Here is a 60,114-nt window from a genome sequence, read left to right on the forward strand (position 1 = left end):
CCCCCCCCCGCCACGTCCGTGCCGGACAGATCTCAATGGAGGTCCCTCCCCTGCCTGCTTGCGCTGCCAGAGATCGGCTCCCTGCAGAACTGCTGTCTGCTGCCCCAGGGTCCTAGTGCCTGCCAGCCGCTATTGGCAAGGCAGGCTGCCCTTACCCTGCCCTAGCCCTGAGCCTCCCCAACGCCCCAAACCCTCATCCCCAGCAGAGCCCTCATCCCCCCGCACCTAATCCTCTTCCCCAGCCCTGAGCCCCCTCCTGCATCATGAACCCCTCATCCCTAGCCAGAGCCCTCATCCCCCCACACCCTAATCCTCTGCCTCAGCCCTGAGCCCCCCACATCATGAGCCCACAGCCCTCACCCACACCCCAAACCTCTGCCATAGCCGTGAGCCCCCTCCTGCATCATGAACTCCTCATCCCCCAGCCCCAGCCAGAGCCCTCATGCCCATGCACCCTAATCCTCTGCCCCCAGCCCTGAGCCCCCCCACATCATGAACCCCTCATCCTCAGCCCCAACCCTCATCCCCCTGCTCCTCTGCCCCAGCCCTGAGCCTCCCCACAGCCCTCACCCCACATCCGAGCCCTCTGTCCTAGCTCTGAGCCCCCTGCCTCATGAACCCCTCATCCTCAACCCTCATCCCCCTACACTCTGATCCTCTGCCCCAGCCCTGAGCCCCCCCGCATCATGAACCCCTCATCCTCACAGCCCTCACCCCACACCCCATCCCTCTGCCCTAGCCCTGAGCCCCCTCCTGCATCATGAATCTCTCATCCTCAGCCCCACAGCCCTCACCCCTGCACTCCCTATCCCCAAACTCCCTCCCAGAGCGTGCACTCCCTCCCAGAGCATGCACCACCTCCCCTTTCCTACACCCCCACCCCCAGCCCAGAGCCTGCACCCAGACTCCATTCCAAAGCCTGCACCCCTCACCCGCTCCTGCACACCCACCCCCTACCCCAGCCCAGAGCCTGCACCCAGCACCCAAACTCCCTCCCAGAGCCTGCACCCCTCACCCCTTCCCACACCCACACCCCCAGTCCAGAGCCTGCACCCAAACTCCGTCCCAAAGCCTGCACCCCTCCTGCACCTTAATCCCCAGCCCAGGACCTGCACCCCATACCTCCTCCCAAAACCCCGCCCAGAGCCTTAGGCTGGTGGGGGCAGAGTTTGGGGGGGCAGAGTTGGGGAGACGGGTTCTGGGCACCACCAAAATTTCTACAAACTTGCCACCCATGCCAGAGCGATCAAGGAGCCGGGGCGTATTTCACTTGCGCACATCTGGGCCAAGCGCCAGTGGCCGTTTCCTTTGGTTATTGACATCGATGTGAATTCTAATGAATCGCTGCCTGGCTAATTAGCCGGGTCTGTCTCTAGAAGCCTGACACTGACTGTGGCTATTTATAGCACAGTGGCACAGGGAGAAGGACTGGGCTTGGGTGGTTTCTATAGAGAAATTCATTAATGATCACTCAGGGGGCTTGTTAACCCCCCAGGAGTGGAGCAGCCTGGGGAGTGTGCAGGCAGCCGGGAAGAATCCAGGTGTGAGAGGGTTAAATTAAAGGGAAAGCGGCGATGGCACCATAGCCTAGTAGTTAGTGCACTCCCAGGCAGGGATCCTGATCCGCTCTCCAGGGCAGCAGCCTTCCTCGCCCGGCCGGTAAGGGGGAGGGTGAAGATGAGCGGGGAGGGGAGGGAGCCTCTTGAGGCGGCAGCAGCAAACAGTAATCCATCCCGCTCCTGATGACCAGGAAACTGGAAACCACCTCCTGAGCCGGGTGTCCCCCAGGCCCGCCCCCGTGCCAGCTTCTCGCGTTGTGTGCGCCGGGCAAGGAAGAGGCAGCGGCCCAGGGCAAGCGTCTCCGGGGATCACAGGCCCACCGTGCTACTGAGCACAGAGCTGGGCATTTACCCTTTCCCCTCCCACCTCCCAGCTGTACCGTAAGCTGGGCAGAGGGTGCCAGGCCGGGACTTAGACCTCCTCTGTGATCTTGGGAAGGTCAGCGACTGGGAGGTGGAAATAGGGCGGGGCCAGCACTGAAGAAGAAGCCCCCTCTCGCTCCACCTCACAGTGGGGGCTGGATGCCAGGCTGTCTGGGGTTGGGAAGGAATTTCCTCTGGGGTAGGGCACAGGGGTTGTAGGAGCCAGCAGGGCCGTGAGAGCCAGCAGGGGTCCCTCATGCTGAGGGCTGACCACTACATGCTACATGCTGAGGGCTGACCACTCACCAGGGACTGCCCTTCCTCGGCTCTGTGTGATGTCTGGGGTCACAGGGGTAGGTTTAACAGAGTGGGGAAACTGAGGCACTCAGGGCTGGGGCTCGTTGTGCACTGGGTCAGTGGCAGAGACAGGAATAGAGCCCTGGAGTCCTGACTCCCGGAATCCTCAAATGGCGGCTTCTGTCCACCTCCTGTCCTGCTGATGTGCTATCATGCCAGGCCCGGCTGGGCAGCGTTTCCCTGCGGGGATGCCACTCTCAGCACCTCCAGCAGGCCTGGTCTGGGGCCCCCTCGGGATCTCCCAGAGACCCTGGGCTTGGGAAATCGCCAGGCTCCCAAACTTGGGGGCTCTTCCTCGACCTGCGGGGCCTCTGCCTGGCACTCCCCCGCCCCGTGCTGGGGCAGGAAATGTGCAGCGGGTGACCCTGCTATTGCCACGGGCCCATTAGCATCTCTGTTCCCTGCCAGCTCATCTCCGGTGTCCTTGGGGCAGATCTGCCCACACTGCTGCAGGCAGGGGGCTGGCAAACAGCACGAGGATGCAGTGACCTCGCTGCAGGAGTGAGGCAGCCGCTGGGAGCAGAACTGGAACCGTCTAGGCTTGTGCTGGTTCCTCTTGCGGAGCAGCCTACCTGGGAGACCCGGACCTGAACAGCAGGGGGGTTGCGGGTCAGGATTGAGGGGCGTTGGCAGAGTTGTGTGACGCCCAGGTTAGCGAGGTCGCCCATCTGCTCCTTATGCTGGACTAGGGCAGTGGCTCTGTGTCATATCTGGATGCACTGTCCATCCCCCTGTCCCTCAGAGGGCCAGCTGCTCCCACGTCCCATCCTGCCACAGCTCTGCCAATGCCAGCTGCCATGCTGGCGTTTGCCAGCTGGTGCCTGATGGAGCAAAGGGGGGTTCTCCATTTCCCATTCCTTTTCCCCGGAGACACACATCTGGGCCTCAGGAGGCTCGAGTTCTCTGCCACTGCCTTGCCGTGTGACTCTGGGCAAGCTCCTTCCCCCTCTGGGCCTCGGGTTCCCATCTGTAAAATGGGCATCATGCGACAGATCCACCTTGCCTCCTGCTTTGAGGTCTCCGGCTGCCGGTCCATGGGACGGTCCTGTCGTTATTTCAGAGAGGGCAGCAGCTCCTTGTCCTCCTCCAGGAAAGCCTGGGTGTTTGAGGCTGTTTCTGTAGGATCCAGCTCTCAGTGAGGGACAGGGCAGCATGGTCAGTGGCGGGGCGTCTGGCAGATGGGGCAGGGAGGTGCGTGTAGCCCTTGGGGGGGCCGCGGGTCACTGATCCTGTCGCTGTCTCTTCTAGGAGGAGCATGGAGGCATCCGCCGTCTGCCAGTACAACATCTCTGAGCTGCAGCGGGCTTTTGAGGGCCCCTACATGCAATACCAGGACACCACCCGCAAATGGACCCTCTACGATGGGGAGGTGCCATCCCCACGGCCGGGCTCTGTAAGTGACCTGGCGACGCCAGCGCCCCCTGCTGGCCTGCAAACATGCCCTCAGGCTTCATCCCCATGAGGGTTGGGCAAGGGGCAGCAGGGGTGGGGCTGGGACCCACGAAGGCCTGGATGCTAGTCCCAGCTCTGCTGCTGACTCACGGCCAGACCCACCCATTCCAGCATGCATGGCTCGCTCCTCGGGGCCTGGGGGGCAGGGGTGGCGCTCACACCCCAGCCACGAGCCACTTCCTGAGTTTTGGAGGGTTGGGGGGAGGAATCAGTTGAACGTAAGCTCCCAGGCCAGCTAATGCAATCTGGGGATGCATAAACAGGAGTCTCGAGGAGGAGCAGAGAGGTTATTTTAGCTCTGTTTTTGGCCCTGGTGCAACCGCTGCTGGGGTCCCGTGTCCGGGTCTGGTGCCCGCAGTTGAGGAAGGATGTTGATCAATCGGAGGGGGTCAGAGAAGAGCCGGGAGAATGGTTCAAGGACTGGAAAACCCGCCCGGTAGCGATAGACGCAAGGAGCTCAGTCTAGCTAGCTGAACACAGAGCAGGTGATCACAGTCTGTCAGCCCCTAGGTGGGGAATGGGTAATCTTGGGTAATGGGGTGCCTCAGTCTGGCGGAGGAAGGTCTAACACCATCTGAAGCTAGAGAACTTCCCACCGGAAATAAGGGGTAAATGTTAACGGAGAGAGTAACTAACCGCTGGAGCAACGTACCAAGCGCCTGGTGGATTCCCCGTCACTGGAATCCAGACTGGGCGCTTGTCTGAATTCTGCTCTAGGAGGGATTTGGGGGCAGGTCTCTGGCTTTTGCTATGCGGGGGGGCAGACTAGTTGGTCACAGTGGTCCCCCCTGGAGGCCGAAGGAATCATTTAGTTTGCTGTCCCGTGTAACACAGAGCAGGATGTTTCACCCCGTGCTGAGGCCAGCTGCAGTTAGACCACAGCACGTCAGTCAGCAGGACTGAAAGGAACAGCAGCGCCCATGCACCGAGCCCCCTGCAATGGCTGGGTCCTGGTTAGATGAGACATGCCCAGGTGACCCCAGCAGATGCCCCTGCATCCTCCTGGCCTGGCCTAGCCTTCCAGGCGGCTGTTCACCAGCTGCTGTGTCCCGCCCCAGCGGTGGCCGCATTGCCCCAGTGAGCAGGCTGCATACCCGTCCCTAGCCACCTCTCCTCCCCCGTGCAGTGCATCACCAACCGCTCCCGCGAGGACGGCTACCGCTCCTCCCAGGACCTGCCCAACAGCGTGCTGGAGTTCATCAAGTTGCACCCGCTGATGTTCGAGGAGGTGAAGCCGGCGCGGGGGGAGCCCCTGCTGGTGAAGAAGAACGTGCTCTACACGGCCCTGACGGTGGACAGGGCGCCGGCCCTGGACGGCCAGCAGTACGACGTGCTCTTCATGGGGACAGGTGCGTTGGCGCCGCCCCTCCCCCACGGGAAGGTTTGGGGGGGGCAGTGTTGTCTGGGGGCCCTGAGTCGCTCACCCAGGCTGAGTGGGATGGGGGACCCCAGCGCGGCTGGGGGGCCTGGGCGGAAGCTGCCACCGGAGAGGGGACCCACAGAAGGAGGGGGGTAGCACAGAGTCCCACACCCCCATCGGGGCAGCAGCCTTGCCCAGGCCGGTGGGGGAGCTTAGCTGTGCAGTGGCCTGTGGGCACAGTGCTCTCCCACCCGGCGCTGCCCTGACGGTGCCCCTCTGCCTTTGCCCAGGTGATGGCTGGCTGCACAAGGGGGTGGTGATCGGCTCCACAGTACACATCGTGGAGGAGCTGCAGGTCTTCGGGGACCCCCAGCCCGTGGAAAGCCTGGTGATCTCCAAAGGCCAGGTGAGACACCGCTCCGGGCTGCACCCCGACTCCGCCGGGGGGGACAGAATGGAGCCAGCCCCCAAGGAGGCACTGCGGACAAGCCGCCCCTCCAGGGGCCCTCTTGCTTGTAGATGGCAGAACAAAATGGGCACGTTGAAGCCCTGGGCTGCCGCAGCCCACAGCCAGGCCCACTGAATTCTAGTGGCGCGTTGGGATGCCCCCCTGAGGAGGGCTTGGAGACGGGGAGACGGACGAGGAAGGAGAGGCAGGGACTTCTGCTGGGTGGAGCAGGGGGCCGGGCGTCAGGGCGCCTGAGTTCTATTCCAGAGTCTGCCACCGACTCCCGCCCATCCGCGGCCCCTCTGTACATTTGCCTGGGCGGGGCAGGAGGAACAGCCGCCTTCGCGTCGTTAGCTGGGCTGCCAGGCCCTGGCACTGCAGGGCGGCAGCGAATGGGGCCCCTGCAGGCTTTCCCGAGGCCTGTCTCCCACCCAGCCATGCTTTAAACTCCTTCCTAGGCAGCTGGCTGAGCAGAGAGGCCTGGCGGTGAGTGCCCGGCGCTCCCTGGGGCCTGTCTTGCCCAGAGAGCTGGCAGCACTGCAGGGCGGCTCTGATTAGCCAGCCTGGCCCCCTGCCCACGGCAGAGGCTGACCCCAGCTTGAAATGCCAGCGCTTATTGGAGCCTGGGCGCCCTCGGCTGCCTGCCAGCCTGCCCGCCCCAGGGCGGGGACTGAGAGCTGTGCTGTGGGGCAGGACGCTCTGCTGAATGAGAGGGGCGTTCCTGGGGCCCCTCCCTGCCCTCAGGGTCTCAACCTCTCTCTCTCCAGGCTGCTACCCTTATCCAAAGCCCTGGGGAGGCCCCCCGCCCCATGCACCCCCAGTGGCTTTCCAAGCACAGGCCTCAGCAAGCCAGAGAAGGGAGCAAAGGCAGAGCCAGGCCCCACCTCCAGCCCAGTGGGGCAGGGCCTGGGGCTGTTCCCCCCTGGCCATTGCTACTGGGGACTCTGCATGGGGGAAGGGAAACCCCCCTCTTTGTAATGCCCCCATCCCAGCCCCTCAGACAGGGGATGCAGCCCAGAGCCTAGGAACCAGGCAGCCAGAAACTGTACTGATCCCCTGGGTGCCACCCAGCCCCAGGCCCCCATCGCTTCCCCAACATCACGGGAGCGAGTCGACTGGGGAGTGAGCCCCATCCCATAGGGGGACTGAGGCAGTGACCTGCCCAAGGACACACATAGGTCAGTGACACAGCTGGGAGGAGAACCCAGGAGTCTGGGCCTTCAGCCTCCCACTCTAACTACTAGACATGCTGCCTGCCAGAGCTGGGAATAGAACCCAGGAGTCCGGGCCCCCAACGTCCTGCTCTAATCAATAGACACGCTGCCTCCCAGAGCTGGGAATAGAACCCAGGAGTCCTGATCCCCAATGTCCTGCTCTGTGCCCAGCGGAGCCGCTGCCTGTCTGGGGCTAGTTTCTGGGGGGCAGATTCTCTTAGGCCTTGGTTCAGGCGTGTGTCTGACGATGCCCTAAGGGAAGGCATGTTCCCACATCAGTGTGATCGAGTTTCGCCTCAGCCCGGACCAAGGTTTCAGCCGGCTCATAACACTGGGGTCTCTGCTCTTTGCCTTGCAGAGAAGTGTATACGTGGGGGCTGCCAGCGGAGTCCTGCAGCTCCCCCTGTCCAGCTGTGCCAGGTACAGCTCCTGCTACGATTGCATCCTGGCCCGGGACCCCTACTGCGCCTGGGACGGCGAGGGCTGCAGGGAGGTGGCCGGTGCTGCGGACAGGTACGGAACCGCTGAGCTTCTCCTGCCCCAGGCCTCCCAGCGGGGAGGTCCTGGCCCCTGAGCGGCCTGCTGCCCAAGTGAGACACAGCCGTGGGTTACAGGAGCTGCCGGCCCAGCCATTGTCCTGGCTCCAGCCCGGGCTGGAGGGATGCCGGACTCAGCCAGCCAGAACACCATCTGGGAACTGGAGAGCTGCTGGGTGCGGGTGGGGGCACCGCAGCCTCCCTCAACGCTGCCTGGTGGGACGGCTTGCCCTGTGCAGGTGAACCCACCTCCTGGTGTCTCCTGCTGGGGACGTGCGCCAGGACACTGGGACTTCCCTACGCCTCGGCCCACCAAGCAAACCTCCCCCGTGCCAGCTCCACCGCCTGAGGTGCTGCAGTGCCATCTTAGCCCCTCGTTGGCACGGGTGGCCCCTTCCCAGAGCTGGCCTGGTGCTCAGGGAGCCCCGACTTCTGACCCCGGCTCCCACGCTGCCCCCTGGTGCTTCCTTCACCCAGAATGGCACAGTTAACCAGGCTCTGATCAGAGCTGAGATGCTGGGAACCAGCTGGCTCTGGGTGCATGTGCGTCAGCAGGCGGAGCTGTGTGCATGTGTACCTGTCTGTAGGTGGGGCAGGGTGTGCACACATGTGCGTGTCTGCAGGCAGGGCTGCATGTGCGTGTCTGTGGGTGGGGCTACGTGTGCATGTCTGTTTGTGGGGTTGCATGTATGTGTGTGTGTATGTCTGCGGGCGGGGCTGTGTGTGTGTGTGTGTGTCTGCAGGTGGGGTTGCGAGTGTGTATGCGGGCAGGGATTTAGGCGTGGGGCTGCATGTGTGTGTCTGGAGGTGTGGCTGCATATGCATGTCTGCAGGTGGGGCTGCGTGTTGTGGAAGTAGAGAAAGAACTGACCCGGATTTGAAGGGGATTTCACAGTTAAATAGTCCCCTTATGTGAGGCGGTAACAACCCCTCAGCACCGGTGCATTAACCTTATTGGGGGTGGCCAAACTATAGTCCCCAGTACCACATACAACTACCTGATTGAGGGTGGCAAACTAAGTCCTCAGCACCACTTCAAACTAACCTTATTGGGGCAGCGAAACAGTTCCCCAGCACCGCTCTGCATCTCATCTTGCTGCGCAGTCAATACGTTCGGATGGCTTAAGCCCAACAGGGACAGACGACCGCACGGACAGTCCTCCTCCAATACCCCAATAGAAATTTCCAAAGGTCTCTTACCTCTCTTGTGGCGCCATGGGGTTCGAAGGGGAACGATCTGCAGCAGCTGCCGTTGTCTCAGCAGGCGTTTCCATCCTGGACGAGCCCCCAAACTTGTCGGAGAAGAACAGAGTTCTCACTCTCAGGTTGGGTGCAGCAAGTCAGATACTTTATCATCTCTAGCAATTGCGTGGAGGGAGAGCGCTAAACAGGCTCTCCCAGGTAAACAATCACAGCAGCGTTTATACCTTTGTTACGTACAATAATGAGCAACAGCTGCATTTTGTTTATACATAGGCCATCCTGATATCTGATTTTTCTCACCTGTTTAGACTCTAGTCTACATTCCATACTTATCTAACACAAGGTCGCAACGACGTCTCCCACAGTTCTTTCCCGCTCACCTCACACAATCCTCGCTTCTACAAATCTCGCGTTATTAGGGTTACAGCTAGCCCGACTCTTGCTCACATAAGGGGACTATTTAACTATGAAATCCCCTTCAAATCCCTCAGTTCTTTCTCTCCTTCCACACTGTGCATGTCTCTTAGGGCCATCAGCCACCGGCCCCCTGCTGACACAGCTCATCTTGCTCCTAACAGGACCCAGCTGACCCAGGATGTGCAGCACGGCAGGGAGGGCTGCAGGAACGGCTCTGCCCAGGGTGAGACATCGCCCCGCACCGGCGAACTCATGCCGAGATCATCCAGCCTCCGCCTCATGGAGCCACAGGGGCTGGGCCCTGGCGTCTTGGGCTGTCGGCAGCACTAGCTGCTCTGGCACTGCCCGGGGGGAGAAGGGAAAGCGTCTCGCTGGCCCCCTCACAGCCCCCACTTTCACCCCCAGTTCCCTGGGAGGGAGGTGTCGCCCTGCCTGCCCAGTCATTGCGCTGGGGGGCTCCAGTCCCAAAGCATTCTGGGAACTCTAATGACTCAGACATTGCCTTACCATGGCAGTCCTGGGGTGGGTGGGGAACAGTCCCAAGGCATTCTGGGAGTGTGCTCTCGGCTCAGCATGGGGCGCAGGTCATGGAGCGCTGGCTGAGCTCCCCCTCTCCTGTCTCTCCCGCAGCACCCCCTGTGCAGAAGAACCGGACGGTGCTGCGGGGCGATGACGTGCTGCTGCCGTGCGAGCAGCGCTCCAACCTGGCACGGGCCGCGTGGCTGGTGAACGGCACGACGGGACTGGCGGCTGGGCGGGGCCACTTCCGAGTGGGGGTGGACGGGCTGCTGGTGACAGACACCCTGCCGGAGCACAGCGGGGACTATGGCTGCTACGGGGAGGAGAATGGGCTGCGCTCCCCGCTGGCCGCCTATGCCCTGACAGTGCTGCCAGAGCCGCCCAAGGAGCCAGCGGCACCCACGGCCCCGCCGCTCCCCAGCCCCGACCGCCAGGCCTCCCCCGACATGAAGTTCGTCTACATCGCGGTGATCGCCGTGCTGGGCGGGCTGTGCCTGGTGCTGAGCGCTGTGCTGCTCCACATCTCCTGTCTTCAGCGCCGCAAGGGCAGGTACGTGCTGGGCGACCCCCATGCCCCCTCCGTGGAGCTGCAGACGGTCTCGGCCAACTGCCTGGGCGGGGGCCGGGAGGAGGAGGAGCTGAACCGGGAGGACGGCTGCCTGCAGATCATCCCGGGCGAGGCCCCCACGGCGGCATCCCCGGCCAGGGAGACGCCTCTAGTGCCCCCCCCGCCGCCCCCGCCACTCCCAGCCGAGTTCACCAACGGCATCGCCACCCTGCCCAACATGCTGCGCAAGATGAACGGCAACAGCTACATGCTGCTGCAGCAGCAGGAGGAGCCCAGCCCCTCGCCCCTGTACAACACCTCCTTCGCCGAGGAGCTGAGCAAGATCCTGGAGAAGCGGAAACACACGCAGCTGGTGGACAAGCTGGACGAGAGCTCCGTGTAGGGGCCCCCGGACGCCAGTCAGATTCAATCCCCTGCCCCCGTCCCCCCCCACCAACCAGTGTTAAACAAACCCACGGGAAACTACCTCTGGAACCGAACCGCCGGGCTGGGCCTCGGAGCGCCGGGATCCCTCTTGCTGGGACCGCTTGGGCCCAGAGCCTGTTGTAAAGAGACATTGATTGAAATGGGAAATCTATTTATGTATAAAAGATGACAATCCGGAAACAGGAGCCAGAAATACGGCTGTGTCGGGGAGGGGCGGGAGGAGACACCTGCCCGGACGCTGGCCTCGGACCACTCCGCCGAGGTCTCTCCCCAGCCCTGGGAGCGGCAGCTGGGCCGCGGAGAGGTGGGAGCTGGCCCCTGTGTGCTGAGAAGAGGTAGGTGACAAAAGCAGCAGTTGTGAAAGCCCTGCCTGCGAGCTGCTTTCTGGTGAAAGCTCTCACGTAGTGTCCCAGTGCCAGGTCGGGGCCGAACGCTGTGGCCATTGCTTGCCAAGGGCTCGCCCAGTGCTCGGGCTTTGGCACTTCATCGCTGCCGGTGGTGGGGTTGGGTCTGGTAGAGCAATGTCCAGCAGCCCCAGCTGAGATCGGGGCCCCATCATGCTGGGGCTGGGCAGAGACAGTCAGGCGGTCCCTGCCCAGTCTAAGCAGATGAGACAGACCAATACGGGGAGAGAGGGAGCACTAGCCATCCCCACCATTCAGAGCGGGACTGAGTGACTCACCCAGGGAGTTGAACCCTGAGCTTCTGGGGCCCAGCTTAGTGCTTGAACCACTAGGCCAGCCTGCCTGATGATAGCTGTGCCCTGCTGTGTGGTTTTGTTTAATAACAGGAGATCTACCTATCTCCTAGAACTAGAAGAGACCTTGAAAGGTCATTGAATCCAGCCCCCTTCCTTCACAAGCAGGACTTGCCCCAGGTCCCTCAGTGGCCCCCTCAAGAGTTGAATTCATAAGCGTGGGTTTAGCAGACCAATGCTCAAACCACTGAGCTATCCCTCCCCCACTGCTGCTGAACCTTGGAGCTTGAGTATGTGTGTGTACAAGGATGTGGGGTGCACAAGGACGGGAGGGGGGTATGTGTGCACAGAGGATGGGACGGGGGATGTGCACAAGGATAGGGGAGGTGTAGGGATGCAGAGCCCTGTGATACACATGGAGGTGTGAGGGGAGGGGTGTCTAGCAGAGTGGTCCAGTGGTTTGACCAGCAGGCACGGGGCAGCTGCGTTGCTCACACAGGGTGACCCAGCCCCTCTCCCATGAGGGGGGCACCCTCCTCCCCCGCCCATCATGTGGGTGGTACTTTAGGGACAGTTCTCAGTGTCTGAACAAATTACATTGGGATTATTTTCTGTCTCCCTCCACTTGTCCTGCCAGGGGCCGTAGTTTCCTGGCTTCCGATGCCCAGGGGGAGGAAGTCCCCCCCCGCCCGCAGCGTGGGGCAGGGATCCCCATCCCAGCAGGTGGTGGGACCACTGCAGAGCCCTGGCGTCTACTGGCAGAGAAGCGCTTCGTGGCCTTGGGCGGCGTGACGCCCATCCTGGCCCTTGGGTGATTTGGGGGGGTGGATTCCCCATGGCGGGAGGGGGTTCCCCATCTGGGGGCTCTTTGAGCTGCTCCGACATGGGGTGCTGGGCTCAGCCATGGGGGTGACAGGCAAGGGGCAGCAATGCGCTCCCAGGCGTGCTGTTCTCGCACGGCTCTTTCCTCCCGCCACGTGTGTCACGGGGCCCTGCAATTCATCACGTGCATACAGATGGGGTGAGACAAAGAACCCTCCCCCCACCCCCAGCTCTGTGCTGCCTCATCCTAGCCTGGCTGAGCCTTGAGCTGGTGGCAAGCGGCTGCTTCCAGCCTGGGCTGAGTCTGTTTGGCATCCCTGGGGCCCTGGGCAGAGCACGTGGTCCCAGCCAGCCCCAGGAAGGGTAACTAGCCCAGGTTCACTCCTCCAAGAGTGTTGGAGATGCCGGCAGATGGGGCGATGGGAGAGTTGAGTTGGCGCCGGCCTGCAAGGACCTTGCCCAGCTCCTGAGGTGTGTGTGGCTCACTCCTTTATACCTCTAATGCACCTGGCGGCTCGGCTCCTAGGGGTACCGCTCTGCTGCTTACCTGGGTTCAACACTCATCTCGGCCCTGCCCTGCTCCCCTGAAGCCCATCAGACCCCAGATGGGCCCACCCTCCCCCTGGCTTGGTGAGAGAGATCTGCCCTGGACCCATGAGAACTGCTGCTCTTTGGGGTCAATGGACCATGCAAATGCAGAAAAATATCCAGGGAAAAAACAGCCCATCTGGCCCCTGCCTGCCCCCCAGCCTGGGATTTGGAGAAGAGAGGCCCGGGAGGATCTGGGCCCTGTCACTGAGGCCTGGAAGCTGTTGGCTGGCTTAAGAGCATCTTTTTGTTCAGCCAGCAGAGGTGCCAAGCTAGTGGGATCGCCACAGACATTGGGTGCCTTGCTGGGTGGGGAGCCAGGCTGCAAAGGGACAGGCCAGCAAGGCAGGTTGAAGGATGCGATAGACCTGGGGTGTTAGCTAGAGAAATGCCCCTCACACCCGCATTCTGAGTAGCCACCTGGCTCTTTGAGCTGGCCCAGCTTTGCCCCTGACACCGGGCTGTGTGTGTACTGCCGAGGTATCCTGGCTTCTGCGGGGATTTAGTCAGTATGTGAATTTCGGTAAGGCCTGGGAAACCCCAGGTGAGTATTAGGGCTCATGAACACGGCCAAGCTGGGTCATCTGTCTAGCCCAGTGTCCTGTCTTCTGACGGTGGCCAGCGCCAGGTATTTCAGGGGGAATGAACAGAACTGGGCAATTTATCGAGTTATCCATCTGCTGCTGTCCATTCCCAGCTTCTGGCAGTCAGTGATTTAGGGATCTCCAGAGCATGGATTGCATTCCTGCTCATCCTGGCTTATAGCCATTGATGGACCAGTCCTCCAGGAACTTATCTAGTTCTGTTTTTGAACCTTGTTATAGCCTTGGCCTTCACAACATCCTGTGGCAATGAATTCCCCAGGTTGACTGTGCGTTGTGGAAAAAATACGTCCTTGTGTTTGTTTTAAACCTGCTGCCTAGTAATGTCTTTGGTGAGCCTTGGTTCTTGTGTTATGAGAAGGAGTAAATGACACTTCCTGATTTACTTTCTCCACACCAGTCATGATTTTACAGACCTCTGTCATATCCCGAAGTAGTCGTCTCTTTTCCAAGCTGAACAGTCCCAGACATTTTAATCTCTCCTCATACGAAAGCTGTTCCATCCCCCTCATCATTTTTGTTGCCCTTTCCTGATCCCTTTCCCATTCTCAGATACATTTTTGGAGATGGGGTGCCCAGGTCTGTATGCACTGTCCAAGATGAGCGCATTGAGGTCCGTGCACACAAAGATCTTTCCCCAGCATAGCAGAACCACTTTAAAGAAGTTGAACAATTGGATCTGGGTGTAGGGCCCAATTTGGGGTCTGGGATGGGTGAACCTTCAGCAGGGGTGGCTCTAGGAATTTTCCCGCCCCAAGCACGGCAGGCAGGCTGCCTTCTGCGGCTTGCCTGCTGACAGTCTGCTGGTCCCGTGGCTTTGGGGGTCTCCGAAGCCGTGGAACCAGCAGACCCTCCGCAGGCAAGCCGCAGAGCGCCCCCCCCGCAGCTTGCCACCCCAAGCACGCGCTTGGCGTGCTGGGGCCTGGAGCTGCCCCTGACCTTCATGCACTGAAGTGTCTCAAACACATTGATGCCTGTGTGTATTCCCAGAGCCCAGCCTCCAGCACCCACTGCCGGCTTACAGGGCATTCACAGGGGCATACGGGGTATGAGCATATGCAAAGTAGTCGCCGCAAACCCCTCCACCCCCAACTTGCTTGAGAATTTCACCCCCTCTCTTCACAAGCTGTGATTTGCTCAGCGATCAAATGGGGGGGCTGCCTCTGCAGCGCCCCCCATTTCCTGTGCCACAGACACGGCCCCCGGGACCCACCAGACCGAGAGACAGAGCTGGGGAACCCGGTGTGGGAGAGGAGCGGGCAGTGGCTCAGCGCGGGATGGCGTCTCAGCTCCAGCGCTGGGCATGCGGCCCCAGGTAGGATCCATGTGGGCGCTGCAGAGGGTCTCGGCAGGTCGGTCCCTGCTTGTGGGAAGGGGACCCCGTCTGCAGGGAATCAGGGGGCAGCTTGGGGTGGCCTTGATGGAGGGCGGGCAAGGGAGAAGGGCAGCAGTACAGGCACCAGACAGGAGTGGGTCAGGAGCTGTTGGGAAGTGGGGACAAGGCGAGGGGTGGAGGAGGAGACAGGAGCAGCGGGACCCGTCAGTGCCAGGCTCGCCCAGCTCCTGCCGATGGGGTCGAGCCCACGTTCCAGCGCAGAGCCCCCCTGCCTCGAGCCGGGCAGCAGGGCTGGTTTCAACCCCCTCCTGGAGCTGGGTCTGGCATGCCGGGTTTGCAGACCCCCAGCCTCCCCCAGGGGCCCGTGCCGAACAAGGCCCTTTCCCTCTAGCCCGTTAATGAATCACTGACCCCCAGGGCAGCTGGGCTCCCCCTTCCCCAGGCCAGAACGGCTTGGCTAGACCGAGCGGATCTGGGGACAGGAGCCAGACCCATGGCCCCCTCCTCAGCTGCTCCCCAGAGCAACCTGCCTCCGCCCTGCCCGGGAAGGATGCCCTCTGGTGGCTAGAGCGGAGACCTGCCCGCAGAAGCCTGTGACGATGCCAGGGGGCCGTCAGTGATATTAGGAGGGGGCATGTCCACCTCTCCAGGAGTCACCCCCAAAGCACTCAGCAAAGCCCTGGGTCCGCCTCTATTAGCAGTGGGGCCGCGCCGCTCGGCATTTGGGACAGGCCGGGCAGCCCCATTGCAGATTCCAGTTATGAGATCCCGGGGCGGGGGATGTACTCACTCCAGCTGGAATTCAGCCGGGACGCCAGGGCAGAGTGCCACCTGCCAACCAGCCATGGCCACTGCTCGCAGCAAGGCAACATGCTGGAGGGGTCTCCCCTCCACTTCCTGACACCCCTGTGGGCATGGCTATCGGCTTCTCTCCCACCTACCCCTGCCAGCTTCCCAACCCCAGCTCCCACGGCCAGCCTCCTGGTGCCATGCCCATCCCACGGGCAGGGGGAGGGACTGGTTTGGAAGGCCGTGTCCAGTGTCGCAGGGGGCTACAGAAATAACGGAGAGGGAAAGGCACTGTGCAGCACTGACAGGACGTGCCCAGCCAGCCCAGGAGCCAGGAGCTGACATGGGGTGGGGGGGACGGGTGCAGTGCTCCCAAACCCGCCTCCTGAGGAGAGGGGCTGGAGCTAGACCGGGCCCTGGAGCTGGAACTGGATTTTACGGGAGGCACTGAATGGCAGGGGGTGTCCTGCTCCGCTTAGGGGGTGCCAGGGGGCGTCCCTGTTCTGCAGGGAATGTCGCAGCTCAGGTGGTGCAGGGGGGTGTTGCTGGGGCTGGAGACTCTGCTGCACATTCTGTGCAAATGCCTTGACAGAAGCCCTTGTCTGTGTCTCTCAGCAGGAGCCCGTTGGTCTGTGCAGAAGGAAGAGTCGCAGTGGTCCTGAAGGGGCTGGCTCTGATGCAGGGCCCTGAGCTGCAGTGCCTGAGGGATGGCGGCTTTCAACACAGCCTGACCTGGTGGGGAGAGCTGTGCCTGGCCCCTCCATCTGCTGGAGAACCTAGCAATGCCAGGCTGCAGCCAGGTCGCAGGGCAGGGCGTGGGGAGGCGGTCACGGCGGAGTGAGTGCGTATGGGGGTCATTGCAGCGTCGGGGTGGAGTGGTGCGTGTGGGGGTCACTGCAGCGTGGGGGTGGAGTGGTGCGTGTGGGGGTCATTGCAGCGTCAGGGTGGAGTAGTGCATGTGGGGGTCACTGCAGCATGGGGGTGGAGTGGTGCGTGTGGGGGTCACTACAGCGTGGCGGGGGTGTGTGCGAGGGTTCACACCCAGCCACAGCTGCATGGGATCTCCTCATTACCCAGCTTCTGCCCAGATGCCCTGAGCTGCATCTGACCCCGGGCGATCTTGATGTGTCCTGCCCCACCCCGGCTGTCACTCCCCAGCGCTGGCGCCCAACCTGCGAGACCAACCACTGCCGGTGGCAGCTGTTGACATGGGCAGACCCCGGCTCTCTGCTTGTGGCCTGGCTTCTGCCTTGGTCTGCCCCACGAGCACATACCCTGCTGTACTGGAACAAGCTGAGTTCATGATGGGGGAGCCACCTGGTCCAGGGTACAGTTTAAAGCCGTCCCTGCCCCCAGCCTATGCTGGCCCAACCTGGAGCCCCGAGCTTGGCCCGCTCTGGCCTGGGGCTGCCCGGCTCTTCACCATGGGGTGCCCTGTGCCCTGCTGCACTGTAGCTTGCCTGCCTTGTGGCTGAAGAGAAAGTGTTGTCACGAATGCACCCACCCCAGCCTCTCGGTTTTCACCCCTTACCTGTGGCAGGGCCCTCGCTTTGCCAGGCCCCACCAGCCATTGGGGACCAAGATCCCAGGAGCCAGGCTCAGCAACAGAGGACGGGGTGCGTGAGGGGGCAGAGTAATGTGGCACTCAAGCAAACACCTATCTCCAGCCTCACATCCAGGGGAGGGCCCCATCCTGTGCACTATCCCAGTTCAGTGCTCAGGTTACATTGGTGCAGCTGGGCACTGGTGCTGGTCCCAGATTCCAGCTCCGCTTGGCTTCTGTTGTCTGTCTCCTGGGTCTTTCCTGCCCCAGTGCCACCTTCCTCCCCATGCGGCCGCAACGCCCCCTGCCTGTGTAAGGCCAGAATGGAGCTGGGCAGGGGAGGGCATTGTGCCAGGCCCTGCTGTGCGTGTGTGTGCACTCAGCTCTGTGGGCTAGACTAGCAGACACATGCCGTGCGACCGTGCCCACTCACTAACATGCCTGAGTGCAGCTCCAGGGGGTTTCCCTTCAGCTCCAGCAGCAGGGGCTGTGTTTTGGGGGCACGAGCTCTGGCGTTCTGGCCCCCGCCGTGCACACATCCTGGGTTTAGTCCAACCACTGACCCCAGGAGCGTGCGGATGTGAGACACACGCCAGAGACCAGCCCTCTGCTCAGCTTGTTCTTACGGCGCCTGGGACTGCAGTCGGCTGTCCCGAGAGAGAGCAGCTCCCAGCTGAGCTTCACAGCCTCCCCGCTCGACCGCGGCTTCACCCCCGCAGAGCTGCTGTCCGGTGCAAAATGACTGATTCATTAACAAGAGACTCAGCGCCCAGGCCTCCAGCGTGGCTTGGGAATGGCCAGCAACAACCGATGCTTCAAACACAGGGACAGTCGGCTCCAGAACGGCCACAGGCAGATGTCCCCAAGCATCCTGGCGAGAGCGAGAGAGAGAGAGCGTGGCTAAGGCAACGCACACACACACCTGGCTCCAGTGGTACCTGGCCAGCTCTCTAGGCAGTGCGAGTTACTGCATCGTCTCTCAAACATCACTACCACTGAGAGAGAGACCAGGCCTGTCACGCCGTCCCCACTGCCCAGCCAGCGTGGTCTGCCTGTGCAGCTGGAAGAGTCCCAAGCCCTGGGGCTGGCGCTGAGTCCCTCGGGGCAGCGTTCTCGCAGCCTGGCAGAGCCCCAGCCTGCTCTCCTTGGGAGGCTTCGTAGGCTCTCACGCCATGGGAGTTCGGCACCAGCTCTCCCTGGCTAATTGACTTTGGACTTCGCTCTGTTACCAGGCTGCCCTGGTATTTGGAGCGGAGTGCAGGGAGAGCCACCCATGAAGCTGCCTCAAAACTCTGCTTTGGCTGGGAGCAGGGGTGTTTGCCCAGCAGACCTGCCTGCATAGCCCCCACTGCTCTCGTTACAAGGTGATGGGCGGGGTGGGGTTGGGGAAAATGCTTGTTCTCCCTCCCTGCTGTTGGGAGGTGCGGGGGGGGGGCTCTGGCATTGGGACAGCGTGGCAGAAATGCAGAGCGAGCCGGCTGATGATTGCACAGCAGTGGCCCCAGGCGCTGCTGTAGCTGTCCGGGGCCGTTGCTGCGGGGTTGGTAAGGCTACTGCTGTGCCCTGCACCCCAGCATGGCGGGGCCTCGCCCATTCCCCAGCCGTGCCAGGGAAAGCCCCCGGTCGGCATGGCTCCGGGAGCGAAGTGCAGACCCAGGGCGGTGTGTGCGTGCCAAGGGGGGTCTGTGGAGACTTGTGTCCTCTAGCCCTGCTCCGGCACAGATCATCGGCCAGCCTCAGTGCCTGGTTCCTGGCATGGGAAGGGGCGGGAGGAATCGGCTTCGCTGGGGCTGAGTCCTTGGCTGATCCCCCGGAAAGGGGCAGGGCTAGAGCCCTGCAAAATGGAAGCACCTCAGCTCCAAGACAGCTTGAGCTAAACCCTATGTAGCGACCCGGCTGCCCAGCAGCCTGGCTTGTCCTCAGTGACATTCCACCATGGACAGTCATAGCGGCAGCGTACAGCACCGTGCACCTGGTTGCCTCTGCCCCTTGTTGCTCAATAAACCTGGATGTGTCTGAATGAGTCGGTGTGGTGTGAGTCTGGTCTCTGAGGTCCATTCTCTGCTAGTGTCTGGCACTGCTGGGGTGGGGTGAAGAGCTGCATTCATTAGGGCACTACAGACCCTCTGGTTTCAAACCAGGGAACCCATCTGGCCTCGAGAGCTCTTTCTGGCCATTGTACTGGGACAGCCCCAGGGGTCACCCCACGAGGGTCCATTGGACCATCTCTGCTACAGTATAAGAGGCAGGATGTGGCTGTTAGCTACTGGTGTGAGGCCCCGGCACTGTAATTTCTAAATGTCCTCAGTAGGTTCAAGGGTTAATGATGGCAGTGAACTCCGCTGGTGGAGACTGGCCCAGCTATGTTGTCCTCACTGGAATTGTGCTGATTAGCACTAGCTGAGGATCTGGCCGCTGGCTGGCGCCTCCCTGCTATTCAGATTCTGAGACTGTGCCTGTCACCATGGCATCTGGCCTCTTTGACCTCACAGGCTGAACCCAGCCCAAGGTGTACGGTTCTGCTCTGATGCTGAGGGAGGGTCCAGGTGTGAGGGTTTGGGGCAGGAGAGGCACAGGCCCAGCCAGGGAAGGGTTAAGGGGCTGGCTGCTCAAGCCCTGTGAGTGGCCAGCTGGCTTATAAACCCCGGGCATGGGGGGCAGGGGAGCTGTGTGTGCTGGGAGGAGACGGCTCAGAGCATGGGGCCCTGCACTGGTAAGGCTGGTTTGCCCCACCTGGGGCTGCTCTGCCCCATGCGGGTGGGTGAGAGTGAGTGCAAAGTTCTCTGCCGCAGCTGGCCTGTGGAGCCAGGAGACCTGGCGGGAGGAAGGCAAAGCAGGATTGCTACCTGCTTCCGGGCAGCAGCTGGTGCCAGGCCCAAGACCACTCGCTGGCACGGGGGGCTGAGCCCTGGTGTCTGGGCCACGTGTTGACTCCAGCCATTGCACAGCCACCCCCCGCCCCCGGGCGCTGGAGAATGGCAGGACTTCCTGGCCTAAACTGCATAGCGCTGTTAAAAGTGGCAGCCACGGCTTGCCCCAGAAGTGGTCGCATTTCAGCAGTGGGTGGTATGTTCGTGCTCTGGGGCCCTTGGGGATCCTGCAGGATGAAAGACGCTGGAGATGTTTGTTAGCAGAGAGGGGGTGCTTCAGCACTCACTGCCTCCCCATCTCTGTGTGTCCTCTGCTCGCTAATAGGGGCTCTCTGCACCTCCCCACATCTCCCCAAGGGATTCTGTGCCCCTGCCCCTCCCTTCCAGGTCCCCCATTCCCCACCCCCATGGCAGGGGCTCTGTGTGCACCCCCAGCCCATCCCCAGCATTGTTTATCTGGGAGATTCTCCCTCGGGAGGCTCAGCCGGGGGCATTAATTGGGACCAGGCCTCAGCTTTGGAGCGACAGCCCCTTGCTGGGGTGCTTGAAGCTGTGCCTGACCTAAGGAGCTGGCAGGGGTGTCCCACCCGCCCCATCCCCGGGGCCTGGAAACCTGGCAGGGCTGCAAACTCCCTCGCCCCACGGGCTGGCCATGCCCAGCACTGTCGTGCCATGCTGGATGCAGCCAGGGCAAGGGGGGGTGTGCCCCCCTGGAGAGAGGAGGAACCGGGCAGCCTTTCAGCCAGGGAGGGCAGAGCAGGCCTGGGTGGGCCAGTGCTGCGGGGGGTGGGGGGGTGGCAGGAGACTGGAGCTGCCAGGGAAGGCCTGGATGTGCCAACCATGACCAGGTGGGAGGCTCAGTCCCGATACCTGCCCTGCAAGGAGGGGGTTGGGGTGGCGCTGCCCAGAACCCCCCAACCAAAAGGGCAGGGGTTGGTGTGGGTCTGCCCAATGCCATGTTCAGGTCCTGCGGGTGCCTCCTGCTGGTGATGGGGCATGATCACTGTCTGACCCAGTGCAGCAGGGCATGCCCACCCCACTGGGCCCCGGGATGGCTGGGGGGGCAGGGATCAGGGCAGGAGGTGGATGGGCTGGTGGGTGGTACAGCCCTATGCTGGGGGGCGGGGTGGCGGGGAATCATGCTCAGGGAATAGGGGGGTAGCAGGCCCCTAGCGCCTGGTCAGTGGCCTTTGCTAGTTGTTGGGGTGACACCCCTGGCTCCTGTCTGGTCTTCCCCCTTCTGCCCCCGCCCCCTCACACCCGCAGGAGGGGGGCCAGGCACCTGGCTACACAGGCTGGGGAAGGGATGAGGGGGCAGGAGCATTAAAGCCAGGACTCCCCACCCCAACCTGCAGCCCACAAGCCCTAGCACTGTCCAGGGGCAGCAGGGGAGGGGGCCCAGCACTCCCTGGGGGAGGAGGGAAGGGCTGCTGGGCCACATAGCCCACGGTAGTTCCCCTGCCCTGGCTGGAGCTGGGCCCATCCTCCCCATGAGACAGCAGCCAGGTTCCAGGTGCTTCAGCAGTGGCTGGGGCTGGGGCCGGGGGGGGGGGGCCTGCACCCCACCTGCCACTTTCAGGGGAGCGTGGTACAGCCTGCCTGGGTGCTGCCCCCGCTCAGGAGGGGCCTGTGGGGTCCGTGTCCCGGGCACCGCTCAGGGCTGGTGGGTGAGTGGTGGTCCCTGCCCCGTCCATATGGTAGAAGCCCCCGATGGGCCACGGAGCCCAAGTGGTGCTGGGCCAGCGTGGGCAGGAACCCAGCTCCTCTGCCAGTGACTCAACTCTCCTGTCCCTGCTCTGCTGAGCCCAGACCCTTCGCTGGGACAAAATCCCTCCAAGGTGCATACACCCCCCACCCCTGAGGCCAATTGCAGGGGGCTGCCCAGCAGCCAGCCCAGCTTCCCTGGGACAGAGCCCCGTCCTCAATCCCCCTTCCAGTCAGCGAGGGCTGAGGGAACCCTGGTGAACAACTGGCCATATACCACCTGACTGCACCCGCCTCTGGGTCCGTGCAGTCCCTGCCTCCCCTCATTCCATGGCCTGAAGATCTGGGATTTTCTCCAGAGCTGCAGCAGTCTTGCAGCAGGACCTGATTTCTGCACCTCGTCTGGCTGTGTTTTGGGGGCGGGGGGGAGCCGTCGCTCTAAAGGCCTGTCCTGTCTCGCCGTTACAGCGAGAAACGCTGCTCAGTGCTTCCTGCCGCAGGAAATCAGCAACAGCCCCCTCGCAGCAGCGTGAAGAATCAGGCGGAATGGCCTGGCTGTGGAATTCCCCCAGGGCAAGCGAGGGGGGGAAACCACATCTGTTGGCAACGTGAAAACTCCCTCGACAAGAAACGCTTCATTTATCCCCCCGAACAGTCCACGTGGGCCCAGGCCTGGGAGGTAACACTGCAAGGCCCCAAAGTTGGGATGGGAGCAAAGTTCAGGACTTTGCGAAGGTGTGTGTGGGGGCTGGGACTGAAAGAACAGCTGCCTCCACAGCTCCCTGATCCCTGTGTGCTTTACACGCTCTTGGGATAGAGATCTCACCCCCCTGAAATGCAGCTGTCTCTGGGGTGGAACAGGGCAGCTGACTACTAGGCACAACAGGAATTAGGACTCCTGGTTCTATTTGCTGCTGAGTGACCATGGGCACGACTCCTCCCGTTTCTGTGCCTCTATTGCCCCAAGTGCAAGGTGGGATAAGGGGTCTTTGCATCCCAGGGGATATAAGTGCTTGGAGAGGTTCAGTTGCATGGCCCCTGTTGTTCCAAACATTACTATTAACGATGGGCTGGGTGGACACTTCTCAGAAGTATTTAACCTATGGATCCCTGGGTCTGAACCCGAGAGATGTCTCATTCCCCCCCGCACATCCACACACACAAAAAACACACCTGGTCACACCCTCTTTCCAGCAGGTCACACTTTATTAGGCTGCTGCTCCAGCCTGCGGAGGCTCTGCATGGGGAGGGCGCTCGGCTTGTTGGTGAACGGGTGCCACTGGCCCTGGATGCTGGGGTTGTCCGTGTGGAAGGGCTTGCGGATGCGAATGATCTCCAGCCCTGACTGGTTGGCCAGCTTCTGGACCAGCTGCGTTATCTCAGCCACTGTCTTGTCGGCGATGATCTCTTCCCTCACTGCTCCGTTCACTGGAAGGAAAGAGAAGAGCCCAGGGAGTTAGCCTAGACCCGCTTGGATCGCCAGACACACAGGCTACGCAAAGCTCGTAATAAAGCACATCTGCAGCGCCTCATTTAAAGGGATCTCAATGTGAGCTACATGGACTCTCCCATCCCACCCCACCCACTGAAATGCAGCCACCTCTGGGGTGGAATGTGGCAGCTGTTTGACCACACACAGTAACACTGCACAACACTGAGGATGGGATGCAAAGGAGAAACAATTTAAGCTGCAGGGGGCTTGGGGCGATAGATCACCCTCCCCATTTGGAATTTGGACACTGAAATATCGCCCTGATCCACGCCTGCTTAGCTGTAGGTCTGGGCACACGGCTGCAAGCCAGACCCCTCTGTCATTCCCACCCAGCTACCCTTGAAGACGGATGCAGGAGAGACTCCTACACTTCTGCTAGCTTTGGGCTGAGGGGGCATCCGCCTGCTCTGCCCCCAGCGGGGGGCACAAGGATCTGCATCTTGTAGGCTGTCTGAGTTATCCCCATCTGCCTCTCCCTCCCACCACAAGGAATAACAGGGCCCGTGTTCCTGTGGGCTCTGCAGGAAGGCCCCTATCTCGGCACTGTCAGTGTGTCTATCTGCTGGCACAGCACAGCGAGGGGGCCGTCTTCACCTCCCTGTTGCCTCCCACCATTTGCGTGCCTGGCCCTCCCAGGAATCAACGCGGCCCTGGCCCAGGCAAGCCCCCTTCCTGCCAGACCCCGGGGCGATTCCTGTGCAAGCCGGGGAGACGGGCAGCTGCTATTCTTAGCCCGGCGTGATGCGATCTGCAGCGGCAAGTCCCATTCCACGAGTGTGCGCTAGAGCCTCCTGTGGTTCTTCATGGCCTGGTTTTTAAAAACCCTCCGCAGCCCCCCTGCTCAGCCAGTGCTGTCTGCTGAGCTCTGTAGCTGTGCTGCTGAAAGGGGCTGGGCTGGCCGGGGGGAGCCACACAGGAGAGCTCCAACTAGCGACAGGGCAGGCTCTCCTTGCTCCAAGGTGCCTGCCTCTGCTGAGCGTCGGAGAGTGGTTCTGAATGGGCCAGTACTGTCTGAAGGGCTCCGGCGTGGGTTTGGCCACCTTCGGGAGTGCTGCGATGGCGCTGGGGGCGATGCAGGGAGCTGGTCCCCAGCTGAGACCCCGCCAGCTCACTGCACCCAGGCTGCAGGCCTCAATACCCCTCCCAGCTGCATTCAGAGGTGTCAGTCAGGATGGGCTGACAGGAAGCTGCAGCCCATACACTGCCCAGGCACCTTACAAAGAGCCAGACAGGAAACACTACTAGCCTTTTGGCTTAAAGGCCAGCAAAGGACTCTTGTTTCCCCGTAACACGACCCACGTCCCTGCGGTGAACTCAACAGCCCCTCCAGCCTGACCAAGCGGAGAACGTGCAGCGAGGCCCATGCGGGAGATCCAGGGCCATGACTCTTTCCCGAGACCCTCCCACCGGCTATGGAGAGTCAATGGCACTTGTGGCCGTTAACCCCTTTGCTGCTGGGGGAAGAGGGTTTGGCTTTCTCCAGGATGGGAGCGATCTTAATGAGCACTCAGCAAATGGAACACAGCCGGGTAACGCGTTCCCCTCAGGACATGTCTCAGATCAATGCATTTCCACACGTGATCGCATGTCGACACCTCTCCAGCCTTTCCAGCCACAGCAAAATGCTGAGTGCTTTGCATTTTTTCTCCAGATCCAGCTCTTTACTCTGCTTTTTGTCTTATTTGTGCATCTGAGAAATCTATTCTAGGGAGACGGCACCACCTACCCTTCAGAACATGTACTGCAATGCCAAGATAGAACTTCCCTGGCAAGATGTTAGAAGCCCACTGAAACTGCCTAGATTTCAAATTAGCAGTGTTGCTATAACCACATACCTGCCAGGAAATGAGACAGACAAGGTGGGTGAGGTAATAACTTTTATTGGACCAACTTCTGTTGGCGGAAGAGACAAAGACAAACTTTTGTGCTACGCAGATCTGTTCCTCCGGGCTCAGCTCTGTGCAGGTTGCAAGCGTGTTTTTGTCTCTTCCACCTACAGAAATTATGCCAATAAAAAATTATCTCACTCGTCTTGTCTCTTATGGATTTCAAGCTGACAAACAATGACTAGTTGCTGGTCCTACAGCTAGTCCTGACCAACTGCTGCGGTCTTACAATCACATTTTTAAATTGCTGCTGCAAGAGACCCAAACCAGGGGAGTTGGAGTACATGAGGCATATGTGCTGTCAAAAGCAAAATCACACAAACTTTCTTCTAGTTTCTTGTTAGTTCTCTTTGTTGCTTTAAGAACAGATGTATAATTTTCAGACTATGACTAAACTGGGTGTCCATTGAACAAAAGCCATCATTTTCTTGGGTACTCTGACAGCACAATATGAATTGCACTATACTTCCAAAAGCTTATTCCCCAAATCCAGCCATCAGTCTGGTCTGGGTATAGTTTTACTTGGTAGAGTTTGATTCTCACCATCCACAGAAGATTCACAGCTCTACTGCCAGAGAAGTCTGTTGTCATAAGCCTATAAGCTGGGGCTTGTCTATGCTCGAAAATTAATTCAGATTAAGATAGCATGTAAATGTAAACCACTATAGCTAGGCCTGAATAATTCCATGTGTGGACACTCTTATTCTAGAGTAAGAATGCCTAGCTCTGGTTTAACTTAATCCACTTTAAAAGTGGATTTATCTTTTACCTTCATACAGCTCTTCCCTTTCATTCAAGCCTCTCTGATCTGGGAGGAAGCACCCGCCAGTGCGAGGCTTTAAACCCCCTGTTTTCTGGGATGACTGTTAAATAACAGGGGAGTTCTCAACAAGTCTCCCCTTCAGTTAAGGTGGAAGCAGCATTTTTCATACTCACGATATTCTGCGACCACTGTGGGACTTCGGCATTTCTGTGGGGTCACATACACCACAACGCCAGGGTTCTGCTTGGCAAAGTCCAACACCTTCTCTTCTACGTAGCCTCTACAACAAAAAAGCAGGGAGAAATCAGAGGTGAGGGGTCAGTACTGTAACACCTACGTGTGAGCTCTGCGACCCACCTTACAGAAGGAGTCAGGGTGCAGGTGTGCTCCCCCCATGTGGCACCTGGCAGCTCGCCAAGTGAGACACGGGAGCCAGGATGGAAGATCTTAGTGCAGGGAGTAGGAGCTTAGTGCAAAGATCTTAATGGGTCCTTCCTGAGAAGTGAGAGCGCCTGGGGGTCAGGGGTTGGGTGTACACACCTATCCCACCCCCGGAGTAGAGGTCAGAGTGCATGAGTCACAGCATCTGCCTGCCCTGGTTAGAGTGCAGGGGTCGGGGGTAACGGCACCTCCCTGCCCCAGTTAGAGGTCAGAGTGCAGGGGTCAGAGATCACAGCACTTGGCTGCCCAGTTAAAGTGCAGAGTTCAGGGGTCACAGCACCTGGCTGCCCCGGTTAGAGGTCAGAGTGCAGGGGTCAGGGGTCACAGCACCTGGCTGCCCCGTTAGAGGTCAGGGGTCAGGGATAACAGCACCTGGCTGCCCCGTTAGGGGTCAGGGGTCACAGCCCCTGGCTGCCCCGTTAGGGGTCAGGGGTCACAGCCCCTGGCTGCCCCGTTAGGGGTCAGGGGTCAGAGGGGTCGGGGTCGGCCGGACGCACCTGGCCCCGCGCGAGCTCTGCCCGCCGGGGCTGAAGACCAGGCTCAGGCGCTGCAGTTGACACACGTAGCGGCCCAGCCCGTTGCGCAGGACGCTGCTCAGGTAGCGGCTCGCAGTCCCCCTCCCGGTCATGCGCAGGCCGTCTTCCGGTCCGTTCCCGCCCGGAAGTGACCCGTAAGATGTTTGTGGTCCGGTGGTCGGGGAGGGATGGCGCGTTCCTGCGGCACTGGGGGGCTTGAGAGCGGGCGGTGGGGCGCGCGGGGGCCGGCCTGAGGGGCGGGACCGGGGTCGGCGCCGAGGAGGGGGTCATGCCGGTGGAGTGAGTGGGGGGGGGTGCGGGCGGGGCTAGGGGCTGCGGGGGCACAAGGCGGGAGGGGTGCGGAGGGCTAGGGTGGTGGGGGGGCGTACCAAGGTCGGGGGAGGGTGCGGGGGCTGCCGGGGGCGGGCAGAGGGGGGCAGGGGTGCGGGGGTATAGGGGCTGTGGGGGGCACAGCGGGGGCGGGTGCGGGGGGTTATGGGGCTGTGGGGGGCACAAGGCGGGGGCAGGGTTGCGGGGGCTGCTAGGGGGCGTGAGGAGGGGCTGTGGGCCATAGGCGTTGCGGACGCAGGAGGGGGTTGTGGCGGGGGGGGGTGTAGGGGGTCTCCAGGGAGTAGGCAGGAGCTGGGGGGAGGGGCTGCAGGGGGAGCCAGGTGAACTTGCGGCTCCCTGTGCGGGAAGCTGGCACTGGTGGGATGATGAGGGTCCCCCCCTGCAGAGCCCCCCTGCGCCTGCTGCCTGCACTCACCGCCTGGGCAAGGGGCTGGGGAGCCCCGCTGGGCCTGGGGATCCTGGCTGGCCCCTCCCGGCGGCACTACAAGAAGGAGATGCTCCCTGCCTCCGAGGGCCCCATGCCGCCCGTGACCGTCACCGAGATCCGCCAGTACCTGCGAGCCCAGGGCATCCCCTTCCACGACGGCTACAGCTGCCTGCACGCGCCCAGCCTCTTCGTGGAGGGGCCGGGGGAGCCACAGCCCCCCGCCGGCAGCACCCGCTACACCCTCTTCATCGACAAGACCACGGGCAGCTTTGTGTGCACAGCCACCCTGGCCGAGGGCACTTGGCAGGACTTCCAGGCCAGTGTGGAGCTGAAGCACAAAGGAGTGCGTCATGCTGGCCTGGAGCAGCTTGACGGGGTGGACCAGGCTGGGGAGGACGCCCGCCATATCTGGGACCGGGCGCTGCCACTCTGGGAGCTGCTGGACGAGGAGGAGACTCGGACAGCCAAGGCCATGTTCGGCATCTCCAAGGTGTCGGACGCCACCCTGAAACGCTTCAGGGTGCGCTACCTGAGGACTGCCCGCACCCTGGTCTTCCCCTGGTTCAGCCCCCGTGGCACTGGCCTGAAGGGCCTGAAGCTGCTGGGGGCCAAGTGCCAGGGGGACACGGTACTTTACGTGGAGAACACTCTCCCTCGGCCAAGCGCCTATCACAACCTCTTCGGGCTGCCCCTGATCGGCCGCAGAGACACAGAGGTGGTGCTGACAGGCCGGGAGCTGGACACCCTGGCACTGTACCAGGCTACTGGCTTGCCCAGCTTGTCCCTACCCCGTGGGGCTACCTGCCTGCCCCCGGCCCTGCTTCCCTATCTAGAACAGTTCAAGCGCATCATCTTGTGGCTGGGTGAAGACCTCCGCTCCTGGGAGGCCGCCAAGCTCTTTGCCCGCAAACTAAACCTCAAACGCTGCTCCCTGGTGCGGCCTGGCGACCAGCAGCCCCGGCCCCTGGAGGCTTTCACCCGCGGTATGAACCTCTCCAAGATCCTCCGCTCCGCCCTGCCTGCTGGGCACAAGTCCATTATCTCCTTCCGCCAGCTGCGGAATGAGGTCTTTGGGGAGCTGTCCAACGTGGAGCAGGTGGCCGGGGTCAAGTGGGCCCGCTTCCCTGAGCTGAACAGACTCCTCAAGGGCCACCGGAAAGGGGAGCTCACCATCTTCACAGGTGACTGGCTACCGGTGTGAGGGAGGGGGCTAGGAGAATGGGACTCCTCTGGCAGCTTCAGCCTCTGTGTTTGAGTATTTCATCCCTCTGTCTTTCATTGGCCTAGTTGTAGGGGGGTTGTCTCTGCAGAGGAGTTCTTGTCACTGCCCTTGTCAGTGATTTTACTATAGCCAGGACTCAATCGAGGTGGCTGCTGCAAACTGGTGGGTTCCTGTTTAATCCTCTCTTCCCCTCCTGGAATTGCTGGTAATGTCATGTCCTGCACCATAAAGCTGGCTGTGATGTTACCAGTCTGATTTCCAGTGAGGAATGAGCAGCAGGAGCTGCCAGACACTGAAGAGCTAAAGAGCCTGTTTTCATACCATTGGCCTTAGAAATAATATTTCCCCTTGTTCCCGTGCCCACTGGAAAATGTAAGATACTGCATGAGTTTCTCAAGGACTCTTGGGTGCAGTTGATCCTGTTGAAGTGCTTCCAGGTTAACATGGCCCAGTTTCTTTTTTCCAAGCCGCTTTAAGTGATGTGTAATTGCCCTGTGCGTCTGGCCTGCCTGTTACTGCAGGCATGGGCACGAGAGGTCACGTGCTAGTTCTGCATCACTGTTCTCATGTGGAGAACCCTCTTGTGAGGGTGTTCAGCAGCATAACTCAGCACAGAGTCTGGCCCTTCCACATTAGAGACAGAAAAGACCTGTTGGGTCTCACTGAGTCCTTGACCGGAGGAGGGCTGGGCCCTATCGTATATTACCCAGTGATTTCCCCACCCCAGAGAAGTGGCTCCCAACTATTAGGAAGAGTTTCCTGCTGTTCAGCCTCCCGCAGCATTCTCTGGCTGGCAAGGCAGGCAAGCCCAGGGGCTCTAGCTCTCATTTAACCTTCTTGCCATTGAAACAGGCCCGACGGGCAGTGGGAAGACGACCTTTATCAGCGAGTATGCCCTGGACCTCTGCATGCAGGGGGTGAACACCCTGTGGGGAAGCTTTGAGATTAACAACGTGCGCCTGGCCAAGATCATGCTGACCCAGTTTGCGGTGAGGCGGCTGGAGGAGCAGCTGAACCAGTTCGATGAGTGGGCAGACAAGTTCGAGGACCTGCCGCTCTACTTCATGACCTTCCATGGGCACCAGAGCATCAAGTAACGTATCTGCCAGCAGACCCGTTTTTGCACATCCACCCTTGTGAGACCTTTGCACCATGTTCACCATGGAGGCAGTGATCTGCCCCCAGAATATTTCGTATTGATATAACATGCTGTGGGGCAGCCGGAGGCACAGGGACTTCCCCAGGGTCACACAAGTACTGTCGGTAGTGTCGGGATTAGAACGAGGCAGTTCTTCGCTCCAAATCTTGTGCCCAGTCCACTGGCCCACAGCTCCGAGAGAGATCTAGGGGGTCCTGTGTTGCTATGCAGACTGTGATCTGGGATGCTTACATGGAGCGAACGGAATCACCAGAGCCATTTGGTACCTAATGCCAAGTGTATGCCTGGGGCTAACCCTGGCCGCAAATGCCTGCCGTCTGCTGTGGGACACTAAAGGGAACGCACTCTGGCCTCTAGGGGAAGAGAGCAGCAGCAGCTTTACAGGCAAGGAAGGGTCAGGCCTTTAGTTTGGCCTCTTACAGCCAAAAGTGTGTCTGTGATGCCTTCTGCCCAAAGCACCTTGTGAGTGTCGATGTAATTAACCACACAACCCAACCCCTTGTGTAGCCGGTTGGCTGAGGTGGTAACTTGCCCTAGGGCTTGCAATAAGTGAGTGGCAAGCTGGGAATGGCTCTTCAGCGTCCCCGTCCCAGGCTTCCACCACAAGCCCCTCGTTCCTCCTCTCACCTTCACAGGAACCAGCTTCCCTGGTGCCTCATTTGCCTGGGCTGAATGCAAGTGACTAAGGCAGCTTCTTCTCCTTTCCCCCGCAGGACGGTGATAGAGACCATGCTGCACGCGGTGTACATGTATGATATCAGCCACGTGGTCATTGACAATCTCCAGTTCATGATGGGGCAGGAGCAGCTCACTGTGGACAGGTGACCCTCTCCCCTCGTACTTGGTGTGTTCCACTCACGCTTCCTCTCCCCGGCTTAGAACCTCCTCATGGAGTCCTCTCCGGTGTAACCGGTGAACCTGGTTCCTTAGGGCCCCAGCTCACTCGTTCCCCTTCTTACCTGGACCCACATGCCCCAGGGAGCCTTTCCTCATCTAGAGGTGCCGCCTGTATAATGTATTTAGGGAATCTGGTTTTCTTACTGTCTGCATTGTGGCAGCACCTATGTCGTAGACCAGGCCTCGCTGTGCCAGGCATTTTACAAACACAGGACATGCATCTGATGAAGTGGGTATTCACCCACGAAAGCTCATGCTCCAAAACGTCTGTTAGTCTATAAGGTGTCACAGGATTCTTTGCTGCTTTTACAGGACATAAAGACAGTGCCTGCCCCAAAGAGCTTCCAATCCAAGTCATGTGTTTTTCAGTATCAGTCAATAAAATACCTTTGAAGAGAACATCCCGTTAGTCAGTGTCTGCAAAGTGAGCTCTGGAGTTTACACCATTTTCAGGGTTTTGATTTTTTGGTGCAAAGTGTTTTCTCAGCTGGGAATTTTACGTGACAGGAAGATCAGGGCAAAAGGGGGGAGGAATTGCTTCAGGTGGGTTTGTATTAGGAGATACATTAAAAGCTGTTTTATCTGGCACGTTAGGGGAATAGGGGTAAGTGAAAAATGCCGGTTAACTAAGAGGAAAGGAGTTTGGGTACGGGAGGGCGTGGGGGCACGGGCACAGAGAGCGCTCATCTCAGGCAGCTCCCTGCAAGCGGTGACCTGTCCTGGCTGCTCCTAAGAAGAGGCCTGGCAAGGAGCTCTGCACACTGCCCCTGCTGTGCCCCAAGCGCTGCCTGGCCAATGGGAGCTGTACTTTATTTACTAGAATGATTTTGTGCTTCTCCAGCCCCTGCAGAATCTCAAGGAGCTTTGCAAATGTAGCAGCCTTCTATACAGACAGTGCACAGGGCTCACTTCAGCCACTGCTGAAATGCGGTCTCTTCTGGGGGGGTGAGGGGGAGCTGTCTGACAGTGCGCAGCAACTCCAGGTAGCATTTCAGTGCTGGAAGGGCACTTACTGGACTCAAGCAACAAGGGGTTATAGGGAGGCAGAATGTACCTGAGTTTTGGCATTTGGCCTGGAGCCCAGAATTGTGGGGTCTTTGTGATGCACAAGAGATGAGCACTTTGGTTTCTATGTAGCAACCTTTCCTTTTAAAGAGGCTCCGCTTGCAGTTTGCTGCAGCCTTGGGAAGCTGTAGTCAGGACCCCGTTGTGCCGGGCACCGTAAAAACACAGCAAGAGACAGACCCTGCTCTGAAGAGCTTAATCCAAAAATAGAATGACATTGAGATTTCTCGAGCACTCGGGTCTCCAGTAACCAGTCTCGATGGGGATGACACAGGACCAGGTCCTTCATCTCAGTGCCTCAAAGTGCTTCCCAAACATCAGTGGCCGGAGCCTCTGCTGATGCGAATGGGTGCAGCTCCACTGAAGTCAACCGACCGGCACCTCTCAATCCCCACGTGGGGCAGGGAAGCCTTAGTAGAGGGATACACTGAAATGCAAAGAGATTAAGCAACTTGACTATGGTCATGCTGGAAGTGTGTGCCAGAGCCGGGAATAGAACCCAGGAGTCCTGACTCTGCCTCCTGCGCTCACCGCTGCATGGCGCTCTAGCTGCTAGCTTGAAGGATGGCTTAGTGGATAGGGGACAGCCTGGGACTTGGGTGCTGTGGGTTCAGTTGTCTGCTCTGCCAAAGACTTCCTGGGTGGCTTTGGGCAAGTCACTCAGTCTCTGTGCCTCAGTTTCCCATCTGAGCAATGGGGATAGTAGCTCTGCCCTGCCTCCCAGAGGCATCGGCTCCATCAGTGAGCCTGAGGTGCTCAGGTACTATGGCGATGGAAGTCAGACAGTTCCTAGAGAGATGGGTAATCACCGGGAAATGAAAGACTTAGAATAACAGTGTATCAGTGGGGCTCATTTCACTTCCTAATGTTTCCCCTCTCTCCTCAGAACTGCATCTTGCCCTCACTTCATGCCCCACTGCTGTTGGGAACCAGAGTTGAGGAACCCCCCTCTGACCAGCTGGTGACTGGCTGGTAGCCTGCTGCCATTTACCATCCCCCAGCCCCATGTGAAGTGACCCCCTCTGCTCGCCAGCTGGATGGAGAGCGGCATGTTTAATGCCATGCTTCCGGCTCTTGGGCAGGGCCCGGTACCCTGCAGGAGTGGAACCTGTGACTCTCCAATGTTAGGCTGTCCCCCAGTGTGCCGTCAGTGCCTATAAATTGGAATCGCATGAGTGCTCCCGTGAGAAGGGCTGAAGACAGGCTTCAGGGCTCTCTGGATTGCAGGGAGGCTGGCCTCTTTATTCTGCTCTCAGATTTCAGCCCGTCCAAAAGCCCAGCTTATTGCTGAGATGGAACAGAGGGGGCTTTATCTTGTAAAGAGCTCTGCGTTTTAAAACCGGAGACAGCGTGGCCAGGCCTGTAAGAGGCATTTTTTTGTTCAAAGTTGGTAACAAGTGTTGTAGGCTAATTAGGGTGTGCTGAATCCAGATACAGTTATTCCTAAGCTGTATGTTGGGAACAAAGCCTCTACAGAGAGGACAAGGTAGCACTTGGAAATCACTGATGGTTCAATCTTTATTACCTTTGCAGTTAGGATTAACAAACTTCAGTTAGATTTTACTGATCTGCAGGATGTAATAAAAGTGAGCAAACAATATGCACAATCTTTTTATCACGCTATTGAATTTCAATTTTTATTTGGCAACAGGTACTGGGAATATTTGAATGTAATACCACCAGGAAAGAGCGTGTTTATGCTGCTCTTATATATGGAACATTAACACCTTGAAACAAAAGTGTGCAAGCTGATTTAACTATTAGAAACACAACATCTAATCCAAAAACACCTGCTTTGAAAACAAGTGAGAGAACTTTCTTTACTAAACATTAAGAGGACATTTGAATGCACGCGTGTTAATGTTGTACTAGATCAAGAAACTTTGAGCCTTGACAGCGGCAGATTGAATCAACTTCTGATTAGGTCTCTTGTTATGACCCACCTGCTTATTTATGCAACCATCCTAAGCGTCAGAGACATTGACACAACCTTGTTCCAGTTCTCTACGTTTGCATGCTCCTGCACAAACAAACCATGCTGTCCTGTGCCTACACCACTAACTTCTGCACCCTCTTGTGCAGTCACAGAATAAGGTGGTACTGGTGGCAGTGACATGAGTGGTGGCACTGGACTCTGTCCTCCTGTTTCCAACCCATTGTATTTGGCAGAGAAAGTACTGGATTTGGGCAGTGGACCTGTTTCCAAACTAGTGCATGGTAATGAACCCGCTGTATGTGGAAGAAAAGAGCATGAGTCGTTGGGGGTAGAGCTTCTGATGACTGCAAGTGTGTGAACTAAGTGGTACATGTGTGGTCAGTGCTGTGAGCTTCTGGCATGCCAGACACTTCACAAACGAACTCTTCTGCACCTGTGTTCAGCTCACCCTGCCCCAGGTGTGTGAGAAGCTGATGGTGTCACATCTTCTTGCTGTGGTCAGCAGTAAAGGAGGTAGAACCACAACCAGACAGGGCATGAAGTGGGAGCAGAGATTCCAGAACAGTGGGTCCATAGTGTCGTTTCTCACATGACAGGAATGGGAATGTACGTCGGTTCCTTGGCTATGCCAGCGTTCGTCCGGAGCTGCCCACGTGTCGTCGTGCTATAGTGAGCCAGCGAAAGGCTCTGCGTTCCTGCCTGTTGCCATTGCAGTAGACAGCGTAAAACCATTCTTGTGTCTTCTTCTCCCTGATGTGCCGAGCACAGTGCTTCAGCCTCACCCGGAAAGCCACCAGCCAGAATGACAGTTTTATCACGTGGTGCTTGTATCATTAGTGGGTCAGGTGAAAATGTGGCAAAGTCCTTATTTTCTGGAAATGCAATGAGATTTCACCCAGTTACTTGGAAGCAGCATGTATCTGCCTTCCACCACTCTTCAGATGGGTCTTGTACCTCTTGACCATTTTTGCCTTGTACCACCCTTAATAGATTCTTGTCCTCCCTGTAGAATTCTGCTGCAAGGTCTCCAAATATTTTGACCCAGACAGCTTTCCCGTGGCTTGTACATGTATCACAAGACATCTTCTCCCAGTTGGTGGGAACTGGACATCAGCTGTAAGTATGACACCCAGTGCTGCTTCTGTGCCTGTTCTGAGATGGCCATGTGCCTGCTAATGCCAAAAGGAAAGGCATTAACTTATGTTTCAAAATCTGTGGCAAATTCACAGTCCTGCCGGCTTCATAGGCTGTGCTTAGTTGCTGACGGATATTTCAGTCTGCCTCTGTGACTAAGGCCTTTGACTTCTTTCCCTACCTCATATAGCATAGAAAAAGTTGGAGCTTCTTTCTGGGCACTGGATCATGACTGTGTTCCACGTCCAGGCTCCTGCTCTTGTGCCATAAGCCATGACACCCCAGAGCTGTCCAGTTGCACTCGTCCTAAGTCTTTGCATTCAACAGTGTGTCTTGTGTGGCTTCAGGAGCCAGATCTTTGTTGCAATATTTTGCAATGAAGTGGGTGGTTCCTCCCCAGAGCGGGTCTTGACGCTTTGAAGCATTTGTAGGAGTGCATCCTCCTCTTCACTGTCACGTTACTTCTTTGCCTTGACTCGTTATGAAGACGTTGGACATCCAGACCAATGCGGATCCGGTGTCTGCTGCGATATGGGCTCCCAGATTGTAAGACCAGGCTCCTCTGCAGAGGGCTGAGCGAGTCCTGGTGATGCCTTCCCTTCCGCTTCCCTGTAAAGCCACACTTGGCTCTGACCAGAGGCCACTTGGTTGAACTTCCGACATGATCTCTTGATGACGACAGAAGAACCCCTTGAGCACTTCAGCTGGTAGCTGATGCATTTCTGTGAGGTACGTGGCACCCCACTGTGCATAGTTTTTGTAGTCAAGATCTCACGAAGAATGGTGTGATGTGCCAGGTCTCGAACCCAGGCCTGCGAATCCCAAGACAGCTGCCGTGTCCTGGCCTCCATCCAGTGGCTACTGAAACCAAGTGGACTGAGAAGCTACTCGGTCTATAGCCCCAGCCAAGGCACCACCCACAGGAGCTCTGATTGGAGGATCACCCGGCTCCACCAATTGGATCAACTGCACTATTTAAGCCAGGAGAAGACACAGGAAGTTTGTCTGAGCAACAAGGTGGCTTCCTATTGTGGTTACACTGAACCCTGCTTGTGCCTGCCTCCTGCACCCAACCCTGTTCCTGGCTCCTACTGTGTTCCTGGCTCCTGATCTGCTCCTGGCTCCTGCCTTATTCCCACCTTCGCTGCTGTTCCCACCGTGCTTGGTCCTTGCCTCTCCTCCTGCCCTACGCGTCGCCTCCAATCCTTAGTGACCGGTTCTGGCTCTGACCCCAGCTTCCGATCCTGACTCCAGCTTGACCCTTAGCTCTGGGAAGGTTTAATTGGGAATTGGTCCTGCTTTGAGCAGGGGGTTGGACTGGATGACCTCCTGAGATCCCTTCCAACTCTGATATTCTATGTTTCTGGCATTTGGTTTCTCACCTTGGCTCTGACCCTCCGCTTTGTTTCCTGGTCCTGGCTCTGGTAACTGGCAGTTGATTCTGGTGCTGACCCTTGGTTTTGTTCCCAAACCTGGATGCCTGTTTCACCCACTAGTCCTGCTCTGACTACTAGGCATGACTGCCTACGTCCTGGTCCATAACAAATGTCATCGTACATTTGAAGGTGAAGAGATGCGGCTCCCAATTTTCTTCTCTCTAGGCATAGATGAGCATGATCAGTGGGGCCACCATTTCCATGGACTGCCATCAAAACCTGAAGTTCACATGACCTTGACCGTGGCTCATCACACAGGTGGAGGTAAGATCGTGTGAAGTACAAACTGACGTGAGCTCACCATAAAAATGTGACCCGTCGCCTCTGTGCTTGAAATGTCAGATTGTGAGCCTGCATTGCCCTGGCATGTGGCTTGGCATTCAGAACTTGTTCTGTTGAGTTTGGTCCAAGAATTCCACTTCCCATCCAGGCATCTGTTTACCCTGAAGCCAGTGTGTGCCGACCTGTGTGTTTTTGAAAGTTTATTGAGAAGTGGAGGCCTCTTGATCCTAATGTAAGTCGCTCTCTGTACTCTGGTGTGGCCCATTTTATTTCCATCAGTTTACAGTACAGAGCTCAACAGAACCACGTACTACTGCCCAAGCACTGATGACATATTTGCATCTCTCCAGTATTCGTTTTTTCTGGGTCTGTTGTCATGTGCAGTTGGTTGAAATGTGTCCACCTGGAGTTCTCATTTGGATGTTTAACAATAAAGCCCATATCAGAAGCTCTTTCCTCCATTGCAGGTTTGCAGTTTTCTTCAGCGTCAGAGCACCATGTTTTGCAAACACAGCCCTTGCATGGACTGGTTTTGCTTTCCCATTTCATACATTGGCTCATGCGATTGTGTCGATGGCGTCAGGAACGGGCAGTGTGCTGCAGTTTGTAGGCTTTGGATCAGTCAGTATCGGATCAGGGGCAGGTTCTGTCTGCCAAGCGGCAACTGGGGTGGCGTGGAAGGAGCGTTTGCCATCCAGAGAAGATCATTTGTGTCAATTTTGCCGGCTGTGTAGTGAACAGACTTCCTGGGAATCGGGTTGGGAGAAGTAGCAGCACCATTCTCAGTATCCATAGTTCAGAGGGTTTTCTCTGCTAGGGCAGTGTCCACCTTTCAGATTCCTTGGTAAGTAATGCAGTGGCCGGCCTTATGGCCTACGACTCCTACCACTGATGTAGGAATGTGGAATTTCAGGACCAGCTTCTATGCAAAATTGCTGTAACGATTCCCAGTCTCAGATGGCTCCAAAACGTAGCCTTGACTGGCTACAGGCTGAAGCTCATTTTGAAGCCAAAACGTTGCTGTGTCAGTAATTTTGCTACCCTCACTCTTTGTCATCACAGACCCCGCAAACGGGATGTAACCAATCAAGTGGTTCTTATCTTTACAGCAGCTAAACGAACTCTCCTTTTGTGGCCAGACACAGCCTCCTTCATCTGTTCATTCATCTTGAAAGTAGTTGCAGAGATGAGCCTCTTTAAGGGGCACTTCTTGTCAAAAGATGCAGCATCTTCAGTCCATAGGTTTCACAGAACTAGACTGGCTTGTATTACAGCCACTGGTGTCTTTATTGGGAGCACTACAATTTGCCACATATCAGTTGCAGATCCTCTTGCTTTGTGTAACCTCTGGATTTTGCCTTTGTCAGCGTATTGGGCACGGCAGTTTCTGTGCCCCGGGACTGATACTGTCTGACATGAATGAAAGACGGACTCCATTTTGTCAGTGGCCACTCTGTGTTTCACATCTTGCGTCTTCTCTTTACTGGCTCTTGCCTCCCTTATTCTAGGCAATCCTTGTTCACCTGTTTTACGCACATCTTCTCTACTTGATTCCTGGAGAATAATCCAGAGACTAGGAAACTCAGGTGGCTCTGTTGAAACTTTCAGTTCCCTGTTTTACAACTGTGACCAAAAGGAGTGTCATAAACCACCGCCCCATCTAACTACTGTTCTCTGTAAAATAAATCATCCCCACCACTTCTGTGTTAATTCTCCCCTAACCACAAAGCATGATGGGCTATGAAACCAAGGCCAAGCATCCGAGAAAATTATTTCACATATTACAGGAAAAATAACTTCTGAGTTATGATTAACTTATTGCTAATATTAAGGTCTATGGATGACTGGATATTGTAAAGAGTTGAATACTAGGGTGCAAAAGGTGTTAAAGCCATGATGTGTGTCTTTTCCGTTCTGGTCTGAAGAGACTGAAAGGGAATTATGCCAGACAGTGTGACAAGTTCAAGCACACCCCGTTGGTGTACCAAACCTTTTTGGGGAATTTTGTTCGAGGGTCTAAACCTCAGAATTCAGCTTGGTGACAATCATTTTCAAAATCAGCAGGTTCCAGTTATGGTAGAAGTTGGTACCAGCTTTTACCAAAGAGTGCGACTAGACCCCTTCTAGAGGATGGACCGAGATTTCTGTCTGTCGAATGGTCCGTTTGTTAGAGCAGGAATCTGGCAATCAGGACTCCTGGGTACTAGTCCTGCCTCTGCCTGGCTGTGTGAGCGTTGGGGAGTCACTCCCCTTCTCCCTGCCTCCATTTGCTCATCTGTTAAGTGGGGATAACGGTCCTTTTAACGCGCCACCTCCATGGAGCTGTAGATGTGCAGTGTGTCTGAGCACCTCATAATCATTAGCATATTTATCCGCACAGGACCCCATGAGGCAGGGTAGGGTTGTTACACCATTTTGCAGATGGGGAACTGAGGCACAGAGAGGCTAAGTGATGTGCCCGAGGTCACCCGGTCTGTGGCAGAGCAGGGATTCAAACCCAGCTCGCCCAAGCCCCTCGGTTAGTACTCCAACCATTAGACCATCCTCCTCCTTAATTGCCCTGTCACTGTTGGCAAGAGGTTCGTTGCCTGCATGTTGGAAGCACTTCCCAGAGCCTTGCCATGAGCAGTGTCTCTTTCTCATCACCCCCTTGCCATCTTGCTGTTCCAGGCTTGCCGTCCAAGACTACATCGTGGGCGCCTTCCGGAAGTTTGCCACGGACAACAGTTGTCATGTAAGCCTGGTCATCCACCCTCGGAAGGAGGACGAAGAGCGAGAGCTTCAGACGGCCTCTATCTTTGGGTCTGCGAAGGTGAGCGGCTATTGGAAATAACCCCAGGCTTGGATCTGCTCAAGCTGGGTCAGCAGCTGGCCAGCATTGGGTGTCAAATGGAGCAATTTGCAGTGGCCTGTCTTAAAAAAGTTGGTGGCCCATGCGGACTCCATCTCCCAGAATGCAGTGCTCTGTTGTGATGAGTCTTCCTGGCCGCCGGGCCCTGTATATGGCTTTGCATGTGATAGAAATGAGCCCGTGCCCGTGCGGGGCTATTCCCTACAGCACAGTCCTGGTGGGCACTGGGTCACTGATAACTTCCGGTCTCAGCCCAGAGAGGAGCAGGTGGCTTGTAAATTGTGAGTAAAACTGGTTTAGGCAGTTCTGGGTCTGGCACCTTCCCCTAGTATCGAGAACCCGCTTCCATAGCTCAGGCACCTATGTGTGAAACTTCCAGTGGGTTTGTTCTGCAGTCCTGGTGGTAGCGCTTTATCCCTTCGGGACCAGTGCCGGTTGGGAGCCCTCTTCAGGGAATAAAATAAAGAGTTAGCGGTGGGACGTCAGCTGAGGGCATGCTCTGGTGAAGGAGAGACCTGCAGACCCTGCAGTGAGGGAGCAAAGCGCCTGGGAAGGAGACACAGTGTGGGGGTTTGAGGATTGAGCCCGATTCTTCATTGTCTTTCTCGTTGATGCTGAACTGGTGTTTGCTGTTACACCGTGAGCGCTGTAGCTCTGCCGGCTTAAGCCCTGGTGTAGACGCAGCTAGGGCGACAGAAGAATTCTCCCATCGACCTAGCTCCTGCTGCTCGGAGAGGTGGGTTAACTACGCTGGCGGAAAATCAGGAAGCTACAGCGCCAGAGCTGTGCCAGCATAGTGTAGACATACTGTTAGTGGGGAGACCGGGGGGGATGTGCATGAACGACCCTCCCTGAGCTGTATGGGGCTCTCTAGGGGTGTGTGTGTGTCTGTGTGAGAGAGAGAGAGAGGGCGAGTCCCGACACACAGTGGGGCGTGGGGGCCACGCCCGGCTGCAACAGAATCCTGCGAGCCACAGTCGTACATCTCTGTTTAGTGGCTTTAAATGGAGCTCAGAGCCAGTGGTTAGACCCGTCCTTGTCTGCCTTCATTAAACGCTTTCTGATGTGCCAGCCGCCCTCGAGGAAGTGGGGCTGTAATTTCCCTCCCAAGGATCCAGACCGGTTTTATCTCCTCCCGTGTGGTGGCGTGTGGAGTGCACGGAAGGCTCTGTCTCAGGGACACTTGTACCCCCCTCCCAGTGTCTCGCTGTCCCTGGGGCTAGCAGCCATAATGCTGTAGCAGTCCCAAGCACTGGAGGGTCCCAGAACAGTGAATAGCTGTGAGCCAGTGTCTCAGAAGGGTGCCAGAGGTCCTGACTATCTCAGCCTGGCCCAGTTCCCCTCCTGGCCAATCCCAGTCTCTTGTGAATGGCCCTAGCTGCTGGGTCCCAGCCACCGGGGGTGGGCAGAGCCTGGTTGCTGTTCCGGTGCTGGTTCTGTAGGGTTCGTTCCCTGTCTCTGCACCCTTCCGTGGGACAGGAGACTCTGCTGTCCTGCTGCCCCTGGGACCAGGGCCTCTGATGATCTCCTGAGCCCCCCTAGTCCCAGGGCTTGTGCTTGCCCCTGCCCAGGCTGTGGCCACTCCAGGCTCCTATTTAACCCCTTCAGGGATAGCATGGCAGAAAAGCAAGGAGCACAGAGGCTTTCCCAGCCACTGGAGAGTGACAGCTCATTGCAAAACAACAACATTCCTGAGACATCCCTCCCACCCCCACACACGCACTCTTCTGAGGGGAGTCTTGTCAGCGTGTCAGGCCAGGCAGAGACCCTTCTGCCTCCTCTCTCTCCAGCCTCGACTTGCATGTGGCCGCGGTCTCTGCTGAGGCTGCCCCCCCTCCTGTGGTCTCTGCCCCCTTTTGCCAGGTGCCCAGGGTGAGAAACTCCAGCCCTTTCCCCCAGCCAGGCTTCTGCCTAGAGAGAGTTCATTGTTCCTGGGGTCGGGCCAGCAAATCACAGCTGATGGCCTGAGGTTGCTCTGGGATGGCTTCCCAGTCCTACTCATTCCGCCCTTTCCCAGCCCAGCTCCTGTCGGGAATGCAGCACACAGGCTGCCCTTGGTGAGGGCCAGCAGCTTTCAGCACAGAACCAACTGGGAGACCGGGTACAAACAGAATCTGACACCAGCACGTCCTGCTCTGTCCCACTCACAATTCGGTCATTGCTGACCCACTGCACCTTCCCCAAGCGCTAGGGGCTAAATTCCAACTGAGCAGGTCAGCTCTGCCTACTGTCTCCTGTAGTTTTACTTGGCTGTGGAATTCTTCACTTCCTATCCCGTAGTGTTGCTAGGTGCTGTTAGATGTGTGTTCCACCCCAGAGGTGGCTGCATTTCCGAGGTGCATGAGGCATTTATGTTTGCATAAACGCATAGGCGCTGTCTGAAGTGCTCTGAACCCCTCAGTCTGACAGGCGTGTGTCCAAGTCCAGGTACGTCTCTCCCCATGGCCTTCTCCTTTTTGTCTCGTACCCAGGCCAGCCAGGAGGCCGACAACGTGCTGATCCTCCAGGACAGGAAGCTGGTGACGGGACCAGGGAAGCGGTACCTGCAGGTGTCAAAGAACCGCTTTGATGGGGATGTGGGGGTCTTCCCCCTGGAGTTCAGCAAAGCATCCCTCACCTTCTCCACTCCTGTCAAGGGGAAGGCCCGGCTGAAGAAGGTGAAAGATGACAATGGAGCGCCGCCAAAGCAGGCTCCAGCTGGAGGCAGTGGGGCTTCTAAGAAGCAGTGACCCAGCCCGTGGCATGGGCTGCTCTGGTGCAATCTCTTCCCCGGAGCACTCCTCGGCCAGTGTTTATATCAGCCCTGAGGGGAAGGGGGCTGATGCCAGGTGCTGGGGCAGAGGAGATGGGGACACAGCACTGCCAGTTTCCATCAGAGACTCTCAAAGCCAAGGGGTGTGTCCTATGCTGCTGCCAAGCGGGCCTGGCCAGGCTTGGGTTTTCTGCAGGCTCCTTGCCCCTCGGGGTGGGGGGACCTTGGTCTGGTTGCGTTTAGGGAGGAGGAATCGCACACCTACCTCTGCGTTATAGTCAGACGATAAGCTATAAACGGGCTCTTGTTTTAGAGCCTGCCAGGGGCCTGCGACACCCTGGCTGACGGATACAGGCTGGCGCACGGTGGGGGTCCTGTGGGTTATGCCCCTGTCCGTTCGCTTAGCACAGGTCCCGTCTGTTTGTCCCTGGGGAGCCGTATGTCCAGACGCTGGGGTGCTGAGTCGGTGGAGCCTTCAGGCTGGATGTCCGTTTGCCAGACCCTCTCTTTGCTCTTGTCGCTGGAGTATTTCAGGCAATGGGGGTAAATCCTGACCCCAGACCCTGGAACCGAGCAGGACACGGCGCGGGTCACAAGCCAGTGTGAGTTTGCCAGGAGCTTCTCCACTCAGTCCCTATTACACGTCTGCTCTGTGTCGTAGAACTGCTGCTGAATTAGCTCCGCTTGTCTCAGGAGACCTCCCTCCCTTTGCTCCAGGACTGGGATGGTGTGTTCTGCAGGCCAGTCTGGAAGGGCAGCAGCAGAACTGGGCAAGTCCTGGGGCTGGGAGAGCAGTGGCGGCAGATCAGGAGTGAGGGACACCAGTAGAGCTGTGCAGGGCAGGTCCCAGGGCTGAGATAGCAGGGGGTTGTGGGTCAGGATTGAGGGGCACTGGCAGAGCTCTGCAGGGCTCAGCTAGCAGGGGGCTGCGAGTCGGGATTGAGGGGCATCGGCAGAGCTCTGCAGGGTTGGGGTAGCAGGGGCTGCAGATCAGGATTGAGGGGCATCGGCAGAGCTCTGCAGGGCTGAGCTAGCAGGGGCCATGGATCAGGATTGAGGGGCATCAGAAGAGCTCTGCAGGGCTGGGCTAGCAGGGGGCTGCGGGTAGGGATTGAGGGGCACCGGCAGAGCTCTGCAGGGTTGGGGTAGCAGGGGCTGCAGATCAGGATTGAGGGGCATCGGCAGAGCTCTGCAGGGCTGAGCTAGCAGGGGCCAGGGATCAGGATTGAGGGGCATCAGAAGAGCTCTGCAGGGCTGGAATAGCAGGGGGCTGCGGGTAGGGATTGAGGGGCACCGGCAGAGCTGGGAGGGGCTGTATGTGATGAGTGAGGTGCATAGCCAAAGCTGTGGGTTGAGGGATACACAGCTCCAGCCTGCTCTGTCCCATGAATCCCTCACTTCCACACGCCCTGGGAGAAGGCAAGAGGGGAAGGCGGGTGCAAGGGAGAGGCAGAGTGGCTCATGGCAGAGAAGCAGAAGTGACACAGTTGATGGCACTTGTTCCTGCCTGGGGGGTAATCCCCAGCCTTGCTTTGGTAGCGGGTGAGTGGAGATTGTGAAGTCCCTGCATGGCAGGTCAGGAGCCGGGGCGCCCCACCACCATGACACCAGCGTCATACAGTTGTCACCGCTGGAGCCTGCGGGCTGCACCTGCTTTGCATACACAATTATTTTAAAATAGCAGGAGGCCCAAGCCAGCAATGTGCCAAGAGCCCTTCGTTGCCATTGACGGTCTGAGCTCATGGGGCTGGGACACCTTGTTACAGGATTCTCTCGGCTTTGAATTGCCCCACAGTCTGGGAGAGAACAGGCCTGTGTGAATGCGCCAGCAATAAACTCCCAGCTGTTCAGCTCTGTCCTTGCCCTGCAGCAGGCCACGCTCTGGGGACCTCTGCTCCGCTCAGCTGGGCTCTGTGATTCCAGCCCTCGGTGCCCCAGCAGCGCTGGGTTTCTTTGAAAGTCAAATAATGCTGCTTGTGTCTGAGGTGGGTCCCAGAGTGGGGGGGATTTCTGAGAGGGTTTTATAAACCATGGTCCCAAAAGACTTTTCAGAGGGCAGTCTGGATTTCTTCCTCCTTCCCCAGGATTTGGAACCCTTGTGCTGGTGCGTGGGAACCGGACCCTAATCTCAGCTAACTGAAGCTCAGAAGGCAAAGGGAATCCATCATGCAAATTGGGGTTTTATAAATCCTTCTGGCTAGGCCTGGGCGTGCTGGCTGGTTTCTAATGTGACGGTGATTATGAAATGGTTTGCAGAGTTCTCCCTATATGGCTGTCTGCAATCCCACGTCTGCTTTGGAAGGCAGACTCCGGGGAGAGAGTAGTTTTCAGTGTTGAATGCTGAATACTGTGATTTGGGGTTCCATTGCACTGGGAGGGAAAAACCTCCACAGTGATTGGCTCTCTGCAATAATTTTGTACACATGAGGGTGTGAAAAAGATCATGTTGATCAGATATTTTGTCTACAGCTTGTCATTTGATTAAAAACAAAGGTGGCTTTTCAGTGCTTCTTTGTCCTGGGTTTGTCCACAAGGTGTCAGTCTGCATTAGACTTGAATCTTCTCCTTTTCGAAAGGAAAACTTGATGGAACTTTCTTCAAATTCCCAGGCTCACGGGCAGTTCCTCTGCATAGCACTAAGCGTCTTGATTTTACGCTGAGCTCAGAAATCTCTGTTCCTCAGGCTATGGCTGCTGGCTGAGGCAGCACTTTCAGAGCATGGGTTTGCTTTACCTTTGAATGACCCTTTAAAATTCACGGAGGCCCAGATTGAGAGAGCCCCTTACTCCTGGTGGGTAGTGCATGACTCCACATCCATGGAACAGCGAATACACAGCAAGAGTGAAGGTGCTGGAGAGGGAGAGAAATCCAAACGTATCCCCGGAATACCCCTGCTGGAAGGGTGTCAAGTGATCGACACCTGCTGAGTACAGTGTTAGTCGACTGCTCCTGTCGATGCAGTCTGTGGGCATACGCAATCCAGCCGCCTGCCGTCAGCGAAAGGAACCCTCCTGGATGACAAACACTCCAATCTCCATTACTTAGGAGGGCGAGGGGTGTGCATCGTGTGCTGTAACACCGTCTGCATGGGAACTGGAGAGGTGTACAGCCCGAAATCCCTAGTAGGGCTCCAGAGGGAGGAGGAGAGACCTCTCCCCAGGGCGCCTGGGCTGTCTTGGTGCACGTGCTGGGGTAGATGCTGAACCAGAGAGCTTCGTGCAGACAGGTACAGGGATACGCCCGTGCCCAGGTTGGGTCGGCGCCGATCAGGATCGGTGATGATGCCAGGAGCAGGCCCAGGCAGGAGGAGGCCAGGTACCTGGACAGTTGTGGGACAGGAGGGTTGCCATGGTATTTCCTAAACATTGCCCTGAAGAGCCCATATGGGGATCCCGCCTGGCCTCGGCCTGGCTGCAGGAGCTCCTGGAACGCAGAGGCTCTCAACAGGTTGAGGTGTAAGCGCTGTGGGGCACCTCCAGCCCTAGTCACAGGCCCCATGCGTCCTGCAGCCCCACACAGGCCTTTGCCCTAGCGAGGGGGAAGAGATGGATTCCTCTGTCTGATGGCATGTTCTTCCCTCTAGTTTGAGAGCTCTGCCCCCAAAGGAATGGAGTTATGGGACTCCTCCCACCGGAGGTGGAGTTATGAGCTTCCTCTTCATTTAAAGCAGGGGCGGGCAAACTTTTTGGCCTGAGGGCCATATTGAGTTTCGGAAATTGTATGGAGGACTGGTTAGGGGAGGCTGTGCCTCCCCAAACAACCAGGTGTGGCCCGGCCCCCACCCCTATCTGACCCCGCCTCCCTGCTTCTCCCCTGCTGATGGCCCACCTGGGACCTCTGCCCCATCCACCTTCCTACTCCTTGTCCCCTGACCACCCCTGGGACTCCCACCCTGACTGCCCCCTGCTGTCCCATCCAACCCCTCCTCTCATTCCTCTCATTCCTGACTGCCCCCCTGGTACCCCTGCCCCATCCAACCACCCCTTTTCCCTGTACCCTGACTGCCCTTGGGCCCTCCTTCCCTGACTCCCCCCCGCTGTCCCATCCAACCCCCCCTCCTTCCTGACTGTCCCCCTGGAACCCTTGCCACCATTCAACCCCCCTGTTCCTTGCCCTACGACTGTCTCGACCCCTATCCATGCACCCCCAAAGTCCCTTGCCCTCTATCCAACCCCCCCTCCTGTTCCCTGCCCCCTTACCACACTGCCTGGAGTACCGGGGGCTGGCGGCGCTGTGGCCATGCCACCATGCAGCACAGAGCACCAGGTCAGGCTGAGTTCCCCAGCTGCACTGCCCAAGGAGCTCACAGCGCCGCCACCCAGAGCATTGCGCCTGTGGCAAAGCAAGCTGAGGCTGCGGGGTGGGGGAACGGCAGGGGAGGGGCTGGGGGCAAGCTTCCCAGGCCAGAAGCTGGGGGCTGGGCAGGAGGGTCCCATGGGCCAGATGTGGCCCCCGGGCCGTAGTTTACCCCCCTCTGATCTAAGGTGTACATTCTACATATTACATCCTACACACTGGTTCAGGGGCATCATTTATCTGGGGAGCTTCTTTCTCAAACCAGAGGCCAAGACTATAACAGGGTTCAAAAAAGAACTAGATCAGTTCATGGAGGATAGGTTCATCAATGGCTGTTAGCCAGGGTGGGCAGGGATGATGTCCCTAGCCTCTGTTTGCCAGACGCTGGGAGTGGGCGACAGGGGATGGCTCACTTGAGGATTCCCTGTTCTGTTCATTCCCTCTAGGCACCTGGCACTGGCCACTGTTGGAGGATGGGATACTGGGCTAGATGGACCTTTTGTCTGACTCAGTCTGGCCGTTCTTATGTTCTTAACCAAAGGGTGCATTAACTAGTGGTGTGAGGTTGGTGGGGGTTTTATTTCTGTACTGAAGCAGATTTTCTCAGGTTATTTGAGTCATTCATTCCATGATAAGATCTACTTTTCCGGTAGAGTCTCTTTGTTTGATGAAGGCAGTTTTAAATGTGTTATAGTGTGTATCCTCAACCTTCTCCTCAGAGCATTTTCTGTTGTGTCTGAGCACCTGGCCGTAGATACCGATTTCTTGGTGTGTTTGGGGTGGTAACTGGATCGGTGAAGGTAGAGGTGGGAATCTGTGGGATTCTTGTATGTAGTTGACTGTAGAGTTCCACTGTTAAGAACAAAAGAACAGTCATACTGGTATCATCTGCAAATTTTGCCACCTCGCTGTTTACCCCTTTTTCCAGATCATTTATGAATATGTTGAATAGGGCTGGTCCCAGAACAGACCCCTGGAGGACACCACTATTGACCTCTCTCCATTCTGAAAACTGACCATTTATTCCTACCCTTTGTTTCCTATCTTTTAACCAGTTACTGATCCATGAGAGAACCTTCCCTCTGATCCCATGACAGCTTGAAGCAGATTGTGGTGTCCAGGAAATTGGTGCTGGTGTGGGAGTGTTTCAGACAGAGTTTAATGAATGGGTGATGGTGGTTGAAGTTGTGGTGGAAATCTGTCATGGAGTTTAGGTCGTCTGTCCAGAGGATGAAAATATCATTGATGTTTCTCAGATGTATCATTGGTTTCGTGGTGCAGAAATTCTGACTCAAGGTGGCCCATGAAGAGGTTGGCATACTGGGGAGCTGTCCGAGTAACCCCGGCCGTTCCCATGGATGACGATGAAATGGATGAGTTTGGGGTGGAGATCTGAGGGTTGTCCGGTGTCTTGTAAATATTAGAGGCAGGCAGCGATGCTGTCATGGTGAGGGATGTTGGTGTATAGAGAGGTGACACCCATGGTGGCAAGGATGGGTTCCTGAAGGTGGTTGTTAATGGTGCAGAGTTTCTGATGAAAGTCAGCTGGCCCTTTATGCGGTGAGTGGTTTGAGGCTGGTTTCTGTGAGTCCCAATACCCCTTCATGTCAGAGTGCTGTGGCCAGATACGATGGGCCTGCTGGTTCCCTGGTTTGTGTGCTTGGAGAGCACATAGAAGGTCCCTGGGGTGGGTTCGAGGAGGGGATGAGATTGCAGAGTGTCTCTTGAAGTTGCTGGGGAAGGGTTTGACGATGTCCTTGAATTCCGGGGTGACCTGTGGTGCAGGGTCATCTTTGCGCTCTGTACAGTAGCTGGTGTCAGAGAGTGCTCGGTTGGTTCATTAGCGTAGTCGTCAGGGTTGAGGACTATGTTGCATTCCCCTGCCTTGGTCTGCTGGCGTGGTCACTATTGACTGGCTGGATTTCAGAGACTGTCTAGCTGTCCTCTCGGCAGTGGAGAGATTGTGGTGGATGTGATGCTAAGGATTTCATGGGAGAGGTGGGCAGCTATCCCAGAATGCCCTGCTAAAGGCCAGCTGTGTGTTGGTGCACCTAGAGGGGCAAGATAACTCAGGGCTCTTCTGATGTCCCTGCAGCACTGGCTCCACCCAGCACAAATGCACCAACCGCTTCCCACCCGCCACACTTGAGTGGCCTTGGCGAAGGTTGTGCTTGTGCTCAAGCCAGGCTATCTGCCTGGCAACATCTTGTCTGGGGAAGAGGTTTGGAGCCCAGACGGCCCTAGGTCCTTGTGACGGGTTGGGTCACAGAAACCCCCTTGGGAACTGCCACGTGATATGCTGGGACTACCCCTGAGCCCGTTTGCCCTAGTGGCTTGGGACTTCAGTACCCTGCCTGGTTGTGCCAGACATGCCAGCCTGCTACAAACAGATCCAGAACTGAACCACGTCCCCCAAAAACTGCAGGCTTACCTGAAAACAGCATAAGAAGTGCCTCCAGCACTCAGATACCCAACTTCTCATGGGATCCAAACCCCAAATAAATGTGTGTTACTCTGTACAAAGCTTACACCGGGTAAACTCATAAATTGTTTGCCTTCTATAACAGTGATAGAGAGAGACACACAACTGTTTGCTCCCTCAGCTATTAATACTTACACTGGGTTAATTAATAAGTAAAAAGTGATTTTATTAAATATAAAAAGTAGGTTTTAAATGGTTCCAAGTAACGACAGACGGAACAAAGTGAATTACCAAGCAAAATAAAATAAAACACGCAAGTCTAAGCCGAGTACTGTAAGAAACTAAATGCAGGTAAATCTCCCCCTCAGAGATGTTTTAACGAGTTTCTTTTACAGACTAGACTCCTCCCTAGTCTGGGTCCAGCAATCACTCACCCCCCTGTAGTTACTGTCCTTTCTTCCAGTTTCTTTCAGGGATCTCTTTGAGGTGGAGAGGCTATATTCTGAGCCAGCTGAAGACAAAAAGGAGGGGGTTCCCAGGGCCTTATGGTCTCTCTGGTGGGTGGAAACCCCTTGTGTTTTCCTATGCAGAGTCACAGCTACAAGATGAAGTTTTGGAGTCACATGGGCAAGTCACATGTCCATGTATGACTCAGTTCTTTACAGGCCGATGCTTGAACGTTCCCACGGAAGCTCAGATGTAGGTTGGTATCTCTCAAAGTCCATTGTCAGTTGAAGTGTTTCTTGACTGGGCACTTACTGAGAATAGTCTTTTCTCAAGAAGCTGGCCAAATATTCCACTGAGGCTACTTAAAATCAAACAAGGACATAGCCAATATTCAGAACTTTGAATACAAAAATGATACAGGCATACAAATAAGATGAATAGATTCAGTAGATCATAACCTTTGCAGAGAGATGTTACGTGGCATATGTAGCATAAAACATATTCCAGTTATGTCATATTTACACTCATAAGCATATTTCTATAAAGCATTATGGGGTGCCATGTCACAGTCCTAATGCCAGCTGTGCCACTCATGCAGCATCTCATGCCTCAAGTGAGTCCAGCAGGGGACTTGGTAAGAGCTGGCATCCTCCTGTGGCTGAGCTGAAGGCAGATCTTTGCTGGGGTGTATAGTCAAGTGACTGGGAGGAGAAGTGATGTGTGTCCTGCACCTTTCAATGCGCTGCCTGTTCTGCTCCAGTTCAGAGGCTGACTGCTAGAGTGCGCCGCTGGGTGCTCTCTCACCGAGGGAGACTTTACGTTGGTTCTTTCTTGGCCGGATTTTCCTTAATCTGAAATAAATCGCCTGGAAATTCCTGCCTGGCTTGACCAGTCTGTGTTTGGCCCCAGGCGGCTGGAGAGGAGCACAGCAAGTTGTATTTAAACGTAGCCTTCACTCTGCTTGGTGCCCTGCCACCAGCCCAGTGAGCAGGACACCAGCTCTCTGCTCGGCCTGGCCTGACTGATGGTGAGTTTGATTCCCCCGGGGTGCTGGTTTGGGTGAGGTTTCCACCACCCACTTTGCCCTGGGACTGTGGGTTTGCACGAGGGTTGCGGTGCCCTTGAGGTGCCAGTCTGCATGGGGTTCGTGCCCTCTAAGTTTCCCATAGGAAAGAGCCCACAAACCCAAACCTAAAGGCAGCCGGAGCCACCAGGTCGCAGCTGCTTTCCTTTTGAAGCTATAATTCAGCCTGTGCTAACCCCAGAGCTCGCAGCCCCTGTGCCCAGCGGGCCCCCTCAGAAAGCTAGGCCCCGTGTAAAGCTCTGGCTTCTCCTAACACACTGGGCCTTCTGGCGAACATAGCCCCCAGGCTTCCTCCTTCCACGGTGCCCACCTCCTGCCAGGCCCTGTGCCAACAGCAATCAGCTAGGTGCCCCCTTGCCTGCCCCACGCTGCCTATTCCAAATGTGGGGCCTGGCTCCCGGCGACCCCTGCTGTCCCCTGGCCCTGAGGAGGTGGACAAACAGCAGGTGAGAAGATCCAGCAGGGGGTGCCACTTCAGAACCCCGTGGGAATCATGGCTGGCATCATCGATGGTCTCCCTCTGCCTCGGGACCGAGGAATGAACCCCAGTGCCAAACCGCCCACGCTCAGGTGGGGACAATCTGACGGGCCCAGGACAGGCCCATCTAGGTAAGGATCTGGCTGGCAGACGGGGGGCGTTGCTGGCTGAAGGGTGAGAGGGACAGGGATAAGGCTGGGAGGTGTCTCTCTGAGCACCCTCCTAGCTCCCCATCACTGCTCCAAACAGTGGGCTGCTTGCCCGGACCTCTGGGCGGGAATAAGTGTGTCATTGCTGCCTGGGCTCGCTCTGTATCCTAGCAGCACCGCTGGGAGCTGAGCTTGGCTGTTCCGGGCCCCACGGTACTGTGCTCAGTGGGAGAGACAGAGATCCCATCTCCATGGCAGTGTTGGCTCCGAGCATGTGAGCCCTGTTCTGCACATGGGCACGGCACAGTGACAAGGCTTGACCAGACAAAGAACCCAGCTGTCCTGCCATGTGAGCCCCAGCATCTCTCTTGAAATCCCTCGCTCAGTTCCCAGGCAGCTGGAGAATGAGGAATTGGAGCAAAAGGGGGGTGGGGTGGGGTGGGGGGCTGGCTGGTGTCTTGGTGCTGCAGACTGCCTGCATGGGGATGGACTTCTCCCTGTGCCCAGCCTGCTCCTGCTTGACTTTCCTGGCTAGGGCCTGGCACTGCACATGCCCCACTGCAGGCTGCCGCTGAATCGCTGCAGAGGTCACTGCTTCTCCCCCTCCCCGCAGCTGTGTCTGTCTGTCTCTCTCCTCACTTGGGAGGGGGACCCTGGTTCTTAGCTTGATGAGCTCCCCGAAAGTCAGAGGATGAGGCAAGGGGCTGCCAGGGAGGTGGCACTTTCTCACAGAAAGCTGGCAGCACCCCCATGGGCACCTCATCATGGGTCGTCCCCTACAGAAATCACCCACTACAGGACAGGCCCACAAAGAAAGTAACAGAACGCCACTAGCCGTCACCTTCAGCCCCCAACTAAAACCTCTCCAGCGCATCATCAAGGAGCTACAACCTATCCTGAAGGATTATCCTTCACTCTCACAGATCTTGGGAGACAGGCCGGTCCTTGCTTACAGACAGCCCCCCAACCTGAAACAAATACTCACCAGAACCACACACCACAGAACAAAAACACTACCCCAGGAACCTATCCTTGCAACAAAGCCCATTGCCAACTCTGTCCACATATCTATTCAGGGGACACCATCATAGGACCTAACCACATCAGCCACACCATCAGGTGCTCATTCACCTGCACATCTACCCATGTGATATATGCCATCATGTACCAGCAATGCCCCTCTGCCATGTACATTGGCCAAACCAGACAGTTTCTGCGCAAAAGAATAAATGGACACAAATCTGACATCAGGAATCATAACACTCAAAAACCAGTGGGAGAACATTTCAACCTCTCTGGTCACTCAGTAACAGACCTAAAAGTGGTAATTCTTCAACAAAAGAACTTCAGAAAAAGACTCCAACGAGAAACTGCAGAACTGGAATTAATTTGCAAACTTGACACCATCAAATTAGGCCGGAATAAAGACTGGGAGTGGCTGGGTCACTACAAAAGGTAACTTTTCCTCTGCTGATACTCGCACCTTCTTGTCAACTGTTGGAAATGGGCAACGTCCACCTCACCTTGATTGCGTTGGCCTCATCAGCACTACAAAAGTTATTTCCCCTCTCTTGATATTCACCGTTGAGAATAAGCCACTTCCACCTTAATCGAATTGGCCTCATTAGCACTGACCCCCCACTCAGTAAGGCGACTCCCATCTTCTCACGTTCAGTGTGTATATGTATATACACTGATCACTGTATTTTCCACTCCAGGCATCCGATGAAGTGGGCTTTAGCCCATGGAAACTTGTGCCCAAATAAATGTGTTGGGCTCTAAGGACTCCTCATTGTTTTTGTCCGCGCAGCTGGCTCTTTGATGGGTGTGAGCGCTGCACTGGAGCAGACTGGAGCAAAGGCCCCTTTCTCGCTGCCCTTTTTGGCTCCTGGGGCCTGAATTTCCATGGGATAAAGGGGCCCAATGAGTCAAAGGGGTAACATAACCCAGGCACTGTCCAGCATAAAACAGCATTAACCAAGGGTCAGAAGTGGGCAGCGAAAGACCTGCTTAGTGTCCCTGCAGACACTCCCTTGAAAATCCTTCCAGCCGTAGCCCGCTCTATGAATCGGATATTAAGAATGCCCAGCTCTCTCTCTGAGCATTGCCGGGTGCTTGTCCCCAGATCAGGCCCAGTATTAGTAAAACTGCTGTTCAGTTGCGACCCCCATGTGCACCAGGGAAGCGCCCCCTCCACCCCACCTGGGACCCTTCTGTATTTGCAACAGTTGGTGTGTGACTTTGCCCAAGGTGTGAATCCTCTCGCCCAGCCCGGGAGAGATGTGAAGAGCTCAATAAGAGTTCACGGGAACAGCCTCCAGCGGCTCCTTTCCCTTAAGCTGGGGAGAGTTTTAAGAAGGAGCCCGACAGCCCAACGATGGTAATCCCTGTCCGGTGGTGGGGAGATGGGAGCTGAGCTGGGGGGAGCTGTCATCTGTTCCAGCCCGTTTCCTAAAAGACAGATGAGCCAAGGCAGAAAATGCAGCTTCTTTTTCCGGTTGACTCACTTCCAACCTCCCTGCTGGAAAAACACGGCCCCGGCCCCCCCAGTCTGATCAGCCACCCTGTGACCGGGCAAACTTGCACCGGCGTCGGGCCCTGGAGGACGTAGCTTCTAGCTGCCTTCCTCTAGTCTCAGGGTCGCAGTGGGAGAGAGAGAGCAAAGGGGAGAAGGAAAAGGAGCCAGTGGGGTGACAAGTCTCCCGTTCCAGGTGCTGTTCTGGATGGAGCTGGAGCTGGATCCTCCTCTTGTCTTCCAGCCAGCCAGCGTCACTCCTTTCCCCACCAAAGTCTCCCCTCCTAAAGCCCACGCAAGGGAGTGGGGGGGGACGGGAGACTAGCCCCTCCCTTCCTTATTTTGTCCACAGGCCTAATTTCCGACGCACTAACCTCCCCTCTCCTAGAAGCTGCGTGAATGTGCTGGGCTCGGCGCCAGCTCCGGGAGGAAAAGGCTGGTGTTCTGGGGAGGAACCGCACCAACACAGTCAAACTGCCACTGGGGGAAAGGCCAGAGCAGCTGGAGAGTGAGACGGACACGCTGGAGGGCTCATGTGCCTGTGTCGTGCCTCAGTTTCCCCATCGGTATAATGAGGAGCCTGAACTGCCTTATGAGAGGGAGGAGTTTGTGTGAGATCCTCCAGCCCATCTCCCTGCTGTCAGTCCCTGTGCGGACGGATGGGCTGCAGGGCAGGCACCCAGTTGGGATATAAAAATATTGGCATTTTTTGACATTTTTTTCTTCAAGTAAATGCTTTGATTTCCCCACAAACTTTCCAGACTCTTTTTTTAACATCCCCATTGGTCAGTCATCAGTTTTAGGGTTCATCATCCCCCACACACCTCCAATCACCAGTTTGGTCAGCTGTGTCACATGGTGGGATCTTCCAAAACCAAAAAGGAAATGAGAATTTTCAGGGCTGCAAAGCTCCAGAGCTGTTTGTCAGAGTCCAGGAGCCTTCATCAGCAGAGCTCCCCTAGCTCAGGCACTGCCAGTGCAGATGGTCCTGAGTTCTAATCCTGTCTACGTGGGAAAGTCTGTCTAGCTGCAAACTCCAGAGGAATTTCCTTGCCTAGGACATTTTTATTTATTTTCCAGCCATCTCTATCTTAGGAGATGGCAAAATATTTACCAGCCCCCACAGTCTCAGTTGCTTTGCAGCACCAGGGGCAACTGAAATGCAACCTTGTTAGCCAAGGGAGAGTTAAATCCTATAGACTACAGATCCCAGCATGCAATGTGCTCTGCTAATCAGACCAGTGCATCCTGGGCCCTGTAGTCTCTGAGTGCTGGCTAGGCGCTGCCCTGGGTTTCATGCTGAGAAGATGCTGTGGGTGAACGTCCGGGGTCCGATGGTGCTTGTCGATGTCTCCCCTAGCTAGGTACACGCATGCACCAGGCGCTGTGTAAAGCTCTGCCATGTGAGGCTGTGGGTAACGAGGGGCGAATGGTGACTGTTGTCCCGCCCCAGTTCCCGCGGGGCACCGCAGTCCCTGCCCTGAAGAGAGTGCAGGGCAAGAGGGCTAGAAACTCATGTTGTTTTCAATGAGAGCTGAGCGTCTCCCGGGCTCCCCTGACTCCAGGAGCTGGGGCTTAGCGAGAAGAGGGAACGTCCCGAGACCTGCAAGAGCCAGGCACCGGCCGAGAGTGCGGGAAGGCAGCCGGGGGCAGATGGAGTGGGGAGCAGGAAGGGGAGTGTTGCAGGGTGGGCAGGGGGAGCTTGCCCTTGTTCTCTCCCAACTGCAGCGTGGCCCCATGGTGCTTCCCCCACATCTCTTCCTGCTCTTGGTGAGTAACAGCCCCCTGCCCTCCCGCAGCCCCAAGCCCAGCGCGCATAGCACTGGGCAAATGAGAGCAGCGCGGCCCTGCAACACCTCCCCCAGCTGTGGCATCGCGGGCAACAGAGTGATGGGCACCGTGCCTCCATCCCTGAGACCAGTGTCTCCCAGAGAGCGCCAGGCAGATCTCGCACACGTGCACGTGTGTGTATTTGTGTGTGTGTGTGTGTGTGTGTGGCAGAGGCTGGCACAGAGATGCACCCAACACCACACAGACTCTCTCCCCCTGTAACGCTACCTGGGGCCGTGCAGAGAGGTTCTCTGGCTCGTGCTCTGCCCTGGCGCTCTCTCCCCTCAGCTGGGTGTTAGGCCTATCAGACAGGCTGGAGCCGGCCGGCGCTCTAATCCAGCTTTAATCATTTCCAGCAGGAGATTGCACTGAACCTGGCTCGGCCCTCCGAAGCGAGCCCCTGCCTCCACCCCAGCCAGCAGGACAGAGCAGCGCGGGTCAGAGGACCGCCTGGCGCTGGGGGACCACGGATGCTGCTTGGATTCAGGAGCCGCAGGCCCCTGAACCTGCCCCTTCCCCAGCTCCCACCGCCCGTCCCGCCCGTCTGGGCCCTTCTCAAGCAGGTCAGTTACTTCGGGTGCCTCCTTTATTCCACTTGGCCCTGCCCCTAAATCCAGCCGCACCCACTCCGAGGACCCTCTGGGCAGTTTGGGGTCCAGCTCCTGTCACCTCCCACCGAAGTTTAGTGACCCCCAGGGCCTGTCCCACCTCACTCTACTGCCATAGACTCAGGGGTGGCGGGCAAGGGGTCCCCCTTGCTGGAGCCAGTGATTTCAGATCGTGCATCCCTGTCTCCCTCTGGCCACCCCCACTCAGGCTGGCACGAGCCCTGCGTGAGCTGCCAGGGCAGGGTTTCTTCCCTGCTGCTGGAGATGGTGGCCAGGTGCCACGGTGATGGGCAGCTGCATAAAACCCTAAGCCAGACAGGCCCGGCTGTGGTCTGATCCAGCAGCCTAGAATTCCCTATAGTGGATGTGACAGTCCATTCAGCTGCATCCTGAACTCCCCGCCTAAGAACTCCCCCACACATCCCCCCCCCAATTCTCTCTTGCAAGATGCTTCTGACAGGAAGTCCTGGTGTAGCCATTCCTCCCCCGGCTCCGTGTTCCTGTCCTCGGACCCTGGCCGGAGCAGTGAGTGCACCCCAAGTTTCATAGGGGCACAGACCAAGATGCTGCTCTCTGGGGATTTCATTTCTCTCGCCGAGGGGCAGACGAGTGCCGTCACGCGCGTGCTGACCCGAGCAGTTCCCCAGCCCCCTGGCCTGGTCTCCGTGGAGGGCTGGAAATGGCGGGGGAGCCTGTTTTTATTAAGGGCTCGTTTCAGGGCTGAGCAGCCCAAGGCACCCGGTCTGTAGCAGTAGTCGGGCACCACAGCGCTCAGGGATGGTCAGGGCCTGGTGCCCACTCACTGCTGGTTTGGTGCATGGTGCCCTGGCATTCTGGGCCCGTTGCCTGTGGCGTCAGGGCTCCGATCTCGCAAGGCAGCAGGCTGAGGGCTTGGCGAAAGGTTGGATGGGGGGCCAGACTACTGGGTGTCTGTCTCCCCCGGCCCCACCTTCGAGGCTGGCTGTTGCTACCTGCGATGACCGCGGTGTCACAATTCGGGGTACGACGCCGTCACCCCCAGGGCAGGCTCTGAAGTGAGGCTCATGGACGTGTGACATGCTGGATTTGAACTGCAGTTCCTGGGGCCTTTGCTAGGGGGCTCCCACCTCTGCGTGTGCCCCCAAAACAGCAGCCAGGCAGAAGAGACAGCGGTGGATGGGGGTGAGGAAAAACCTGCCCCAGTCCATGCCCCTCCCTTTAGTGAAGTGGGGTCTGTGTCCATTCCAATTCCTGCGGCCAGGCCCCTTGGCTGCAGGGGGTTACAGCTGTCCCGGGGATCAGACTCCAGTCCTTTGGGGATTGGAGGGGTTGAAGAGAACCCAGGCATCCTGGCTTGCTGTCCCGTGCTTCCACCCATTAGGTCGCACTCCCTCCTCCAGCTGAGCAACTTCCTTCTCCAGGTGTGTCATAAACAGATAGCTAAGGGTTAACAAAGGGAACCAAACACCTGACAAGAGGACCAATCAGGAAACCGGATTTTTCAAAGCTTAAGGGAGGGAATTTGTGGGGGTTTCTTGGTCTTGGGTCTTTGTCTGTTCTGTGCTCTCTCAGCTATGAGAGGATCTATTTCCAGTCCTTCTAATCTTCTGTTTCCCAGTTGTAAGTACAAAGTTAGCAAAAGTATAGTCTTTTAAATTGTTTTGCTGTATTTGCATCTGTGTATCTGGCTGGTGGAGTCTTTATGTGTATTTGGCTATAAGTACTTTAAATTGTATTATGTTTTGGTAAGGCTGGTTTATCCTTTTCTATTGTTTATTCATTTTCATAAGGAAGCCCTTATCTTAACATCTAGCATTACAGAGAAAGCTGGTTATTCTATTTCTTTCTTTCTTTTGTATTAAAAGTTTTGCCTTTTTAGACCTTGTTGATTTCCTTTCCTAGTTGACCCCACCAAGGAAATTGGTGGAGAAAGGAAAAACACAGGGGAAGGGGAAAGACTGCTTCTGTGTTTAACTCTCCTAGTGTCCCAGGCTGCGGAAGAAGCTAAGGGGGAAGAGAGAGAGAATCTTTTCTGTTCCTTGTCTTTGGGTTTGTCTTATTGTGAAGAGAGGAGACATGCTTTTGGTATTGTGATGTAAGGGTCACTCAAAGCATCTGAGTCTTGGGGGTTCCCCAGGGAAGGTTTTGGGGGGCTCAAGTGTACCAGGCACTGATTCCTGGTTGGTGGCAGCGAGATCAGATCTAAGCTGGTAATTAAGCTTAGAGGGGTTCATGCAGGCACCCAGATTTCTGGACGCTAAGTTCCAGATTTGGGAAAGCTTATGATAAGGTGTCCTGCTGTCAGGCTCCGGCTTCCACCACAGGATCCCTGGTGAGCAGCGTGGTGTGTCTGCCTGGTGTGTCTCGGTGCCAGCTGGAGCCCCCCCAAAGTGCACAGCACCGGAACACCTGAGCCATATGGCCCTCAGCCCCGCCCTGCTCCCACAGCTTGGCCCCCCTCATCTGACCGCCTGGTGTGTCCGACTGGGCCTCTGCTGCGTGAGCCCTGCTGCCTTGCTTGGTTAGCGGGTCAGCACCCTCTCCTGCCAGCCTGCAACTGCCCTAACGAGGGCTCGGCAGCAAAGGCCCGTGAGCCTAGGGGCTGGGGTGATGGGCACAGAGCAGGAGCCTGGTCTGAGCGTCAGGCTTCCGGGCTGGATCCCACCCTCTCTGGGGTGCTAGGGGTTACTTCCCCTGTTGCACAGGCATGGAGCAAGCTGCGGGGCTTTGTCTGCAACTCCCCAACAGAGGGGCTGTTTGGCCCTGGGGGCGATTCTAGCTCTTCTCACCTGTAGTGCTCCACATGCTGTATGAAGGAGGTCAGGCTCATTAGCCCACATACTGATGGGGAAACCGTGGCACAAAGACTTGCCCGGGTTACCCTGCCGCAGAGCAGGGCATGCCTCAGCCAGTGAGGCACAGGATGGCCTCCTGGCCCTTGGAGGCTGTGACCTGGGGAGCCCTTTATCTCCAGGCATGGGGCAATGGGGAGATTTGGCCTTGGGGCCTGTGACACCAAAGAGACCTGTTAGATTCAGCGAAACCCTCAGACACATTCGCTTCTGTCACTGGCGGTCTGTGGCATCATCTTCCAGTGTCGGGCGCCCCATTACATGGGACACTGAAAACTGGCCTGGCGCCCGGGGCTGGCCATGGCTGTGTGGGAGAGTCCTGCTCAGGCCCCTGCGGACGGGCTGGCTGGTCTAACAGGCCGGGGCCAGCCCCACTGGGCTGAGTCACTCAGGATCGCGTGATCAAATGTGAACCCCAGTGGCCTGGTCACATTCCAAGTGGCTACAACCTGAATAGGCCTCCTGACTCAACAGGATGCATTACTCATCTCAGCCGTGGGATAAGCTCTTAGGGGGTGTTGCCAGGCAGCTGATGTGTCACACCCCAGAGGAAGTTGCATTTCACTGATGGATCAAGAGATTCCTTTGTATAGGAAGTTCATAAAGACACTTGGATTCTTTCAGAATGAAAGTAGCTATGTATCCATCCCCACCCACCCAGCATCTATCTATCCATCCCCATCCACCCACACACCAATCATCTGTCTGTCCGTCCCCATCCCCACCCAGCATCTATCTGTCCATCCACCCACCATCGTCTATCCATCCCTATACCCCCTTCCTCATCCCCAACCACCCATTATCTATCCATCCCGATCTACCCACCCTCTATCTTTCCATCCCCAGGTCCATCCAACCATCATCTATCTATCCCCATCCCCACCCCTCCCTATCTAGCTATCTACCCACCCCACTCTCTCAGGTTTCCCTGAGGTGCCTGTCACTGCTATGCCACAAATGAGCGTTGTTCAGATTCTCGGCTATGCCCTTCGCCAGGTGCGTGGTACATTGATGCCACATCACCTAAGCCCTGGCTTTTCCCGGAGATGTCCGGGCAGTGGACCGGGCTGTGTGTAGGGTTGCCAACTTTCAACTTCCACAAAACCCAACACCCTTGCCCTGCCCCTGGTCCCCCTCCTCTGAGGCCCCATCCCTGGCTCACTCCAGCCCTGCCCCCCTATCACTCGCTCTCCCCACCCTCATTTACTTGTTAGTTTTCACCAGGCTGGCTCAGGGAGTTGTGGTGCAGGAGGAGGTGAGGGGCTCCAGCTGGGGGAGTGGGCTGTGAGGTGGGGCCAGGGATGAGGGGTTTAGGGTTCGGGGGGGGGCTCCAGGCTGGGGGGGGTGGAGCTGAGGGGTTTGGAGTATGGGAGGGTGTCATAAACAGATAGTTAAGAGTTAATGTCTCTTTTACCTGTAAAGGGTTAACAAACAGGGAACCAAAAACACCTGACCAGAGGACCAATCAGGAA

The 60,114-nt window shown here is 57.3% G+C and overlaps 3 protein-coding genes across 3 annotated transcripts in view; 2 read left to right on the forward strand and 1 right to left on the reverse strand.

Moving 5' to 3' along the window:
- SEMA4G (semaphorin 4G) overlaps positions 1–10,463 on the forward strand; it is a 54,283-nt gene extending 43,820 nt beyond the window's left edge. The window contains 6 exon segments of the mRNA XM_032795744.2: positions 3,528–3,672; positions 4,858–5,080; positions 5,382–5,497; positions 7,112–7,266; positions 9,071–9,132; positions 9,540–10,463. Coding sequence (XP_032651635.2) covers positions 3,528–3,672; positions 4,858–5,080; positions 5,382–5,497; positions 7,112–7,266; positions 9,071–9,132; positions 9,540–10,378 — 1,540 coding nt within the window. The 3' untranslated portion in view covers positions 10,379–10,463.
- A 12,094-nt stretch (positions 10,464–22,557) lies between these two features.
- MRPL43 (mitochondrial ribosomal protein L43) lies at positions 22,558–26,583 on the reverse strand. Its single transcript, XM_032795745.2, has 3 exons — positions 26,453–26,583; positions 25,688–25,794; positions 22,558–22,801 (listed from the first exon to the last, which is right to left on the reverse strand). Exons 1-3 carry the CDS (start codon positions 26,581–26,583, stop codon positions 22,572–22,574), a joined length of 468 nt encoding a protein of 155 aa, XP_032651636.1. The 3' UTR covers positions 22,558–22,571.
- Positions 26,584–27,097: 514 nt separating this feature from the next.
- TWNK (twinkle mtDNA helicase) lies at positions 27,098–44,486 on the forward strand. The gene is made up of 5 exons (XM_032795733.2): positions 27,098–28,429; positions 29,323–29,563; positions 30,343–30,450; positions 39,050–39,191; positions 41,702–44,486. The coding sequence occupies exons 1-5, from the start codon at positions 27,184–27,186 to the stop codon at positions 41,957–41,959; spliced, it is 1,995 nt and encodes a 664-aa protein (XP_032651624.1). The 5' UTR covers positions 27,098–27,183; the 3' UTR covers positions 41,960–44,486.
- Positions 44,487–60,114: the final 15,628 nt, after the last annotated feature.

The sequence above is a fragment of the Chelonoidis abingdonii genome, chromosome 16 (genome assembly GCF_003597395.2).
Source record: "Chelonoidis abingdonii isolate Lonesome George chromosome 16, CheloAbing_2.0, whole genome shotgun sequence".
Classification (NCBI taxonomy): domain Eukaryota; kingdom Metazoa; phylum Chordata; order Testudines; family Testudinidae; genus Chelonoidis; species Chelonoidis abingdonii.

Excerpts from the sequence above, each read along its gene's own strand:
- MRPL43 (XM_032795745.2), bottom strand. The coding sequence starts at position 26,583 with ATGACCGGGAGGGGGACTGCGAGCCGCTACCTGAGCAGCGTCCTGCGC. Across the intron at positions 25,795-26,452 it reads CAGAGCTCGCGCGGGGCCAG|AGGCTACGTAGAAGAGAAGG; the intron begins GTGCGTCCGGCC and ends TTTTTGTTGTAG. Across the intron at positions 22,802-25,687 it reads CACAGTGGTCGCAGAATATC|TGAACGGAGCAGTGAGGGAA; the intron begins GTGAGTATGAAA and ends CTTTCCTTCCAG.
- TWNK (XM_032795733.2), top strand. The coding sequence starts at position 27,184 with ATGATGAGGGTCCCCCCCTGCAGAGCCCCCCTGCGCCTGCTGCCTGCA. Across the intron at positions 29,564-30,342 it reads CATGGGCACCAGAGCATCAA|GACGGTGATAGAGACCATGC; the intron begins GTAACGTATCTG and ends TTTCCCCCGCAG. Across the intron at positions 39,192-41,701 it reads CTATCTTTGGGTCTGCGAAG|GCCAGCCAGGAGGCCGACAA; the intron begins GTGAGCGGCTAT and ends TCTCGTACCCAG.